The 69,200-nt window shown below is 42.6% G+C and overlaps 7 protein-coding genes across 14 annotated transcripts; 3 read left to right on the forward strand and 4 right to left on the reverse strand.

The window, feature by feature from the left end:
* Positions 1-9,783: 9,783 nt before the first annotated feature.
* On the reverse strand, positions 9,784-13,469 carry LOC122623669 (DNA replication ATP-dependent helicase/nuclease DNA2). The gene is made up of 3 exons (XM_043802951.1): positions 12,844-13,469; positions 11,743-12,786; positions 9,784-11,690 (listed from the first exon to the last, which is right to left on the reverse strand). The coding sequence occupies exons 1-3, from the start codon at positions 13,387-13,389 to the stop codon at positions 9,972-9,974; spliced, it is 3,309 nt and encodes a 1,102-aa protein (XP_043658886.1). The 5' UTR covers positions 13,390-13,469; the 3' UTR covers positions 9,784-9,971.
* A 457-nt stretch (positions 13,470-13,926) lies between these two features.
* On the reverse strand, positions 13,927-14,791 carry LOC122624754 (transcription factor 15). The gene is made up of 3 exons (XM_043804440.1): positions 14,541-14,791; positions 14,302-14,432; positions 13,927-14,238 (listed from the first exon to the last, which is right to left on the reverse strand). Exons 1-3 carry the CDS (start codon positions 14,780-14,782, stop codon positions 14,144-14,146), a joined length of 468 nt encoding a protein of 155 aa, XP_043660375.1. The 5' UTR covers positions 14,783-14,791; the 3' UTR covers positions 13,927-14,143.
* A 1,117-nt stretch (positions 14,792-15,908) lies between these two features.
* Positions 15,909-32,843, reverse strand: LOC122623698 (cell wall protein DAN4). 6 transcript variants are annotated; one of them, XM_043802992.1, is made up of 7 exons: positions 32,695-32,843; positions 29,526-29,727; positions 23,563-23,670; positions 17,817-18,184; positions 17,287-17,407; positions 16,984-17,214; positions 15,909-16,922 (listed from the first exon to the last, which is right to left on the reverse strand). In XM_043802992.1, exons 2-7 carry the CDS (start codon positions 29,661-29,663, stop codon positions 16,857-16,859), a joined length of 1,032 nt encoding a protein of 343 aa, XP_043658927.1. In that variant the 5' UTR covers positions 29,664-29,727; positions 32,695-32,843; the 3' UTR covers positions 15,909-16,856. The 6 variants fall into 6 exon arrangements, with proteins under 6 accessions (XP_043658927.1, XP_043658926.1, XP_043658929.1 ...); XM_043802991.1 differs by having other exon boundaries at positions 17,287-17,422; XM_043802993.1 differs by lacking the exons at positions 15,909-16,922; positions 16,984-17,214; positions 17,287-17,407; positions 17,817-18,184 and adding exons at positions 20,709-21,607; positions 22,065-22,410.
* An 8,787-nt stretch (positions 32,844-41,630) lies between these two features.
* Positions 41,631-43,973, forward strand: LOC122624795 (keratin, type I cytoskeletal 9). 2 transcript variants are annotated; one of them, XM_043804490.1, is made up of 7 exons: positions 41,631-42,389; positions 42,505-42,624; positions 42,740-42,970; positions 43,037-43,105; positions 43,166-43,309; positions 43,374-43,433; positions 43,581-43,973. In XM_043804490.1, the coding sequence occupies exons 1-7, from the start codon at positions 41,631-41,633 to the stop codon at positions 43,971-43,973; spliced, it is 1,776 nt and encodes a 591-aa protein (XP_043660425.1). The 2 variants fall into 2 exon arrangements, with proteins under 2 accessions (XP_043660425.1, XP_043660426.1); XM_043804491.1 differs by lacking the exon at positions 43,374-43,433.
* Positions 43,974-52,081: 8,108 nt separating this feature from the next.
* Positions 52,082-55,821, forward strand: LOC122624068. Of its 2 annotated transcripts, none has more exons than XM_043803502.1 (3): positions 52,082-52,241; positions 55,400-55,549; positions 55,660-55,821. In XM_043803502.1, exons 1-3 carry the CDS (start codon positions 52,083-52,085, stop codon positions 55,819-55,821), a joined length of 471 nt encoding a protein of 156 aa, XP_043659437.1. In that variant the 5' UTR covers position 52,082. The 2 variants fall into 2 exon arrangements, with proteins under 2 accessions (XP_043659437.1, XP_043659436.1); XM_043803501.1 differs by lacking the exons at positions 55,400-55,549; positions 55,660-55,821 and adding exons at positions 54,410-54,499; positions 54,572-54,949.
* LOC122624067 (microfibril-associated glycoprotein 4) lies at positions 55,808-57,306 on the reverse strand. Its single transcript, XM_043803500.1, has 4 exons — positions 57,057-57,306; positions 56,753-56,937; positions 56,133-56,696; positions 55,808-56,075 (listed from the first exon to the last, which is right to left on the reverse strand). Exons 1-4 carry the CDS (start codon positions 57,165-57,167, stop codon positions 55,934-55,936), a joined length of 1,002 nt encoding a protein of 333 aa, XP_043659435.1. The 5' UTR covers positions 57,168-57,306; the 3' UTR covers positions 55,808-55,933.
* A 463-nt stretch (positions 57,307-57,769) lies between these two features.
* LOC122624489 (ryncolin-2) lies at positions 57,770-59,197 on the forward strand. The gene is made up of 5 exons (XM_043804072.1): positions 57,770-58,009; positions 58,080-58,126; positions 58,186-58,299; positions 58,360-58,929; positions 58,988-59,197. Exons 1-5 carry the CDS (start codon positions 57,875-57,877, stop codon positions 59,127-59,129), a joined length of 1,008 nt encoding a protein of 335 aa, XP_043660007.1. The 5' UTR covers positions 57,770-57,874; the 3' UTR covers positions 59,130-59,197.
* Positions 59,198-69,200: the final 10,003 nt, after the last annotated feature.

Raw genomic sequence — 69,200 nt, forward strand, 5'->3', positions numbered from 1 at the left:
GCATTGTCTTTGCGAGACTGGGGGGAATTTCGATTCGGTTTTCGTTTTTGATTTCGTTTTAGATTTCAAGGTGCTCCATCAAGTTGGTCAAAACAAACAAGACATTGCAATTGGCCATTAGTGGGTACCCCGTTTATCGCCTACTGGCCGCTTATCACTTTGCATTTGTCGCCGTTTAATGCTGCAATTTTCCCCATTAACGCAAATTGCCCGGCGATAGAGATTGCCAAGTGTGGAGTGGGGAGTGGAGTGGGGGGGATGCCACTTTTGGCCAGATGTTTGGCGAAAGTCAAAGCGGCTATGCCACGAAAATTGCATTAAAAAAAAACGGCAACTCTTAAGTTTTTAATTGAAAGATAAGATAAGATAGCAAAGTGTTGCTGATTTTATCGCTAATTTTATCCTCCAATTAAGTTTAAGTTTTTAATTGAAAGATAAGATAGCAAAGTGTGGCTGATTTTATCGCTAATTTTATTCTCTAATTAAGTTTAAGTTTTCAATAGAAAGATAAGATAGCAAAGAGTTGCTGATTTTATCGCTAATTTTATCCTCTAATTAGTTTTTGAAATTGTATTAGATAATATACAATAAATTTATACATAGGAATTCTAAAACTTTACGAGTATAACCAAAATTCGCGCAAAAACTCCGCTTCAATCATTTTGCTTGGCCATAAACTTTCGCTGCCAGTGTGGCCAGCTGTCAGGCTGATGCTTTAATTAATGTTCGGTCACCTTAATTGCCATGCAGATCGCACACCTGAGTTGACCATGAAAAGTCGGCGGAGGATTAACGAGTGGATTTGCATGACATGAAAACCAGAAAACTGCAAGTGCAACACATGTATCTTTTCTCCATGTTTTTTCTTCACCTTTTCCGTTGTCTTCTTGAGTGAAACATTTTCGCTACTGTCATTTATCATAGCGCCGCACGATATTTCTGCGATTTGTCAACATGCGGTTATGTAAAAAAAAGACTAACAAAAAATCAGGTTTGTAATACAGTAGTGAAAGCTTTTGAAAAGAAAACTATAATGCCAAATAAGCTGCAAACAAAAAAAATATATATAATACAGACAAGAAATCAATTAATTGTATGTTAATTTAATTTGCAATTTCAAAGATCATCTGTCAGAGAAACGGAAAAGAAAAAGGGAAATTTTCGCTTAATGGCATTGGCGAAATCGTTGCAACTGAGTAAAATATAGATATTAATCACAAACATAAATACATTTTATTTGGGTTTGGATGCGTTTTTCTGCTTTATTCTCAATGGCACGTGTGTAAATGTATTACATAACCATTTTAGCAAGTCAATCGCCTTTCAGCCAAGTTACAAATTGGCAGGCCAGCGACATTTTTCAGTGCGTGATTCAGGTGCGTAAGTTGATTCAATCGACGATTCGCCAATGCGCCGATTCGCCACTCCAAAGTGAAATCGAAAGTTGGCCGTCTGTCTGGCGGACCAGCTCAACTATATAATACCCCCGCTTCCCATTTCCAACGTTTTTTGGTAGGGCGCCAGATAGATGGATCCACCACAAACTCGCACCACATTTACTTTGCAATTATCAGCGGCCTAAGCGATAATTGGCCAGCCAAGCGAAATTAGCAGGGGCTAACGGTAGGTGTTATACACCAACTCATCTCTTTTATTATTTTTTTCTGCACCGCCACTTGCCGGATTTTGTAGTTTTTTTTTTTTTTACTGCCGGTGGCCAAATTAAACAGTTGTAAATGTGCGGCGAGCATTTCTTTTTGCCATTTGAACCAATTATGTCATCTCAAGACAATGAACAGCAAATAAAAAGAAACCAAACCAAATAAAATCCAAAAATCCAAACGAAACGGAAGAAGCTCAATCGAAGAGCGGTGATCTTGCGTAACTTTTATGCCCTTTTAAACACGGCTTTAGTATACAATTTATTTATACATTTTAAACCGGCGCCTTCTTCGCCTGCGGTTTCGCTTTTGCTCACTTTCAATTTCGTTCAGTGGAAATTATGAAGTCCAGAAAACACAAAAAAAAATAAAGGAAAGAAAGAAAGAAACAAGCTGACTGGCGCATCCGGCAACAAGCCGACCAAAAAACACCGAAACCCGTGAAAAAAAAATGAAAAACATGAAGACCGGGGAAAACAAAACAAAAAACATAATCGTGATGCACATTCAGGTTCAAGTTGAGTTGCAGATGAAAATCCCCAGTCGAGATAGAGAGGCTGAGGTCAAAAAAAAACCAAAAAAAAAAAAACTGGGCACTGGCTAATTTTGGATGATTTTCGGCGGCTCGTGAAGTGGAACGCAGTGGGTTAAGAGAGGGGTGTGCAGGGGTTAAGGCGGAGATTTGGTTGCCCATGAAGATAATGCCATTGTAACATCCGATTAGCCGGACTTAACTTAATTAGATCGAAGCATGACTTTGAATTTTTGGGATTGCCTCGTGATTGTAAAATTGTAAAATTTTTGTATGATTTTCATATTGCGTTTATCGTTTGCAAGATGAAATGGAAATCAGAGGAAGTGAGAGTGAAAGTAGAACTGAACTATAGCCGTTGTGCAAGAAGATTACTTACTACTATTGGGCAAAAATAAATTTAAAATTCACTTGAAAATTAGTGTGCAATCAAGCGACTTTAGCATGTATTTATGTCAACTAATTATTTCAATTTCCGAGCGAATCTGTCACGAAACTCTCCATTTATTCAGACGCCATCCTTGTGGCAATTAAAGTGGCAATTGTAAACCGCTCCATTCTTCATTTTGATTTATTTTCCTAGCCATTTCGTCTCGTTCCGTTTGGGCCATTTGTGTGTGTTGAGTGTGGCAAATGCAGTCACATTCTTTTAAATACCAATTGGGGGTCAGTTGGTTGGCGTTGGTCAAGACTCAGGAATTTGAGCAAGTGCTTTGTTTTGTTATTGCTACGGCTATTTGCTACCCAAGAAAAAACGAGTTTAAATGCCGCGAGTGGAACTCGGTTCGCCGCTCTGGCTTAATAAATTAATTTATAACTCTTGCTTTTTCCCCACCTCGAAACACGTTGACCTTCAGGCCGCATAACCGATCCATGAGTCTGTCTGTAAAAACACCAACTTATATATATGGCTATACGAATACGAATACGAATATGAATATGAATATATATATAGATTTGGTATTTTCGCTATATGTGCTTATGTCTGTCACTCGAATTAACAGTTGCGTCTCAAGTGCTGCCAAAAGCCCCCAGAGGCTGGGCTCCAAGGGTGGGAATCTGATTTTGTGCTGGAAAGTGCGGCCATTGAGTATATATATGTATATTTTTTAATTGGCCAAGGGGTTGACTGTAAATTACTGCTTATTTCAAGTTCCTATTTATAATATTCGCTATTTAATCTTACTACAATATTGCATATTATTTTACACATCCATTGCCCATGCTGTGTAATAATTCTTCATAATTGAATTGAGCTATGTGCAAATTGCAATGAAAATCGGCGCTTAAAGGGCGGATGCAAAATGCCAAAAGCTGCCACCGAATTCAGACTCAAATATCAAAGGGAGCTGCCGGCCCATCCCCTTGGCTGTCGGCGTGTTAATGATTTGCATGTTCCCAAATCAAAGCCGCCCCCCCCTTTTAACCCCCTAAAGCCCCACGAGCTGCAGACATGGCTGGTTAGCGGTGTTGTCGCTGTCGTTGTCGTTGTCATGGAATTGAATCATCCCGGCAGTCTCTGGAGTATGTCTTTGCACTAAGCCCGCACTGCCTACCAGCCACCCCTCTGCTCACTCAATCGCCATAGCCCTCTGTGTGCCGCTGCCGGTGGCGTATACGTAACGTAAGTAGGGGCAGCAACAGCAGCAGCAGCAGCACCAGTAACAGCAAGAGGAACAGCAAAAAAAATGGCACATTTTGCAATAAAACTGAAGACAGCTCCCGATGCACGTGTATCTGTGCATCTGACAGATACAATTACCAAAAGCGATTGCACTGGCAATGCTGGAATTTCAGGCCAATGCGGTTTAATAGCCCAAAAACCGGTAACTTAATGACACTCTTCTATAATGCTTTTTGAATAAAATGCCAAAACGCATCACCCCCCGTCGCCAATTTCAATATATAAGTATATATATACATATACACATATATATTTATATAGGTAGCTACATTCACTTTTCAACTCTTCGCTCTTCGGGTTTCACTTTCTGGCTGGCTGCGAATTCCGATTTGCCAATCTGGAAACCTTTCCATGACTTCGAGGCGGATGTACCACCTCCGGGGTCAGATTATAAGTCAGTTTATACTCATCCGAGATCAGCATCTTTGGGATGTCATTTTTCAATATTAATGCCGAATTATAAGGAGTTACTTGGGTTTTTCCACAGCTCTTCATTGTTTAATGAGTCTGCTTATTTCGGATTCTGGATTTTTTATTGGCCTATTTGAGGTATGAATCATGTCAGCCACTCGGTAAGGGTATTGAGTGGAAAACCAGACACTCTGATAGACTGACTGATTTAATGCATATGGCAGATGGAGATGGCAGATGGAGATGGCAGATGGAGGATCGGCTGACTGGAGGCTTGGGATCGCATCGCATCGGAATGGAATGGAATGGATTGCATTGGATCGACTCGTCTTGCTTTTTCAGTTCACTGTCATTGTCTTTTGGGTGCGGCTGCGTTGGCGTTGCAACTTACAATGTTGCCGTTGCCGTTGCAGTTGCAGTTGCAGTTTTGCTGTTGCACGAATTTGTAAATTGCGATTTTCGCTGGCTTATTTTCTGGGGCTGGGCCACCGATTTCCGCCTGATTTGTTGCTTTTCTTTTTGAAGCAAACAAAAGCCCCAGACGATTTCCTCTTCTCACGCATTTTTGCGGCCTGACGTCAAACGGATTGACGGAGATGGGACTCATCATCATTTTGGCTAGTCTCAGCAGCACTTGTCGCCAAAACTTGTTTCGCCCCCGCGGACTCGCAGAAAAACGTGGCCGCAAATAAAATAAGTTAAGTTCAAGCCGAAAATTGACAAAAATAACAAAAAATCAAGCCATCAAAAAATAACACAATTCCTAAAACGAGTTTTATGCGCATGCGCAGCAGCAAATTTGCATGAGCAACAGAAACAGAAAATATCATAGGTTTGGGGCCAGAAATATGCCCCATTGAAGGTCTAAGCGGATGTGGGGAGTCTCATTTCGATTCGATTTGGGCCCCCAAGCCAGTGAAATTGTAAAGTAGTAAAAGTCTGGGATGTATCTGTAAAGAGCATTAAGTAGGTACCCATCATCCGTTAATATGCGTGCAATGTATCTGCCAGCGATTTTCGGTTCGTGTTTGAAAGTTTTGAGTTTCGAGTTTTGAGTTTTGCACTCGATCGCTTCGATTAGCATGGGAATTGCAATCGTCGACGTCTTTGACGTCTTTGCAGTCTTCAAAGGTGTTAATCGCTTGAAAGTTTTGCCATTATATAAGCTGTGAGATCGTAAAAATAAATTTTAGACCAATTTACGTAGGCGTGCATCCCTCATTCCTCTCACTTTCTGCTGAATTCCGCGCCTGACTGATAACTAATAATCCTACGTAGTATTCATGAATTTTATGGTTAATAAACCATACATTTTTGATTCGGAATTCATATGTAAATAAATACCTAATACATAATTGAATATGTCGTTAAAATTCTTGTAGATCTAGATTAAGATCTAGATAACCAGAGGTTGACTTGAAAATTCAAACCTTCTTGGAAATACATCCTCTTCCTATTAAAACTAAGCTCAAATACTTGTTAAAATTCCAGCAGCTGGCCAATTCAAGTAAGCAGAACTACTTAAACGATAAAAACGAATTCCCTAAACTTTTACTTTTTTTTCATATTCTGATGAATTCTTCGCGCCCAGCACGATGTGTCACACAAATTAATTATGCAATCATCTAAGAGAGACATTTTAATATCAAGTTAAACCAGGCAAATGAAATCGAAATCGCGGCCTCCATGAATTATTCAAATCAGCGAGAACGAAGAGTAACCAGTAACCAGTTTGGCGATCTTTCCTGATATTTCGCTTATTTATTTCCTTTTTTCAGTTTCTTTGCCCTGGGCAAGGATAACAGCTTTCGAGCGCGGATCCTGCCAAGGTTGTTTTAAACTGAGGAAATAAAATCCAGGAAATCCAGTGGACTAAATATTTACTACTTTTCGCCAGATTTGCGCTAATTGCGTACAAAATGCAGGCCACAAAAGCGGCAGAAAGACAAAAACCAAAAAAAAGAAAAAATAAAACAAAAATGCGAAATAAAAATGATTTCACAGTTTTGCAGTTAATGTCGAGAGTTGTTTGTGGATTTTAGTTCAATTTTTTTCTGCGTTTATATATCGTTGCAATCACTTACCGGAAGCATTTTGGCGGCTTTTTGCTGGTCGAGGTGGCAATACAAGGCTCCTTTGGGCTAGATGTTGTTGTTGTTGCTGCTGCTGCTGTTGTTGCTGCTGCTCTTGTTGTTGCTGCTGCTGCTGCTCTCGTTGTTGTTGTTATAATTTGAGTTAAACGCGACGACAACGACGAGGAGGAAAAAATAACGCTAAGATTTAGTGTGAGATTTTTTTGTCGTTAGCTTTTGGAAAATATTGGCTCAGAAAACTGGGCTAAATGCGGTTGCAGTTTAGCTGCTGTTTTTGCTGTTGCTGCTGCTGCTGGTTTGTCTGTATTTTATGCAATCTGCACAGATCTTGGCTAAATGCTCCACTGCCTCCCAGCAGCAACAGCAACCAAACAGCAACTACTGCTAGAGATGCCGAAAAAACAAAAAAAAATGGCAGAAAACCAGGCCGAAAGTAAAAACTGTTACACACGTCTGCGCATTCAGTTTTTCACTTTCGGCCAGGCGCGGCGGCATCGGCATCGGCATCTTTTTGGCCCAATATAACTGAATAACTAAATCCGCACACATATCGAATCGCAGAAAAACTATCTGCCAAATTATCCACATTCACTCGAGGCACGCAAATTGAACAAGAAAAAAAAAATGTACAAATACCAAGCCCAAAAGCAGAAAAGCGAACAAAAAAATGCAAGAAAAGTTCCAGCGCCACGAACGAAGGCAACAAACCAAAAAACAAAAAACAAAAAAAAACGAAAAAAACAATTGACTAATAAACAGAGTAGCTTTTTTCGTATGCACGGCCAGTGGCGAGTTACCGCTAAAGCCAACAATACCGTTCGAGAGTCGCCGCTGCACTGAATCCGTTTGGTGGCCAAAAAGCGTGGCCAACAGCAACCAGAAACCAGCAACCAGCAACCAGCAACCAGCAACATGCGACATAACAGAGGCCAAGCAGCAGCAGCAAAAAGCAGCAACAGCAAAAAGCAGCAACAGCAGCAACTAGCAACACCAAACAACCAGTTGCTGCGCAGCCGCAAAAGCCAGTTAAAGTCTGTTAAACCAGTTAACATGGCACTTTTGGCCAAGTTAACTCTTGGCGGCCAGGCCAGGTAGACAGCAGGCGAGAAACACGTTAATAGCTCAAAAGCGCTGCAAACAAAACGCACTTCTTGGGCCCTAAAAAACAAACAAAAAGGAAATAGAAAAAAACGAATGGCTTTGCTTTAATTTGCTTCATGACCAGAAAAAATATATCAATTATGGACACACTTTTGCGGTTTTAGCGTTAAATGGCAGTGAAATCGGTCACTAATTGTGGGCCATAATCGAGTTAAGTGGATATTGTGTTGTGCAAGACATTCTTACTGTAGTTTTTGTTAAAGGGCATTTTTATTTTTCTACAGATTTTACAGATATGAGAGGTGTATGAATAGTACTATAACATATTATGATTTATTGATGTTGATTAAAAGTTCAAAAGGGTTTTGCTTAGGTGATTCCCCTTAAAATACGCAGATTGAAATTGATTTAAAAATAAACATAAAAATAAACACAAATATAAATAAACATTTAAATGTTTCTAGATTGAAAATTACTTAATTTAATGGCACTCTTAATTTAAAACGAACAATATTAATTGAATTTATTTCTTTTTATTTTCTTTTTAATGTCAAATTCGAATATTTGATAACTTTTAATTCAATGGTAATAATAGTTTTCATTAAAGCCAACTTTAAAGGTGTCTAATTTGCTAATTTCGTTTTAAAGCGTTTCGTTTATCATAAGCACAATTATAAGCTATTAAGTTAAATTTGAGCAATTTTCGGTAGAAATTCGCGCGAAAGTTGAAGCCCACCGCCAGCAGCTTGCCACAGATTTGAGCCGCTTTGTAGACAATGCCCCTAGTTTTTGTGGATCATCTTGGGATTGGAATGAATTGGAGTGTTCAATCTATTGCAACAGGTGATGTTGTCGTTGTTGTTATTGCTGTTGTTGCTGCTGGAAGATGCTTAATGGGCTTAATTTGTTGCGCACACAAGTGGACAGACGGACGGAGACGATGGAGGAGGGTGAGGGTGTTTCAAAAAAACCACATTTTGGGCTTGGCCGGAACTCAAAATCAATTCAGCGCCCAATATTATGGTGGCTGACCTTTGTTTTGGATCCACTCTCCACTCCACTCCACATCATTCCCAAATTCCCTTTAACCAATACCCAATACCGAATAATGCCCATTGGCCCGGTGAGAGAAAAAGAGTTTACATAATAAGCATTAAATGCTGTCATCGAAATGCCAACGGCTGCCAAGCGGCGGCGCGAAATGAATTTCAAATATTTTATCAAGCGATTTGCTTATGCCCATTAGTGTTGTTGTTTTTTCCCCCCTTCCCCCCTGACTGTTACTGTTATTGCTCTTGGTCTTTCTTCCCCCCTCTCCCTCCTCCATTTACGAGTATATGTCTTCACACACATCACATACATACATATATCCATATGTCCATCTGACTTTGCCCGCTTTCTGCTCACCAATTTGGTTATTTGGTGTTTCGAGTCTCTTCACGGGTCTTATGGTGACCCGAACTTCACTAAGATGACCTACAAATTGATGGGTGCCTACATTATTTATTATAATATTACTAATCCAAGCGAAACAGTTGACCCAAAAGTGAATTCCTAACAAAATCATTTCTGAAATCATTTTAAATTGAGTTAATTCCCTAGGGTATTCGCTGTGTCTGCCTCACCTTTTACTTGTTATCTATTTTTAGAGCTGTCTTCTCATTTCATTTCATTCAATTCCATTTCATTTGGTTTCGTTTTTATTTCTGCTTCAGCCTTTCCCGCTTTTGAGGGCAATCAATCTCGCATTTGGTAACTGGCGAACATAACACACCTGCATGGATGACGATAATGATACGATAATCATCTCAAAGGATGACTCACGTTCGCTCCTGGCTGTTAAATGCATCCGCCGCTGCAAGTGCCCCCGCCTCTCCATATGTTTTATATACACTTATATATATACCCACATACATATATTCAGGGCACGCAGAGCAGCAGCTCAGACCTCGGAGCTCGAGGTGGCCAACTTCCGCTGGGAAGGGGCAGGTTTTCGGGTCTGGGACAAGAAGGTGCAAGGTGGCAACCAAGCGAGGGAACACACACGAACAACAGCTGGTGTGGGTGGTAGTAAAAATAAGTACATATACCTATATATATATATAAAGACTGCCAGGTGGGAAAATAGTTTATAGAGCTATTCTCCGGATTAAAAGATTACAGCAAATCTTTAAGCAAACAATGCCCTGATAAAGCGGTTTAATAACAATTTAGTAAACGATTTTATTGAGAGCTCTTACAGCAAATTTCTGCGACTCAAAAGTTGTTTTGGAATTAGAGATTAAAGTAAGAATTTTCCGTTTATGGTTGAATTGTTAACAGCAAAGAGGCTTTAAGCCTAAATTTAACATTTAAATGAATAAATAAACCAACGACTATAGTAATTGTACATTGACAAAATCCTATTTATAATAATCAATTAAACACGCCAATTAAATAATACAACAAACAAAAAAAAAAGTAATAGTACGTGTAAGTATAGCAATTACCTAGGTGTCCATTAGAGCAGCCAAATCCGCTTGGATGCGCTGCCAGTCGAACTCCATGCGTCCATCCTCCAACTTGAGCCGACACCTGTCCGGAATGTGCTGAAAGAGGCGCCGGAAGGGAGCGTATTGCTCCAGGCACTTGATGTCGCCCAGCAGGATGAGCTTGTTCTTGGCACGGGTAATGGCCACTGTGAGACGGCGCTGATCCTCCAGGATCTCTGCCTCCCGCGAGCGTTCCATATTGGCGAAATCACCGCCTGTTTTGGAGCAGCTGTATATGATTAGGTTTTTGTCCCTGCCTTGGAACTGATCCACCGTGTTGCACTCCAGGTCGGTGTCCAGCTTGGAGGCGAGCTTCTTGAGCAGCTCTACTTGCGCGCGATATGGTGCTATCACGCCAATCCTGGCGGCTTCGAAGCCCGCTTTCAGTAAGTACCTGAGCAAGTGCATCACTATGCCCGCTTCACAGTAGTTTGTGTATTTGGATACTCTCTTTTTGGATGTCTGCTTCCTAGTCTCATCTTTGTCCTCGCCAAAGGTTTGCTCTATGGAGGAGCAGGTCTCCACGAGCCGTTGGGATGCATGAACGAATTCCTGGCAACGCTCCAGGCAATCCCCCGTATTTATCAGTGTGACAGCCTGCTCCAAATGAGTTGTCAACGCACGCTGCACCCATCGGGGTGCCTGGCTCAACTGATCGACTTCAAACCTGGCGCCGGACACCTCATCCGAGGCGCACTTCAGGTCTCCGCCATAGGTGAGCTCATTGGCCAGCCGGGTGATGGTCTTGTTCATGCGGTACTGCAGACTCAACACAGCGGTGGCCTGTTCGGAGTCCAGTCTTTGGAATAGAGTCTCATCCGCTCCCCTCTGACGGGCTTCCTTGGACCTGACAATCGGAGGCAACTGCTCGGGATCTCCCACGAGGACGAATTTGCTGCAGTGCATCAATGGACGCAGCACAGTGGGCTGCAGCACCTGCGTAGCCTCATCCACGATGCAATAATCGAACTTACGACGCTGAAAGAGCGCATGTCCAGCTCCCAAACAAGTCACTCCCACGATGGAAGGCTGCTCTAGAGCCTTCGCCAGTTCCTCTACTGTTCTGCAATCTTTCGTTAGCCTATCTTCGCTAATTTCCACCAACTGGTTATGAATTCTGGAGCTGGAACCCAATCTCATCATGGGCAAATCAAAAGGCAGCAGACGCATGAGGAGATTGTCCACCGCCGAGTGCGTTTGGGCTGTAATAAGCACACTCTTTCCGAGGAGATGCAGCAGTCTGACAAGGGAAACCAAAGTCTGGGTCTTGCCAGTGCCGGGCAGCCCCTTAATCAACATGTGAGTGCTGGTTGTCAACGCACGCAAGGCAGCATTTTGTTGTACTTTGTTTAGTTGCAGCAGCATGGGTGCTCCTTTGGTGAGGATGATCTTGGGCAGAACTTTGTGCTGCTCTGGCGGCTTCTTGGCGACAATAATATCTCTCAGCTCCTGGAAGCGCTCGCCGTCGGAGAGCAGAATGCCCAGATTGGTAAAGTTAAATGTGGCAAAGCTCTGCGATTCGTGCTTGTCCATAATAAAGGCTTCCTGGCCATAACGCTGGCTAAGATCTCGCTCCAGGCGAACATCCAAACGACGAGCTTCTATGGATACAATAAAACCAGAGGCAACGGCCAAGCGGGAAGTGGAACTAATTACCACATATTCACCTAAGTCGAACTGCAACAAAGAGTTGAGATTAGAATATATTGAATATATATTAAAAACGTACCCCACTGAGGCTGAGATCTCGGCTGGGATCTGCTTCTTCACCTAGCTCCAAGCTCTGGCGATAGCGTCCCTCTTCTGATACAACTTTTTGGCCCTTCACTAGTTTTAGATGCCGAACGGCTCTGCCTTCTTTTTCCCTCTTCGCAGGGTCCTCTGTCCAAAAAGACCTAGCTTGCGAGGACTGACGACTGTGTTGCTCTTCGAGAGCCAGCAAGGCGCACCAATGCTGCACGTAGGCGTGATCTGCCTCACTTAGATGCCCTAATAGTTGTGGCATCAGTTTCTTGAGGGGATGTGAGTCGCTTAGTTCTAAACATGAATCCCTCTGGGCAAAGCTGGAGCAAATGGTATTGTAGGCACAATTGCCGCAGGCGCTGTGATGGTAAACGGGTTCGGGTAGCGGCAGTTGCTCCAGTGGATCCTCCTTGCCTGCCGGAACGGCTACTTCACGTGTTAGCCAGTGCGCCAGATCATTTCTTAGCATTAGGAGATCCCTCTGCTCGTTTCTCCCGCTGGCAACTTCTCGCAGGAGTCCCTCCTTCAGGTACAGAAGCAATCCCGACTGGGTATCTCTGCCCTGGGCAGAGTGCATCAGTTGGTAGAGCAGCAGTTGGCCCTTGTGCTCCATAGAAAAGCTGGCGCGACCAGTCTTCAGTTCCAGTGGTATGATCTCTTCCCTCTGCCGTTGATTCACCCTGTTCACCCTCACGGAAACATCCACCTTGCCTTTGAGTCCCAGTTGGGGAACCCAGAGGTTCTCCTCTATATCGCATATCTCGTGGATGCGACCGCGATAGACTTCAGGCAGCAAAACACTCGGTGTTTCACCCTTCACATATTGGGCCACAAAGCTGACAATGGGATCGATGAATTTCAGCAGATGATCTTCCATTTCCACCTGGCTGAGATTGCTGGCATAGAGTAAATGGGCCAACGAAGAGCTGGTCAGCATCTCCTGGACGGCAGATTGGATGTGCTTTTTATCGCAGAGCTTCTGGCGCAGAACCTTTTGCAGCAATTCGTGTACCAGAGTGCCAATGACCATCTGAAGGGGAATATATTCTGGTTAAGTTGGGTTTGGCTGATATCGAGATGTACTTACAACAGAGCTTCCCGAGTCCAGACCGCGAAAACGTTCCTGCAGCACAGACTTCCGCTTGCAGAATAGGGAACCGGTGACTGTGGTGCCGGATATGAGAAAATCTGGATGAGACACGCAGTAACCCTGCTCCTTATCGACCACATAGCATCCAGCAGATGGTTCCCACTTGCCCAACAGCGAGACAGTGTCCCCAACTTGCATTGGCATGCCATTCCACGGGGGCAGCAGTTGGCAAACAGCCGTCTCCGGATCCCCGCCAGAAATCCTCTTAACATGCAATTTGAGACCCTTTCTGTTGGGCAGCTGCTCCACCTGCACCACTTCGCAACGCTGCCACTGGGTGAGCTCCAGTCGATGGTTGGATATGGAATCCATAGCTCCAATCACCGCCAAATCGAAGTCATCATTGTCGCCCCAATCGATGTTCTCCAGTTCGTCTGCCGGAAAATCCAGTTGCTCCTTGAATTTCTTCTGCGGATTGGCGGACGTCACGCCGGTGTTGGCATTCTCCGCTTTGGTGGGCGTCAGCACTCGTTTTGAGGCCATCGAATGGGCTATTTGTTATTGTTTATTCGAATTATTTACTTTATTATCAGTTATGCGTACAAATGCTTTTGGCGGGAAAAGTGTGACCGTTTTGCATGTGTGCTAAATTACTTGGGAAGGCACCGGGACTGCTTGGCTATTTAGCTAGCTTGTAGTTATTTTAAAGTTTTAGCGAGTTTTGCATTTGGAGACTTATTCTGGATATAACTAAAATCTCTTTTTATCACGTATATACCTCTTAAAATATTTTGCCTAAGTATAAGTTATTTAGAAAAATCCCTGTGCATCAATTCATTTCTTTAATTCAAATTTAAATTTGTTTATGTATTTTAATTCTTCGGATTTAGCTATTCACTTTAGTCATCTCTAATCAGCGCAGGTGCTGCAGTTGTAGAAAACATCCGCCCAGATGGCGACACTTTGTCGACAAATGTAGAATTATTTGTGTTGCTTTGGAATACCTAGTCAAACTTCTTTTCCAATAACAGTAACTTCCAAATCGATTTTATTAAATTTAAATTTATTTGTATGCTATAATTAAGAGATCGAAATGTTGGAGACATACAACAGCTTAGGAAAGCAGTTCTGCCACGGCAAGCAGTTCACGTTTGAAAACATTAGTTCCAACAAATACACATAGGTGGCGCTACGGCTGGGCGCGCACTTTGAAAGTAATTTAAAAAAAATGGCTTAAATGCAACAGATACGACGAAAAAGAAGCAAATTCTTAAATATATCCAGTTAATTTATAATTTCACTTGGTTTTCAGGCAGAAGGTGCAGATACTGATGCGTCTAGTTACTCCCTCGCTCTCGTACTTGTGCAGCAAACATGGCTGGCATTCAGTTCCTTAAATAATTTTAAACAAATTAGTTAACTTCTATGTGGTTTCTGTGCGTTTTCCTAACCAACCTGTTTCTAAGGTGCTACTAAGGTGCGTTATATAGCTGCTGGCCAGGCGGATGATCTCGATCTTCGAGAGCTTGCGATTCATGGGCTCCGTGGGTATTAAGTTTCTCAATGCTTCGTAAGCGGAATTAACACTGTTAATAGGAAATATACAATAAATTGTTAGAAAAAACTACAATTTCAACTAGGCCAATGTTAATATTTAGTTTATAAATATTTAAAAATATTATTATTTCACCCACTTGAAAGTCCTGTAGCGCTCCCTAGCATTGATCTTCTGGCGCGGCGGTCGCCTCCTGTGATGCCCCTGATGATTCTCCTGCCCCCCGGCAGTGGTGGCCTCCTGGCCAATTTGGGAGTCCTCCGAGTCGGCGGCTGCTCCACTGCCGCTGGCACTGCCACTGCCACTACTATTGCTATCCTGGGCAAATACCGCCATCAAGTAGTTGGAGAACGACGACGACGAGGACGATGAGACCGCCATCCGTTGGCCGCGGCGATTGGCGAGCAACTGAGCGGATACTCTGGTTCATTCCATGACTATATCCACTTCTATGTTCAACCCCCCCTCCCACCATCAGAGTGCACATTTGGGATCTGCTAAATGAATTAAGTCATCGGCTAGTGACGACAAATTGTGCGTGAAGATGGGAAACAATAACGAGTGCGTTTCCATCGCCAAATGTGTGTGCACTTGTCAAAACAAGCGAAGAATGCCGGGCACTTGTGCGCTACTAATTGTGCATCAAGTGGCCGGCGAAGCAAGGATAAGTTACATCTATATAACCATCCCCATCCCCGTTCCCATCCGCATTTGTCCATCGGCGATTTGTTGGGCCAATTTGTTTGTTTGCTTGTGGAAAACGGAAGTGGCACTTAGACCCTGACCTTCCCCTTCTCCAGTTTATTATTTTTATTATTACTTTTTGGTTTTTCTGGACCGCACACATGCCACGCATGCGTTACAGTAAGTCATTCAGTCAGTCATTCAGTCAGTCACTTATTCATTTGCTCACTCATGCAACAACGCAGTTTTGTGTGGAATGTGCCGAGATGGATAATCCAGATATTTATAAACCAGATTCGAGAAAATCGAGGGGCTGTGCAGCGAAGCAACTCGCTGCAAAATTGTACAAATATTTGCAAATGTTTCTTAATTGCCCAAAAACAATTTCTCACAATTAATAATGTTGAAATACTTGGTTTAATTGTTTGAACGTAAAATTTGGATGACTTGCCAATAATATTAGGAAATTCATTCAGCCAAAACGCATTGCTTATTAGCTGATTAAAATGCTACTTTATTTTGATTAATACAACTAATAATAAATAGAATGCACAGAGAATGACATATTTATAATCATTTTATTTTATTTTATACACATTTTTCGAAAGTTTCACTTAGCTAGCTAGAAAAAAATCATAGTGAGAAAAACACAATTCGCTTAGGATTATGGGAAGTTACAAACAAATCCAGGGTACACAGGGAAGTCGAACAAGAACGGTTCTCTATATAATATATATATATATAATAGGCATATCGAATCGGTTTTATATATTGAGTATGCTTCAGTGAATGTGCGTGTTTGTGTATGGGTGTTTTTTTTTTGGGGCTCTTTGACCAACAACAGCAAATAAAAAAAACATTAAGCTCGGCTACATTTCATCTAATAGAAACTTGACGTGTCTTCTGCATCCACTTCGCTTTCTTCATCATCATCATCATCATCATTATTATCATCATCATTATCTTCACATTCACATTCATCTTCTTCGTTTCGTTTTCGTTTAAAATAATTAAAAGTAATAGTAAATAAAACACCACAGTCATGATTTTTTAATAGAACACAAAATATACACAAAAAGGACTGAAGAGGGCAATACAAATTAGTGAAAAGTTGAGGAAAAGTGGTGGGAGAAAATTTGCAAATAGCAAAATATTTACAAAAGCCATGGGAAATCGTAAAGAAATGGATAGCCGGGTAAGGGAAAATAGAGTAATAGAGTTATAGAGATATAGGATATAGTACTAGGGCAGGAATAATTGTATCAGGCGTTTCTTCTATACATATACAATATGAATGTTGTTTTCATACTTTCGCTTCGATTTTGTTTCTTTTATTGATACATATAAATAAAATTCTTTGATTCGTGTTTTTTTTTTTTGCTTCTTCCAATTTTGCTTATGGTTTTATAATTTTTTTGTGTGTTTAGTTGTCGATTAGTCAACTAATTTCTTTTTTGTTATAAAAAAAATTTGCTATGAATTTAAAAAAAAGATGTTGACATTGCCGGGTAATTTCTTTGATCGAATGATGCACAACAAAATTCTCTACGTGTGGGTGAGTGGCCGTGTGTGTGTGCGTGTGGGTGGGTGTGAGTGTGTGAGGGGGTGTGTGTGTGTGGCGGGGGGGAAGGGGGACAGAGAGAGATAGAGACAGACTTTCGAGGGTTTGGGGTGGGGGCGAGATAGACAGGATGATCTGCTGCTTTGACTCTGTACAGGTTGGTGACTTGACTAATTCGGGCGAGGGCGTGGCCGGTGCTGACCCTTGACCTTAGATCAGCGCCGTTATCAGCTTGGCCTTGAAGTTCACGAACTTCTCGCTGGTGGCCGCAACGCGCTGCAAATAAAGGCGATCACGATGTTAGATTCGTATTGATATTATTGTATTCGTTACTTACCAGTATCAAATCCTGGACGAGATTGGCCAGACCGCGATTGGCCAGCACGACGAGGCGCGTGACCGGGCCGGGAATGCCCTCGGTGTAGCCATCGGCGTTGCGGGTGCTATCGCCATCCGCGTCGCCATCGCCGCCCAAGCTGCCGCTGCTACTGCTGCTGCTGCTGCCACTGCCGCCCACCGAGTTGGCCGCCTCGTCGCCCTGCTGGGTCTGCACACTGCCCGAAAAGAGCTGGTTGTTTGTGGAAGCAAATTAGACGCCTGGTTGGAAAGGGGTTGAAAGGGGGCTGGGGCTGATACTTACCCTCACCACATCCAGCAGGAAGTTGCCGGAGCCGCCGGCTCCCAGAGCATTGCCACTGGGCGAACCTCCGGCACCGCCGCTTGAGCCACCGGCCAGACCCGCACCGCCGAAGCTGAGGAACCTTTTGAACAGATTACTATTGGTGAGGCCATTCCATTTCAAATCGATTCAAACGGATGTTTCGCATGTTATGGTTATTGTTATTAGTATGTTGTTGAATTTCGTTGTTGAGTTACCGCCATTGTTGGTTGGTTGTTCAGTGTGATGCAAATGTTGTAGAGTAGTTAATTTATATTTAAAGTTGTTGAATTTTGTTTCATGTTCGGTATGTTTTCAATTGATCAGTTGGATTCCCAATGGATTAAGTATTGTTGAACCATTGTAGAGTTGTTGTTGAATTGTTGTAGGGGTGAAAAGGAATTGAAGGAAAGTGTATGATTAGTTGAGTGCCTAGCTTTCTGTTGTACAAGTGTTTTCAATTATATAAAATTAATATCACATAACCAGAGCAGGAGTAGACCTTCACATACCTCTTGTTGCGGTCGTCCAGATCGGCGGTCTCCTCCGCAGAGTCCAGGGTAAGCTCATCGATCGCCGGCGACTTGGACTCGGAGAGCTGCAGATCATTGGTGCTCAGGGCCTTCTCATTGACGCCGGAGGACGGCGAGACGCTGGGCAGCTCGTTGTTGAAGCTCAGCTGGATGGGCTCGTTGGACTTGAGGGGAATGGGCGCCTGGGCGACCGGCGAGGAGGCGGAGGACGAGGACGGGGACAGGGACTGGGCGGCAACGGCGGCGGCTGCTGCTTCCGCCTCCTTCACCTGGCGGGCCACACGGATCGTCTCCTCCAATTGCTTGTTGATGGCTGACAAATCGATCTGGGTATCGGTGGCTCCATTCTTTTGGGTTTTCAGTGGGTTTTTGCGTTTTGCATTTTTGTCATTTGATTTTTTGCGATATTTTTTTTGGTATTTGGTAGGGCATTTGTTGCATTGTTTTTTATTGTGCGTGTATGTTTAGAAATTTGGAATTTTAAGATTGATTATGTGCGTGTGGGGGAAGGGGAAGGGGGGGGGAATTGTGGGTGGTTCAAGGGTGGTGGGGAAGCCCAAGGGGTGGAGGGGTGGAGGGAAAGGCAAAGCGTAGGATTTTGGAGAAGAGTAATGTGTGTTCAACAGTATGTTTTGTGTGTGTTTCGTTTCGTTTTGGTTTTGGTTTCGTTTTCGTTTTTGTTTTTTCCAGTGTTTTTTCAGATTTGGTGAGTTCACGAAAAGTGAGGTTATTTCATAGTTTGTGAGGTTAGGGTGAATGTGGGGTTAGGTGGAGACAAACAGGTTAGGTGGTTTTGGTTGATCATTTGCACAGGCGATTTTGTCGATTGTTGTCGATTGTGGTTTCGAAATCGATCGATTAATTGATGGGCAGTTATCAAAGACGTGCACAAAATGCGTTCGATGTATTTGTGTATACATTTGGCGGTTGTCAGTTATCGGTTACCAGGTATCAGTTATCAGTGATCAGTTATCGGTTATCAGTTTTCGGTGGATCGTTGTTCGTAATTTTTTTGATTGATTTGATTTGATTGTTTTGGTGGTGAGTTATTTGCATTGCACAAATCGAATCGGGTTTTTAATGGAACATGAAAATAAAGAGAAAAAGATACAAAAATAAGCAAAAGAGAAAAACAAAAGGAGCGAGACAGCACAGATTGAAAGAGATAGAGAGAGTTAGAGAGGAGCGCTTAGTCTAGAAATCCACTTGATCAGACATCGACTATACGTATACGCTTCCTTGGGTTTACATTTATGCGTTAAGGTACTAAAAAAGCTAACAATTGAATCTCTTTCTTTGCCAACAAATAAAATAAACGTGAAAATCCTTGTCAACTCTTTTGTTTTTGCTTCTTTATTCTGCGGCGGGCGGAAAATCGAGGACGGCGAAAATGAGTGCGGAAATGAGAGTACACTGAGTTACGGATATATCTGAGGATGATCGCAAAGATAGCTGAGTATGTGAATGCACTCGAAAGTGTGGTGAGTGTACAGACGAGTGCTGTGGTAGGAAGAACACCCAACCAAACCTACAAGTTACCTTTGCATCAAAAGTGAACAATGGAGATAAATGGGTATTTTATACGCTTTTTTTCGAGTCTGTCTTGGCACCAAAAGTGTGTATGGAATTTTTATTTCGGGGTTTCGAAAATCTCTAGGTATATCAAAACTCTCAAAAAATATGTCTGAAAGCAGGTAGGGGATTATTAATGGTGGTATATACAAAGATGCATGCCTTCAGACACAATTTGTAAAGTTTTGAGATCACTAAAGACGTGAAATTTCGGTTTTGAGCAAAAAGTCGCAGAGGATACAATTGGTATTGGTATATTTGGAAATGTATTAAAAAATGACTTACACAACTAATACAATATAAATGTAAAATGTAAAATATATAAATTGTAATTTTTAAAAAAACACCTACTAACCTAAGTGGAATATGAGGGTGCGCATGAGAAGGCAGGATAGGTTGCAACAGAAAATATAGTACATTCATAGTTTTGAAAGTGGATGCCAGGGGAAAGTTGGAAAAGAAGATGGAAAATAGCGCTAGAGAGAAAGAGACAGAGGAGAACGGAGAGCGAGCGAGAGAGACAAAGGCATGAAGGTTGGAAACAAGAGACAGAGACAGAGATAGAGAGATAGGGAGAGAGAGAAGACTGGTGAGTATGCATGTTTCTGGAAACCAGTGTGCTAAAGGTAATTTCAAAACAATCAAGTGTTGGTTAACAATGCCAATTCAATGAGAACTTCACTTTCATTTGATCATTCTCCTTTAATATTTATTTCAATTTCTGTAGTGGGTGGTTGGGTGGCTGTTGTTGTGCTGCGCGGAGAAATTTTGAGGAAAAGAGAAACCAATTGTAAATGCCAATTCAAAAGTTCTTCTTCACAGAGTTTTCGAATATCAACCGAAAGTTGCATACAGGCGTGCCAACAAAATTTTGAGTTTACTTATAGAAGTCCAAAAAGTGTGCAGTGCAAAATGAAATGCCATATTTTCGAATGAATTTATGGAATTTCAATTTATAAAATATCTGCCTGCATACTTTTGAACATCTTTGAAAGCAACTAGAAAACGTTTAAGATTTTAGCGACATGCTGTGTTGCCACGGCTTGGTGATATTTTTTCTCTGTGTATTACATTTGCGAGTATCTCACAGTTGTTGTAGCAAACGAAACGCACTTTAGGTGGACTCAGTGGTGGTGGTACTGGTGGAGCTGGAACTGGTACTGGTGGAGCTGGAACTGCTCTTCTCCGCATCGATCTCGTTGTCATCATCGGGCTCGAAGGTGGGCAGTTCGATGGTCACACGGGTGCCACTATCGCCACTGGATGTGGTGGTGCTGCTGCTGCTGCTCTTGGAGCTCTCATCGTCATCATCATCGAAGTCGGCATCGAAACTGGTCCTGGCCGCATTCGCAGTGTTGCCCTGGATGGCGGTGCGCAGAACCGTGGGTCCCAAGGTTCTCAGCAGCTTGGAGATGATGCGGTTCGCCTGCTCATCGATTTGCTACAACAACCACGAATCGAAGTGGTGCGTATACGAATTTAGATTCGGTGGTGCAGGTGCATGGAGATTTTTTTTTTGGGGGGAGGTGGTTTTGGGTGGAGTGGAGATTAGTTAGCTTCAGTGGTTCAGTTTCGGTTACATACAATGCGGGTGTTTTTTGGGGCGGGGGAAAGGGTTTTGGTCGGGGTTTCTACTTGCGAAGGAACTTGGGGTCGAAAATATACAATGACGTTTTTACACATGTGTGCTGAGTGATTGAAGGGGTGAAGTCTACGAAATATACGATGGTGGAGTGCGGGTCGTAGCTGCGAGGGCTCAAAACTGTTCAAAAGTGGTTTTGATTTCGAAAACAATAATCATAATTTCCATTTTCACAATTATTTAGTAGAAAGCAACTATTTTCTAGTCGCGCACTTTTGCAATTCCAATTCCTAAACCACTTTGCGAACGACTTTTGAGCCGATTCGATGCGAAGTTTTCTAAACGGTTTCAAAAATGCTTTTTCTAAATGATGTTGCTTATGTTGCTCTCTTCTTCTTCATCTTCATCTGCTTCCTTGTGTGTTGTTGTTGTTCTTGTTGTGATGGTGGTGGTTGTTGCTTTGCAATCCCTGTTTGCCTTTCGTATTTGTATTTGTTGTTGTCTCTATCTCAACGCTCAATCAAAGACGGGCAATAATTTCGTAATGTTGTTGTTGTCAATTGTTGTGGCCTTTGTTGTTGTTGTTGTGGCTGTTGTTGATGTTGTTATATTATCTCTGGTTGTAATAAAATAATTGGTAGAATTTAATAAACGATTGATATCGGCTATGATGGTTAGCAATTGTGGATCATCGATGCTGTTGTTGGTGGGAAACAGAATGTTGGTGGTGGTTGTGGGTTCAATTGGTGGGGGTAAATCAGTGGTGCTAGAAGTAGTAGTAGTAGTGGTGGTGGTGGTGGTGGCTGTTGTTTCAGGTAGAACTGTTGCTCTGGTTGTTCTTGTTATTGCTGTCGGGGGATCAGCGGTTGTTGCTGGCTCGAAGGAGCGCGGAAACAACTGGAGGAGCTCCTCCACTGGCGTGCTGGTAGTACTGGAGGTGCTACTGGTGCTAGTGGTGCTACTAGTGGTGCTAATAGTGGTGCTTGTTGTTGTTGGATTACTGGGACTGGTGGTGGTGGTGGTTGTTGTTGTTGGGGATGAAGATGCTTGATTGTTGGTTGGGCTTTCATCACCTTTCGTTTCATCTGATCCTGCTCCTGCTGATCCTGCTCCTGCTCCCGATTGTGGTGCAAATGTGGGCAAATCGATCCTCACCCGCCGGCTTTCCTCCACCTCGTTGCTGCTGCTCGGTGGTGCACCACCGGCACTCCGTGTGGCCGGGCTACTCGATGGCGCCACATCGTCATCCTCGTCAAAGTCCGCATCGAAATCGGCATCGAAGTCGGTTGACGGCGTTGTACTGCCACCGGCTGCACCACCTGCACCACCGCGATTTCCGGCCAATATGGTATTCAGGAGACCGGGACCGGCCACCCGGATCACCTGGGCTATAATTCGATTTACTATGGAGTCGATTTCCTAGGCGGGAGATTTCAGCGAAAGGTCAACAAAATATATCTGTGTTTCGATTGCTATTTAAATGAGAATTCTTTGGTGGTTCTGCGCTTTTTTGTTTTTGTTTTTGGTGGTTGTGGTTGTGGTGCTTTCCACATGAGATGCTGATGCTGATTTGCTGTTGATTCATAGTCGATTGCTGACTGTTCGTGATGTTCTTGATGATGATCTTGATCTTGGCCAATTGTTCGGATGATGATCTATCTATTTTGCAGGCTGAAAACTCAATTGTGGGTGTGTGTTTTTCATTTCGCATTTCTCATTTTCATTTGGTTTTGTATATTCTGTGTGTTGGTATGTTCATGTCTGTGTGTGCGCGTTGTGTGTTGTTGTAGTTGGGTGGGTGGTGGTATTGGTGGTTGGTGATTGGTGGTTCAACCTCTGCTACTGGGTGGTGCTGGCATGCTGAGTGGTTCGTGGTAGTAATAGTACATAGTAGTAGTGGGATATGGTATTTGGGTGGTTGAGTGCTCGTTTTGCAAAGCCTAAAGAAAAACATGCAACATTTGGAGGTAAAAACACATTTCCAGGAGAGGACGGGGGACCAAGCCAATAATTTTTGTTTGCGGATTAAAGCCTTAGGCTAGATAGTTTGTTCATTTTTTTTGTTCATTTTTGCTCCTGGGCAAACTGGCCATCGGGCTGGAAGTCGGTCAGGTCCTCAGGCAGTTGATCATAGTCCTTGGAGTCTGCCACCATATCATCCCCAGCATCATCATCATCATCATTATCTTTGGCTGGCTGTCGGGGATTGATGCCCCGATCGAAGGCCGGATTGAGAATGGTGCCCAGTACCACGGGCCCAACGCGTTGCAACACATTATTCACTAGACGATTGATCTGCACATTGATCTCCTATGTGATTCAAATACACTTTCAATACACTGTCATATAAAACGGGCATATGCGAGTATGTTTCTTTGTTCATTTTCTAGGGACCTAAAACCCTGGGCTAAAAGTGTCTGAGTGGATTTGTTATATATTATATATAGCATTACGTATGGATTTGGCTGACATAACGGAGGCAGAGGGGTCAAAGGGGGGGACGGCTAATGGTTCATGTATATATATATTTATATATTATATTATATATAAGATTTTTAATGGGGTTCTTACCTTGGTGATGTCGGGGAAGAGTTCGCGCAGCAGTCCAATCGTTCGTTTGTTGCGATCGGCTATCAATGTTTCTTGGTCTTTGGCGCCCAATGTCAAGACATCGATTTCCTGGAAATGGGAGTACAGAAATTTATTTAATATTATAAACCAAGTAATTTATTCTGCCTAAAAAAAATCTTAATTAAATCAAGGCATTTCTCCCTGACCTTAGCCATTTGAAATGCAGTTGACTCTCAGTTCGGGAATGACTGGTTTTGGGTGCGAATTACTTTTGCTCTGCTCGAGCTAAACAATACTACCTATATAATTTCGTACATCTGTTGCATAACAACTGGCAGTGAAACAACAGAGAAGTTGGACAAGATGAGCCAGCAGCAGCAGCAGCAGCAGATGCCAAACGAAAGAAAACACAAGGCCTCAAAGTGCCCGCAAATTGACAAAACTTTCACTTTAGACAATGGGCAATGGGCAATGGGTGGCTGGTGGTACGTACCCCTTGAACCCACAACCCACCCCTTTCCCCATGTCATTTGTGTAATCGTAATCGTAATCAAGTTTCAAGTGTAAATTGCAATTTTCTTGGTGTTTCTCGGTGGTTACGAGGGATCTTCTATCACTGCACCACCACCGCATTAGCTAAGTTCGGTGTAGTGGGTGGTGCAGGGGCTTAGTTCAGTGGGTGGGTGCAGTGGTGCAGCTGCTCTTTGGCCCGAAAAACAAATGCAAAGCCAAGAGTCAGGGAGCTCAATCTTAAGGGGCCCAGGCCCAGCAAGCCAAATGACTTGGCAAAAAGTTGTTAACGTTAATGGGCAATTGCCAACTGTGCAGCAGCAGCAGCAGAAACATCAGCAACAACAGCAATAAGCTGTCTAAGCTAAGAAAATATTGCACAATAAATTTTCAAATTGCATTAAAATTGCATTTTGTTTTGTGGGCGGCGGATGAATGGATGAATGAGCGTCCAAGGAGGCGACTACCAACTTTTGGACAATCAACAGCACGAGTCACTAAGCAGCAAAAAAGCAAACAAGCCAACAAGCGAAGGCAACTTCTTAGTTGCAACAATTGTCAAGGTGCCACCAGGTGCAAAGGATTCCGGAGCAAGAGCCGCTCAAAAGCAGCACAATCTAATAATATAGCATCAACACTTTAACAATTGGAAAAGTTTCTTTCGCTCCCTGACAACGAATAAAAAAATGGGAAATAAGATTGTGCTGGGCAACCATTTCAATATCGCACAATGTAGTCAAAGTTTTAATACTCTTAATGGAATGGAATGGAATGGTCATTGCGAAAGTGCATTCATTATGGAAAATGCGAAAATTGAAGTGCGCTATTAGATCCCCTATAATAATTACTTTCCTCAAATAATTCTAGCACATAGGTAATATTTATATATATACCTTGACAACTGCTAATGTTAATGAGGCAATTGTCAATATTCTACCATTGTTGTCACCACTTGCCCATTATTCCAATTGTTAATGGCTTTCGACGGCATGTGCTCAACTATGCCGGCCTTTCGCTGAAAACCGCATCTTGGCCACTTAATGAGATTGGGTATTTGGAATCTAGCAGGGTATTTGCATAAAATAGTCACGTTGCGCAGCCAGCTAACTTTTGGAATGCTACTTAAAGGTAGAAATGGTAAATGGTAAATGGTATCCCCAGACGCGCAAATATATGTATGTATATGTATATAGTCTCGTATTTATTTATTCCTCTGCAGAGTGGATGTTGCTGCTGTTGCAGCGTTTAATTGACTCAAAAGTCAGTGCGGAAGTTGACTTTTACACGCGGGCGGAAGTCACCAACAGCAGCAACAGCAGCAGCAGCAGCGACGATGATTATGATGATGAGGAGCATAAAATAAACTTTTGCTAGTTTGGCCAACAAACTGTTGCCAACTCCCAGTCTGCCTGTCTCTTTTCTGCCTTCTGCCTTCGCTGCTGCCCCCGAAGTATTCATCATATTTTAAGCTGTCTGTCAGTGTCAGTTTAGTGCGACAATTGTTTGGATATTGCCCAGATGGGTTGGATGTGGATGGATCCCCATCCCCGCCCGACGACGAGGAACTACTTAAGGCAAAAGTTACGTTTTTATGGGACATCTTAATGAATTTCAAATGAGTTCAAGCCCAGAAGCTGCCTCGTGGCAAACGTCATTAAAGCGAATGCTCTGAATTTTAAGCAGTCTGCAGTATGTTGGGAATTTCATTTTCATTTTCGTTTTCATTTTCAGTTTGAACAAGGCGGAAGACAGCGCTTATATAGAATCGAATCGATTGACCAGCTTGTCCAAAAAATGTCGTTAAATAGATAGAAATAAAAAACATAATCGAAATAAAAATAAATAAATGGTTAAAAGCGCTTGAAAATCGCCTTGACCTTAACCAACTTTTAAGGCGACTCGCGACTCAATAAAAATGCCACAAATTACTGCCATCGAAAGAGATTCTCGTATGTATATTCATAGATTGCGCATAAATTAACAATGCAAACTGGTATATTTTATATTTGTTATATTAAATATGCACGGATTAAAAATATATTTAGGTAGAATTAATGTTGAATGAATTAATGTCACTGCTTAAGTTTTATTTATTAAAAACATCGATTAAATTATAGAGCATTTAGTTTGTGCTGTGATATGGCCAGCAACATTCCACGAAACCAAATTGAAATTCCACTTTAATTGCGAACACGACCTCAGCGACAGTGCGTGTCATGACCGCAGTGGATTTATTTTCTATATCTAAGCACAGATAAATCGTGCCACGCCCATTGCTAATCCATTGGGCTGGAGGCAATGCTAAAGCCAAAGCCTTTTAGCCACTTGTCAGGCGGCCAATGAGGCCTTGTTCGGCGGCTAATAAAAATACGCGACACAATTAAATTAAATTGAAAAATGGGCGAAACTGGAATTCGAAAATGAATAAATCAAATGAACGAACCAACCAACCACCCGTCCCGGTGGACTTTAATTATTCTGAAGCACTGGCTAATCGCGCAGAGACAACATGCATATATGTTTCTTATTTTTTGTAGAGACTACCATTTGGTATAAATTGTCTTCGGCTTCCAGCTGACTGACATGACAGACAAGGCAAGCGCGTCTCGTTTGCCACTTAACAAAAATGCAGTTACCAACAAATTGCCAGCAGCAGCAGCAGCAACAACAGCGGATTGCGATTGACGTTTTACTTGTCGCACAATGCGGCGTATGCGTGATATGTGTACAGGAGCGCGAAGAGAGGAAGTTGTGCAGTGGTTCAGTGGTGCAGCAGCAGCACCACCAGCAGCAGCAGGGGGTGGTGGTTACATAAGCGGAAAGTCAGTCACTGGGTGGTAGATGGCCAAGCTGCACTTGGCTGGGAATCAAAACTTATTTCACTTTAAATATATTTAAAGCATAGCTGCAATCGTGACTAATAGAATAAGCTTCGAAGTTCCAGCTTAATAGATCCCCGCACAATGGACTGTGAGTAGTGAAGATATTTCGGAGTATTGTTGTTATATCATTTTTGCCACGTGCTGCTTGCTGCTGAATGCCAAAAGGAAGCCAGTGAGCAAGGCAAAGCAATCGCATCGAAGCGAATTGAAGCAGACAGCCAGCAAGAGGCAAGCAAATAAAAATACAAGTGAAGTGGCAACAATGAAGATATCATTGCAGTTGACAACGCAAAGAAAATTGTCCACAGCTTCGCTTATTTATATACGTATAGATTTTTCTCCGATTTTCACCGATTTTTTTTTCATTTTTCGAGTGCTAGTTCAATCGCCATTGTCATCGTCTCGTTAAATGATTTATGGCGCAAGGCATGTCAACACGCCGAGATGAACATCAGCTTCGACTACCACTGAACTATATATACAAGTTTAAGTATATACTCGTATATATGTTGGTATATATACACATTGACTACGACTTCGACTTCGACTTCATTAACGTATCAGCGTTTTGTGGGCTAAATTTTGACCCAGTTTTGGCTCTCAACCACAGAGCCAAATTGGGCAACAACAAATGCTTACCGTTTTGTGTAACATTTGCTTTTCGGTTGGCATTTTTTTTTTTTTTTGGAATTACTTTTTTTGGCCCATTCAGCAGATGTTCAAAGATTTTATTGTAAATTGCGTGGGTGCAGGCATTTAAAATATGTATATATATTACGTAGCTTAAAGTTTTCTCATACTCCGTTAAGCAATTTAGCCAACATTTTTTTTTAATGGGCTCTCGTTAAAAGAGATGGCTACGTAATGGTCAGCTTTCGGCATATCTTTTGCATACTATTTTACCGCACAGTTTAAGAACTATTATAAAGGTATATAGTTGCTCCAATATATTTTGTAGCTACCACTTGAGATAAATATCCACTGCTACTTCTAAACAACCGCTTTTGTGCATAACTTCTGCAATGGCTTTGGTTTAGTTTATGGTTTCACACATATAAAATACATAAGTTTATTTATTTTGCTTATGTATCCTTCAGTTCTGTAAATAAAGCTAAATACTTTTCTGAATGCCAAACTGGGAATACGACTCTTTACCAGGAAAACGATCTTATACTCATGAGTTTCACACGGATGTTTAAAATAATTGCACGCCAGCTTTGATTGACAAATATTGCGACGTTGATTTCATTTATATTTTTGATTTCGTTGATTTGTTGTTGCCATGCAGCCTTTGGGCTATGTGGAGATTTTAACGATTTTAACGATTTCGGAGATTTGTGCAAATTTGTTGCACAAAGTGAAAGCCGTACTATGACATAAAACAATGCTAAAAACTGGCCAGCTCTCTGGCCGAATACTCGCAGTTTCGGCTAACAAATTAGCAGGGGGCTGGGTGAACGGGGTGCTAATTGCCGACACAGTGATACAATGATCCCCAGCGATGATCGAATGCTATGGGTATGAGTGTGAGTATTATGAGTATGGGTATGGATATGGGTATGGGTATGAGTATGAGTATGGGTATGGGAATACTACGAATACGAATGGGAATTGTGGGGAACTGTCTCGCCGCCCGGCAATTAAGTAATAAAATAGCAGAGCTGCAGGGGCTTGCTCAACTCAACTCCACTGGCAAAGAGTCCGGTTTTTTTGGCCAGGCCAACACCCAGCTGAGGCTCAATGTAAAAAGAAAAAACATAGGCAAACGGCAGCTAAGGAAACAGGTACCAAGTGTGCCAACTTCCTTGGAACTGGTACTAGTACTGGTGCTGGCCTGATCTCCAAGAGATCCAAGCTCTGATCCAGTCACGCAGGTTGAACGGGCCCAGAGACCCCGAGACCCGAATTGGCCAGGCCAAAACCGACAACCGAAAATCGAAAAGTAAAAGGAAGTTTTCGCAAACATGTTTGGCCGCTTCCTCCACCCGCTCCGCCCCCTTGGCGAAAAAGCAGCCCAATCCAAGTGCAAATTTGTCAAGCAAATATGGTCGAAAGGGCAACTGAGTCAGCAGCACGCGCTACTCTACGCCAACTGAATGCTAGCGAGAGTCGCTCGAAGAGTTCCAGAGTTCCAGCACATGTGCGCCATTAGCTGCAGCACTTGACCAATTCGGTTTATGTGCTTGAATTGTTTTATTACAACATGTCCGTTTAATAGATCTTTACGTTGGCTTTACAATCTTTAACGATTAAAAAATTAAGTGGTAAAGCGCACTTTAATTTATTTTGGAACCACCCAACTGACTGAGAAAGAGGCGATGAAAGCTGTGAATAATATTTGTTTTACACACTCTGCGACACTTGTTTGACTTTTGACTACTCGATCATTATCCTAATACACAGAGTCGAGCAAATATTTGTGCTATACCAAGCTTCTCTATATAAATTGATAGCTTGATTACAAGCAACTTAATTGATGGATGATCGTAACTCATATCTATTTATCTATTTATCTGATCCTGAAGAACCACCCAAAAGTATCTAGTATCTAGTATCCAGTGGTGAACTCACCTTGCCATTGGCCAGCGGGATTTGGAGGACGTCCAGCTCGGAGTTGCTGTTGGCGGGCAGCGGCACGGCGCTGATGAGGCAGGCGGCGCTGCCGAGGATCAGGAGCGCCAGGATGTGCTGTCTACTTGGCTGCCTCATGTTGTCTTTATAGCGTGTGTGGCTGTGTGTGTGTGTGAGCGGGACGTGGGAGTGTGTGGGTGTGCTGGAACGAGATGGGAAATGCTAATTAATGATAATGCAGCGACAAAGGTCAGCGGGCGGTGACCTTCTGTTATCGCGCGCGTTTCTTACACCTCTAAAATCAGAAATACATATAAGATAAATAAAAAACGAAATCGAAGCGCGCATCTTGTTTGATTTGGAGTCGCGTCTGCGGTTTTGGTAAATCATTTTTTATCCAATCGTTTGTTTGGCTTGCTGGCTATTCTCTGGCCCCAAGGTCTTTGAAACGATGCGGATGCTAACGATAACTGTCAATAGGCGATGGCCAATAGCCGATGGCCGATGGCCAATGGCCAATGGCCAACTATGGCGGTGGTTTGGTCAAGTTTAAATATTGGACATTTCTTGGGCAACGCGGCGTATGAGTAATGCCAGCAGTGTTAGTGTTAGTGTGCTGCTGCAACGGCGAGCAATTTATAAATCACAACAAAAACTTATGTAATTCTTTTTTTTCACTTTTTATATTTGGCCAGCAGCAGCAACCAGTATTTGTGTGTGTGTTTTATTTTTTGTGCAATTTCTACGGGCAAAGCTTTTTAAAGCTGGGCTTTTGTTCAAAAAGAAATTGAATAAGGCCCAGTGAAAGAAAGAGAGAGAGAGAGAGAGACAGGTGCGAAAAGCAAGGCATCAATCGTAATTACACACAAAAATGTGAGAAACTGCATTCGAAAACAAACCAAACGCGAGGCTCTAATTGAAGAAAGACAGAGAGACTATTTCCTTTGGTCAACAGCTATGCAAAACTATGAGTCATCGCGAATTTAATGAGTGAAACTAAGTACATTGTAAGGGAGACCGTAAATTAGAATCGCTGATTGGCTTATTAGACTTTGACACGAATGTGAGATGTGCGATGACATTGCGAGCTCAAAGGTTAAGGCTTTGCCAATCGGAGATCAGCAGGTGAGAAGCTAAATAGCAGACGGAAATACATCGCCAATTGGTAAATACTACGACAATTATAATCTGTTGAAGCGAAATAAGCTTTTATTACTAATACAGCATGGAAAGGGTGAGTAGAAGGCTAAGACTTTTCTTCTTGGGAAAACTCTATAAAAATGTATTAGCCATCTCTTTAAACTTCTGACTATTCTATTAAAGTTAAAACCGAAGTTAACTATTTTGAATATTGCCAACTTCTGCTACATTTAGTGGCATAACTAGATAACCCAAAAAAATGAGCTCGGGGAAACTCTGAAAGCCCAAGAGCCCAGTCATCTTCGGCTGTGGCATGCAAGAAATGAACTTGAAAGCGTATTTTGGGCCGTTTTGTTTTGGCCGCCTTTTGCTGCTGTTTTGTTTGGCTGTCAATCAGGCAATCACTCCAGCCATCCAGCAATTTGGCAATACAAAAGCGTCGAGAAAGGGGGAACTTCAAAACTGGGGATTGCCACCTCGAGGCGAACATGCAACACTGATGGTCCGGTCATCGTCATCGCCCGTCTTAACTTGGCCCGAAGACTTGGCTGGCTGGCTGTTAAAGTAGGGCGTAAGCGCCAAAAGCCAAAAAGTCCGACGAAGGCGACCACAACAGAAAAGCAAAAGAGAAAGAGCGAAAACCGGCAACAACAGAGCTCCACCAGCAGATGTTATGTCATCTTGGCGGCTGTTGCTTTTACTTTCAAGCTCTCCATCTCTCCCTCTCTCTCTTTCTCTCCCTCTCTCTCTCTCTTTCACACTCTTTCTTGCGCTCTCTTTCTGTCGCTTGTCTGCAGCTGATCCATTTGCTTCTAACAATTGTCCGAAAAGTGATCAGTGATCAACAACGTGACTTGACATCAGCCATTCGGTTTATTTCTTTTTGGTTTTTGCATACGGAACTGGGGGCTTTTATGATTACGACTCACTGGCAATTGCACAAATATCATAAAACTCATAAAAACTCAACGAAAATCCGCATCTGGCATTGAGTGCATGCTTCGGTTCGGCATGGACATGTCGCAATTAAAAGGCAAAGCCCCCAAAACACAACAGCGATAATCAAGGCTTGAGTGGGATTTCGGCTATCTGAGGGATTTCGACATTTCATTTAAGCCAAGTGACGGGGCGTTTTCAAAAATGAAAAATGAAAAATAAAAAACTGAACTGAACTGAACTGAACTGAAGTAGTGCACTTCCTGTGTCGCACACAGTTTGCAATTCAAATTCGCCCTTGCGAAGTTTGGGTTCAGGGAAACGGGGCGCATGCGTGATATTTTTCCTAGTAACGTATTTTTAAAAAACTAGCTAAATAGGGGGTTAAATCTGATTCTGAATAAGTTAGCTTACATTACTGTTTCTAAAGACTTGTACAAAAATTCTAAACAAATTCTAGAAAACTGCAAGGCATATATATTAAAGTCCCCAGGGGTTTTTTGGGAATTAGCATCATAGCTGGTACAGATATTTGATAATATTATTCAACCGGCTTGTCGAGATTCTGCCTGCAGATAGCTGTTCCACTTTGGTAGCCCCCTTTGGTAGCTGAAGCCCCTCGCCAATCGATTTCAGCACTGCACACGGAACGAAACCTCTCGAAACGCAACTTGAAAATTGGCAATCAAAAACGTTTTTGTGTTAACCAACTCGCATTAATTGGGCAATCCAAACGAGGTAAATGAATGCAGCAAAATGAGAAATGAGACAAAACCGAAAATAGTTCAGCACACGCGTCAGGTATTTATATTGTTTTTTGTGATTTTTTCGATGTTTTCTTTTTGTTTTTTGGTTACTTCAGTTATTCAGTTATTTCATATTATGGTTCACGAATCAAGCATACTTTAAAAACTGTTAAGCACAGCAAAAAAAATGTTGAAAAAAATAGTTGAAGTTTTTCAATCCAATCTTGATGGTTTAGTTTTTGTTTTTGTTTCATATCCTCGCGGCAACAGTTTATGTTCTTTGCGAATAGTTTTTGTTAGCACATCACATTGTTGTTTTGTTGTTGTTGTTTGGAGGGGATACATACGCGTTTTGGCCAAAATGTAAACAGCGGAAAAAAAAAATGGATCTCTTTCTTTTTTGTGTGCAAAAAAAGCAACAGCGGTGGATCAGTGGATCGGTGGATCGGTGGTGCGACTGACTGCGACTGCTGCTCTTTGTGGTCTGGGCTGTTGGGCCTGCAATTGATTACTAACGTGATTTTATCACACACAAGCGACTAAAGCTCGAGACAAAGCGCGCCGTGCACGTCGGCAGCGGCGTTGGCAGCGGCGCCTCTGAAAAAAACGCCCGCCGTACCGCCTCCGTGCCGTACCGTACCGCTCCAGCCGCCTCAAGTCCAAGTCGAACCGCTCGAGTTCCGCTCGAAACGAAAACGAAAGTGAGCGCGCCAAAAGTCAAGCTTGAGTCGCTCGAGAGCTTGACCAGGCTTTTTGAGTGGTTTCCACTGGTTTCCTCCGCTGGCGTTTCATTATTATTACTTTTTACTTGTTTTTCATTTTTTTCACTTTTTGTATTTATTTTTGTGTATTTTTTACGAGTAACTCCTGGAGCTTGTTTTGCTTGTGTCTTTTGTATTTTTCCCATTTTTTCGACAAGACGATTACGCGAAAAGTTTCCGCCTCGTGACTGCCAGCTTCACTTTGTCAGTTTGTCAATCTCCATCAGCTGGCTCAGTTTGTCAGTGGGCCGTGGCCAGGATTAGAGCCAGTTTTATTTTTGCCTCTTTATTTTATTTGTATTTTTACCAATTTTTTTGGTTTATTTTTAGTTTTGCGGCTTACACAACCTCCTGTGCAGCTGCGCATCGCGAAGATGCATTTTATGGCGCCGCTTCCCTGCGATACCAAATAATCGTTGCACTTGCATTTATCGATATTGCCAGTCGCTACAATCGAACATTTTAATTTGATTCGATTTGATTGCAGTGCCCATTACCATTTTACCATTCCGCATTCCGAAAGTTAGCCAGAAAACAAATAAAGCAACAGATGTTAGATGTCTTTGGCTTGAAATGGGAAATTTTTATGAAAATTGCCAGCCAAGTCGTGGGGTTAATGGAAGTCGTGACATCCCAGCATTCAGAATATTTCGAGTTACTATTTAGAGGTACTTAAAATGTATGAGTTCTGAAGACATTGCCAGTTTCCATGATTAAGAAATAAAGCTCAGTTGGGGAAACAAAGCATAGCCGCTAATGACTTATTTAAATGCTAATGCGAAGGAATAGTTATTTTTAAACTTAAACATTGCTAATTTTAATGTATTTATTATGCCAGACAACTTCAAGCTAATACAACTTTAATTTTTAACTACAAATCTTAAATATTCATTTATTATATATTTATTAATTTAGAATTAGAAAGTTTTTGGCACTTGAAGGGTTCAAGCAAGTTCACTGAACTTGGTCTTTCGCCCGAAAATTCTATGGACTGTTCCGCCACTTCGCACTTCTTACTTCTCACTTCGGGGCTCTAACTGGGCCCAAAGGTTGGCCACTAAATTTCCGCCCTGTCATGCTGGCCATGCACTTTGGCCAAAAGCCACTCGATGATAATCAGAAGCAGAAACCTTCGGCCGGCCACAAAAGCGCAAAGGAAAATAAATAAAAAAAAAATATATAAAGAAACTCAAAATCGAATAACGAATACCGAAAACTGACCAACCGCAAGACAATGTCGCCGATCTGTGGTTAGCGACAGTTATGACTTGTTCTTGAATGATCGATCATGGTGATAATGATCGTGGTGGTCATAATCACGTTGGAGATGAAGATGTAGCGCTAATTTGACCTTCCGAAGAATCAGAACTACCAGCAGCCAGTCGGTTGTGGAGAATATGATAGTTTTTGATAGTTTTCGATGGTGCAAGTGAATGGAATTCCAGCTGCTAGGCTACAGTGAGGACTGGCTACAGCTAAGGAGTTTTAGGCAGCAGTCAATTCTGTAACCATTTTGGTAACTTACAACATTTTTGAAACATTTATTTTGTAGTAAAGTTTTAGTTCTTCAAAGACTTTGTATATTTCTATAGATCTTCATTTTTCAATATTATTATTTATGTTATTTTCTGCCTAGATCAAAAGTTGCACATAATATTTTCCCATTTCAGAATGTTTTTTATTTAAGAGTTCACTGTGCTGGCAGTGTGAACCGGAAGTTAGTGTTCAATGCGACTCGAATCGAATCGAATCGACTCCATTGGATTCGATTTACTTCGATTTGATTATTGGTTCGAGCATCGCTCTTTTATTTGGTTTTTATATATGATTTTCCATTTTTTTTTTTGCTTCTTTGACTGGGCAACCGCATTACCTTCGGCGGCGGACTGTCGCCGCTCTGAAGGATAACCGGTAACCGGTAGGTGGCTTTTGTATTTTGTTGTATTTTTTTGTTGTTTTTTTGGCTGACGTTGCCCTGGGTTAACGACCAACTGGCGCAAAAGTGTGGAAGTGCAGGCAGACATGCATGGCAGGCTACAAATTACGCATACGCCGCTTGGTACCGAGCCCAACTGGAGCTCAACTGGAGATACTGTATCTCGGCGATTGCAAAAGCAAGAGTAGCAAAAATAGCTAAAGCAAAGCAAAGCACAGCTTAGCACAGCACAGCACAGCTGAAAAGCAAAAGCAAAAGCAAAGCAATAGCAAATGCGAAGGCAGTCGAGCCAAAATCAGTCAGTCAGTCGGTCGGTCGGTCGGTCGACTAGTGAGACTCACTAAGCAAACTCACTAAAAGTTGCATGCGTTCGAAATCAGTTTAAGGTGAATTAGATTTTGACACACATACAGCGACAGTGTTTTGCATAAACCAAAAATACGAAAAATTATACGAATAAACGAATATACGAAAATTATGAAATTAGTCTCAGTTGCCTGGGTCGTTCGCTTTTGCGAAAAGCAAAAGCTGCCAAATCGAAAATGACAACGAAATTAGCTTTAATGGCCGGACCTCAGACTCTATTGTCTAGTTCTTGCTGCTGTTGTCGCTAAGTGTGCCACGCCCACGTGGGCGCACGCAATTTGCATACGATCTTCTATCTTGAACCCGAACACCAAAGGGGGCAAACTGCTCAGTCCAAGACAAAGCTAGAAGTTCCTAAGTACTTCAAGTTCTTTTGAATTCTAATTTTAAGTGTTAATTTACACGTTTGTTTTAGCAAAACTGCATCAATTGTATATCTTGTATATTTTGGCCTACAGAAATTCATCGATTGTATATCTTGTATATTTTGGCTTACAGAATTTCATCAATTGTACATATATCTTGTATATTTTGGCTTACAGAATTTCATTAATTGTATATATTATTTATTTTGGCTTACAGAATTTCACCAATTGCATATCTTGTATATTTTGGCTTACAAAAGTTCATCAATTGTATATCTTGTATATTTTGGCTTACAGAATTTCATCAATTGCATATCTTGTATATTTTGGCTTACAGAATTTCATCAATTGCATATCTTGTATATTTTAGCTTACAGAACTAATAAAGTAAACTTTCACTGCCATTTAATCGCCATTTAATCCCGCCATTTAATCCATGCAAGCTGCAAGTTATCATATAGCATTTGAATACTTCTGCTATTTGTTCGACTTCTTTGGGGACCCTCATCGGCCCTGAAAAGCGACTATACGTGGTAGACATGGCAGACGTGGTAACAAGAGGGCCAAAGTGGCAGAGCCCATTGTCCCTGCCATTGAACGGCAATTCATGGCGCATCAATTAATTCTGGCGACGTTGACATGGCTTTAAATCGAGCGACTTGCAGACGTCGCAGATCCATTGGAGCGGTAATCGGGGGCTATGGAGATACATACATTCGTATGGGGCTATGGGGATTCCGAGGGGTATATTGTGCAGATTACTGACAGTTCACTTTGCCGTGTGCCCAATGGTGCAATTAAATGTAAAGACATCGCCGAAGTCACTGCCATTGTTCAGTGTTTGTTTCTTATTTCTTGTGGCCGTTTGCTGTTTCTGTTTCTGTTTTAATGGCAGCCCATAGACATTAACAAGGTTGGGCTACAGTTTTTGTGCTTCTTTTGCAGTGCTCTTTGCATTTGATTTAATTGCCAGCGTTTTCGACCCATTACAGGGACTTAATTCTTCGATTTTATGAGTAATCCGGCAAAATAGCTCTGCTCTGCCCGCCGAGAGACCGTGAACGGGATGATGATCTACGGTACGGACTCTGACCCGGATTGAAGTCGTATCAATCGTCACGTTCCTCAGTTCCTCGTTGCTCCACGTTCCACGTTCCCAGTAAACACAGGCAGACAAATAAAAAAAAAAAAAAAGTCAAACGGAGCCTTGCATAAATTAGCGATTGCCAAAGTCTCTCGGCGTTTTTGTCTCAGCCTCAGTTGCTCAGTTTCTCAGCCTCCGCCGGTGACTAATTGCAAACAATTACTAATAATAAGTACGAGTGCTTGTCCGAGTAGTGTTCAAATAATCAGCGATACAAAGTGTCCCAAATGCAAGCAGACAACTTGATTTCTGGCGTGAAAAGGAAGCTGTCACATTGGGAGATTGGGCCACGTCACGATGCGTTCGAGGATGGCGAATTTTAAATGCTCTGCAAATAATCTTCATTAAATGGAGTTAACTCCAGAACTTATAGTTCTCTAACTTATATAGTAAAGTAAATATAAACAAATAGTAAATTAATGTAGCCTGGCAGATTACTTATGTATTTTCATATCCACCATAAATTTCAAAGTTGTTTCATGATTAAATGGGTATAAATCCGCAAATTTACGATTGAAATATATACACATTCGGGAAGATGCTGATGTTGGACTTTCGGCAGCCAATCAGCTCATAAAGTTAACCATTATCCACTCAAACACTTTGCGAATTGCGAATTGCGGCAGGGTATGAAAGGCAAAAATATCATAATACATTTAAGCCAAGTTAACATGTTAACAATTCTGTGGCTGCGGCGGCTTTTGCTTTTGGCCGTCATTTTCAGTTGATTGGCAAATCGAACGTGGTGGTGGGCCACCGAAAAAAAACGAGAAGAGAGAAAAAATTAAAAAGTTTTGGTTAGTCAGGGGCGGCGGCGGTGGGTTTGGGGGGCGTGGTCCGCTAGGGGGGGACTGTGAAAAGGCCGCGACGACGACTCTGTAGTGTCATGATTTATCGGAGCTGCCTAGATAACTCTTTGCCCTCAAAAAAGAGCAAAAGAAAAGTACGTGATATCGATCAGGTTAACTCACGGGGTTTTTTCCATATTTTTTGGTTTTTTCAACATGTTGGTAGTATGCAGTGACACCGAAAACAAGAATATTACCTATGTACAACTCTTTAACGCCATGACTTGGCGGATATCAATCAGTCAGGCCTGCTGGCAGCTGTTGCCTAAACTTAGACTGTCTGGCTTTGATCGAAGTGATTGGCCGAAAAATATAAAAATAAATGAGAAACCTCTGCTGCAGCAGCAGCACAGTGCTGTAAATAATTAAATCCATGAGTTGGCGCAAACAACAGTGGCGATTGTTGTTAATGGGATATCAGAGCGAATTGGGTCATTAGTCTGGGGTCTGGAATCAAAAAATCCTGAGAGCGCCAATCAATTACACAATATTTTCAACGAGATTTTAACAGCAAGTGATTGCATAAACTGGGGATTATATTTAGCTGGAAATGTCCACTTTTCCATTATAATTTATTAGACAACAGCTTCCGGTACAAGTTCGATATGAGTGAAGTGCCAAAAGTAAACGGTAACATCATCAAAAAAATTGAATTTCCATTTTTGATTACAGTTCGATAGGGAATTTAATTACGAGCTCAATTACTGGCACTCAATTACTGGTAGTTTTTAGACAAATAATAATAAAAGATTGCAAGTACTTGAAATACGTATTGCTTTTGAACGAAACGAAAAAAGGAGTGCTCTTGATTTTCAAAACAATTATTTAAAGATAAAATGTTGGCTAATGGCATTGCATTTTTATGTTGCCTCGCTCGCGTTTATTTGATTCCTGCATTAGCATTTAAGAATAACGATCGCTCGAACTAGTTTGGCTTTGCAGATGACAGATTAGCTTAATCTCAGTGTATCTGTATCTGTTTCTGCAGTCCGCCAATCTGCCAATTAGCAGAAATTAACTCGAAGGACTGCTGATGGCCAAGAGTGCGTATTGTTTGGGCCAGGCCAAGCCATGCCATGCGATTTGTGGCCTAGAGGTTAAACCAATTGTATAACAAGCGCTAAGAGGCTGCGCCAAATTCAAGTGGTTAGCTATACAACAAATAGAAAAAAACAAAAAAACAAAGAAAAAAATTGAAAAATAAATTGCAGCAACTAGTTTGCTTTTAATATTTATGGCGCTATTTATTATGTTAATTTCCGAGCACGGCGATTTCTCACAGGCAAACGAATCAATCGTTTATATTGTTGTTATATTTTTTTTTCTAGCCACTGCTCCAATTTGCCGATTAAATAAAGGCAGAAATTGCCGGGGGGGAGTCGTAAAAGTGCAAAGTGTATAACTAAACCGCATTAAAAACTGCAACTCCGTCTCTTTCGGATTTTGCAGCAGCATTAGTGTTTAGTATGTGTATTTGTATGTTGCCAGGCAGCGAAACGAAGTCAAACGATTTGGCAAGGTTATTATTTATTGCACAAAGATATGTGTTAATAACACTCGTACACACAAACACGAATCGAGTTTCGAATTCGAATACCGCGGAGTTGGCAGGCAGTTAGAGTCGAGTGCTTTTTTTCGCCTCCGAACAATTGTCAATAAACCCTAATTGCCAGAGATCGTAATTCTCTCCAGCTACAATGTCAAGTGCCGATGGCTCATTAGCGATGGAGTCTGCTGGTCGCCATTTCCGCTTCCGGCTGCGGCTCCAAATCAAAAGGGTTTTCCGCCTGTACGAGTAGCTTGAAAATGGGAAAATAAGGAAAATAAGTAAGTATGCCAATTAAATGTGAAGAATTGCCAGAGAAAACAATCCCAAATCACAAGTTCACAAGTCACCGGGTGTGAGCCTCAAATATATGCAGACATTCGAAATTGATTTCCATTTGAAGGCCAAATGCAAGATTGATCGGAATTTAAACACTTTTAACATGTTTGGCTTATGTTTAATTTGAAGTGTTTATATAGCACGATTTTGGCATGTTTCAAAACGGGATTTTGAGTGACTTGGAGATTTTTTTGTTTAAATATGTGTCTTTCCAACAGATGGCCATGTTATAAATAACACAACTAAGAATATTTTAAGCAACTCGATCACCTATTTGTATCTCATATCAAGGCTGCCATGCACCATTGACAAAGATCTTAAGATTTACGAAGTAAATAGTGGAATATTTAGTTAATTCAGTGTTTTAACTGTGTATTCTGTGGTTCTGAAATCAGCACCCTTGAGCATCTAAAGTTCAGCCCGCTAATGAATCGGACTCACCGCCCCATGAATGCCACAAGTGACTTACTATATCAGATCGTAAAGTTGCCATTAGATGGCTGAAATTAAAAGCCAAACTCTGAGGGCAGTCGAAGCATTAAAGGGCACAACATTTGCACAAAGTGAAACAATTATATCATTATGGTTTTGGCTCAGCTCGTTTTATTGCGCCCCTTAATTACGGCTGTGGTTTCATCTTTTTTTTCTTCTATTTGGGAGTCACTAAGAAACGTTAACTAAAAACGTTGATGCACAGAAAGAAATTATAGTTAAAATTAAAGCAGAAAAAAGTATACAGATATTCTTATACATTTTATTACTGAAAATTGCATTTATCTAAGTTCTGTTTAATTATTAGAAATATTTAAAACGGATTTCTTAAATATAATGAGCAGCATTTCAAGCCGCAAGTGAGGCACGCTTCAACAGTTGGAATTGCGTTTAAACGCTTATGTCATGCAGCTATATACATACCTATATATATATATATAGATATATATGCATATCCCCCTTATATTCCCCAGCCGATCTCTGCGCACTTGAAAGGTTAAACGAGCGTGACGACGAGCCGCAGTTTTGCCGCTTGGACTTGGACTACCTGGCTTTAGCTTTTGCTTTAGCATTTGTTTTTGCTTTAGCTTTTGGTTTAACTTTAACCCATGTTTGCCATTACGCCGCCCAGTCAGCGAGATGCTGGCCCAATCTCACCCGTTTATCTAATGGCCAATGCTAATTAACAGTCACGCATAACTGCGACACCTGCATTTCGGTTTTCCACCTTTTACATAAGGCCTTTATTTCAATCACCTTTGCTTTGGGGCGCTGAAAGCCGAAAAATAAAAAGATATATACCTGGAAGTGGCATTATGGCATTAGCTAATGACTCCGATTCGCGTCGTCTATTAAATGTGTGCCTAATGGTAATTGGCACCGGGTAATTGTGGCTTCTGGTTCTGGGCAGGTGAGAAGTCTGGCCATTTGTAAACCCCGCTGTTCTGGTCATCTTCTAAAGTGGTGTCTTGGTAAAGCACCCCATTTATAATTAAGCCTCATCATAATTTTGGCAAAAGGGGAAATGCGACTCATCTAGAATATAATTCTTAGCAGCAGATGATCTCTAATCTGGTTGTTAAAGCTACTTAAACATAATGCCAATTCTCATTCCCCTTTCTAATGTGGCTCTTTGAAATTAAAATATAGCAAGATGTTAGTAACAATTGAGTAATAGCAACTAGTTCCAGCTGGAAAACTAAACTAGTTTAAATAGTAAATAGGGAGTTCACTAAATGAAACGCCCCCTTGTTAAGATTTGCGTACGACAATCCGCATAAGATATGCCACGCTGATCAGCTCCACAGACGATTGACCCATTGCATAAATCGTCAAAACGGAGGCGGGTCCAGTGGGAGGATCCACCAGCCACGCCCACCGTCCATCGCCCAACTAACCGTGAACGATGCGATGGATCCATTGGCAGATGTTATATGAGGTGGTGGCGAAAGCTTCCTGGGCGCAGTTTTCATTCGATCGGCCGCCAATGGAGAACCTGCAAGTGCTGCGATTGCTCCTCGGATTCATCGGCTTAGTCCTGATCTCGCGAGCGGTGGAGAGCAGGCCAGGTGGCATGGAGTTCCAGTCGCACTATTTGCAGGCCATCACCGCCTACCGCAGGCTGGAGAGGATCCTGCCCAAGGAGGAGCTGCGCGCCGTGACGGGCATTGGATTATTGAATGGCGCCCGCCAGGCGGAGGAGCAAATGGAACAGCACCTGGTGGCGGCCATCAGGGAGCTGCTCTACCAAATGAATCTGACGGAGAGTGGCCGTGTCATGTCCAAAATCGATGCCATCGAACAGCAGTTGTCCAGGGATCAGAGGGCCGTGGAAATTCTCAATCGCGTGATGGATGTGGTCTCCCAGGCCAAGGACGACCATGAGTTCCGTGCGGAGCTGAGGGAAATGGCACAGCAACAAAAGGAGGAGGAGCTGTACAATCAGGAGCTCTCCGCCGATCTCACGGATCAGCCGAAACTGGGCGAGAGATTGGGCAAACTGCGACAGAGTATTCTCAAGCAGGTGCCGCAAATGAAGAACGAACTGCAGGCGAAGATTGATGGGGCACTGCAGCATTTACTGGAGCAGGCTGGCGAGGATGGGGTGCTGGCCAAGGCCAAGCAAAAGGTGATCCACAAAAGGCAGATCAAGAAGGGAACGGAGCAGCGGAAGCAGGAGGATCGGGACGTGGAGCAGCGACAAATGCCGCAGGAAATGAGGATTATTAAATCCATACTCTCTGAGGTAGTACTACAAACTATTCACAATTACTCAAAAATTAGTGCCAAATAGTTTTGGTTGGGAATAAATAATTATCCTGCATGTCCTAAGAGTGCCACACTTGATTTTTTAACGCCAGGCTCATGACTTACGCTTCCAGGAGGATTTCTTGGAAAACATGTTGGATCAGCCGGCGCCGAGGCGAATCAAAATAGAAGCCAATCCCTCGGAGCTCGACGATCTGCAAGTAAACGTAAAGGTGAGCAAGTGGACCCATTTCGAACTTGTGACTAACCCAATGACCGCTAATTGATGATGAGCTAACCCAACACTGACTTGGTTCACCTAATCCTTTGTCCCACGGCCTTGTGAAGTCGCCAAATGTTACAGCCAAGGCCAAAGGTAAACCAAAAGCGAACGCAAAGCCGGAGAAGCAGGTGGAGGCGGTGGGCACAGGCTCCTCCTCGGAACTGGCCACGGATGACAACGATGACCTGGGCGATGGCGAGGAATCTGAAGCTGGCGGAGATGGTGATGGAGACGGAGCAGGAGGTGGAGGAGGCGGTGGCGGTGGCTTGGTGGGCATCATTGGCAGCCTCAGCGGTGTGAGTAGAGGGTTCTCAACCTTCCATTAAATATGCGGTTGAAATGTTTTCCTTTTTATTTTCCAGGGTGAAGGTGGTTCCGATGTGGGAGCACTGATTGGCGCCCTCACTGGTGTGGTGTCCACTTTATTTGGAGTGAGTGTAGATGTTATTCAATACCTCCAAGATATTTAAATGAAATGACTTACTGTTTAGCCTGGAGGCCTCGATGTTCAAGGTCTGATTCAAACGGGAACCTCGCTGATTTCTGGTCTGCTGGGTGGGAACAAGAACTTTGGTCTCGTCCTGGGACAATATGTGGGCACTGCATTGGATGGCCTCTCTGGCGGTGGTGGAGCGGTGGGTTCTTTACACATATTTTCATGAATTTTTAATGAATCATTATACTTATTAATATTTCCAGATCAACAATGGCCAGTTTGTGGGCAACTTTCTGGGCACTGTGCTGGCCGCACTGAGCGCTGTATTTATATATATTTTACTTATATACACTTGTATTTACCTTGCAGTTCCCAACCTCTTAACTGTGTTACTAACCCGAGAACATTGCCTATTTAGCCAGTATTAATTGTAGCCAGTGGAGTAAACAACATTCTACCATCTTCAACAGGATCCCGAGGAGGAGGGCCCGCCGCAGCCGTTGACCTTCACCAAGAACCTGATCACCAGCTTGCTGGAGGCCAAGTATCGCCCCATTTCCGAGGACGACACAGAGGAGCGACACGGAAGTGCGGAGCTGCCACGCCCGCGAAAGAAGAAGGAGGGGGGCGGTGGTTGGGCAGCTGCGGCGGCCAATAACTTTGATTCTGGCGGCTTTGTGAAGCAGGTGGCCTCCCATCTGGTGAGCAATGCGCTGGGCTTGATTTTAAATGCCGGACTGGGAGCCGCTGGAGGAGCTTCGAGTGCGGCCAAGAACATCTTCGCCAGCAGCAGCATGGGCCATCATGCCAAGCCGGCGGATCATCATAGATCTTGGCAACTGCACGATAATGAGCCATTCTAGCCAGCTTTAGTCAACGCATAATCATAGTTACTTAATAGTTAAAATCGTTTGTGTTAAACCCAATTGTTTTTTTTTTATTTTTTTGCTAGTTTGTAAACGAAATAAATAGAGAAGTGAGGAGAAAGACTTGTTGGTCACTTGGGCAGCTAAGAAAGCGTAAAAGAGGGGCTCTAAATCAGGTGGCGTAACAACTTGGACAGCGGCTGATGCAAGAGATCCACTGCGATGCGCCACTCCCCCAAGGATGCGGTGGGGCAAATCACTGGATGGAAACGCCGAAAGCGAAAGTTCGCAATGAGCGGAAGTAAAAACTGTGTAACTTGGGTGGGTGCCTATTTCCTAAAACTAAAGTTAAGGAAGTACTGGTGTTTCGCTTAAAGAATTCGTTTTAAATACATTCAGCTATGCTTTAATAAAATTTTATTTAAATGAAATAGTTATGATATCTTTCCATGGTTCCACTTAACTCTCAAGCAGTTCTCTCTCCCCATTTTTCCCAGTGCTTTCCGCGAACCTTTCTTCGTGGGCCAACTACTTGGTGGCTTGGCCAATGGAGCGGGCATTGTGTCACTTTCTACTGATTACAGGTTTCATTAAAATGCGTTCACTTGTTTACTTCTGGTGCTTTCTCTGACTCTCTCGCTCTCTCTTCCGCCCTCTCTGTCCCTCTCTCTCACTCTCTCTCTCTGTCTCTCTCTCGCTGTCACTATCTTTCTCTTGATTTCTTGAAGTGGGCTGAATATTTTTTTAGCAACGAGTTTCAGTTTTCAGTTATGCGTGAATCTTTCACAAGACAAAGTGACATTTTGCGGGCCGTTTAGTTGTCGCGTTTTTAATTTGAAAAACCTCAGCTAGTGTTTATTGTTTTGTGTCTTCTGTTTTTTTTTTTTCTTTGTGTGCGCAGTGTTTGTGCTGGTTTATTTGCATTTTGAAATTGTTTATGAACTCAATTAAATAAATTTGGGTGCTTCGGAGAGTTCGCATTGCAATTAAGTTTGGCCAACCGCATTCACATTTTATTATATTTCGGGTGAGTATGTATGTATGTATATAAGGCGGTTGAAAGCCAAAAAAAAAAGAGGGGAATAAGCCACAATCCCAGCTCAATATGTGTGTCAAACGAAAGACTTAGGCAACGAACTTGCTAACTGGGCTAAGCCTCAACGGCAAATGCTGGCATAGGTCAGGTCTGTTCCAAAAGCAAACAACACTGCGGGGGGCTGTCGATGGGGGAGAGGGGGGGGGAGAGAGGGGGGATTGAAGAGAGGGGCTATTGATTAGCGCTCGTCCATTAATCGCTTTGGCTACCGAAATTTGGCAACAGCGCCGACGTCAACAATGCAAAAGTGAAGACTCAAACGCGTTAATTGCTTCATAAATCAATTAACAAAAGCTTAACCAATCGCTTGAAAAAAGGGAGAGTTTTATTGTTCCCCTATGACGGAAGCCTTTGTGTTTAGTATATCATATTGATTGTTGACCATATCATCATGCCTTGTCTTCATATTTCATATATATCATATATCATATTTTGTCTTCAACATTCAAAGCATTGATTCGTTAAATAGCTTTATTAATTATACAAATATATATTGAAAAGGGGGATATTCCCTGTTTTCACTCTTAACTCTTTTTAAAATTTCTTTGCATTTTCGGGGTTAACTACCTGGTAACCTACTACTCACTTTTGGACTGACCCCTGCTCGCTGCCATGATTGAGGATGAACCAGAGTCGAAGCTGAAAATACACTCAAACAATAAAAGAGCAGAAAAAAAACCACACAACTTGTCTGGGCCATGCAAGAGTGGCCTGGCCCAAAGTAACCGGTAACGGTCTCAAGGTCGTTGGTCGTTGGTCGAATCGATGGCTCTGGCCAGATAAGCCGCAGCCCAAGATACAGCAGCCAGTGCAGCCATCAACGCGCTTTGGGCCAAAAGCTAAAAGCCATCAGCTCTAAGCCATAACCCATAAGCCAGAAGCAATAACAAAAGTCCGCGATGATAGCAAAGGGGCAAAGAAGAAACAAAAAGCAAAAAAGATAAATAAATAAAGTCGAAGACGAGAGAAAAAGCGAAAGTGAACGCCATGAAAGTGGAGCAGTCGAGCTGGAAATCCGCCGAAGGCAAACCGGCGAGGGGGCGTCTCTAGATAAACAAAACTATATCGTATATATGCAGGTGTCATATCTAAGTCGGTCATTAAGTTTATTGACCAGAGGACGCTCCACATTGTGCGCTCGTTTCGGGAGAGTTATGCAAATCGATTGTGGCAACCCGATATCGAAAAGCGTAGAAACTTATTGTAAATGACCGTAAAACAATGCCCCCTTTTATAAAGATTTTTTTTGTGGGCCGATTATTATGCAAATCTGGAAATTTCTTATCCACACCGAGTGGTGTGTTGTGTGTTGTGGGTTTATGTTTCAATTATGAGCGTTAAAGTCCGTATCGCACATCTTGTATTATACGAATATTCACACATTTTTTATGATCATATTTTCCCTGGGCAGTAAATTATATGTCGATGCGGATCTGGGCTTATGAATGACTGTTTATGTTATTACCGATGTTTGTGTGTTTTTTTCCTATTATAAAATATGCCTGATACTCTTGAGCTTTATTTGCTTGGCAATTTCATAAGCCGCTGGCATTTTCGTTTAGCGTTAGAAGTGATTTCCAATTTACGCCTCATTTAACCGCACTAAGTTCTGCACGGCAATTAAGCAAAGTGATCAGATTTGAAATGCCTTTCAAAATATGTATGTATGTATGTGTCTAATGCCAAAATGATATTATTATGGATCGACCTTCGCCGGCCGCCAGTGGCGAGATTTATTAATACTATAATTACATTAATTGCTGAACAAACAAACAAACGCCACCTGAATCTGACACACCAGCATCTGAATCTCCGTCAACCTTTGCGCAGAATCAAACGAATCATTTTCGCCTGGCCAAGAACAAAGTTCGTTTGTCCGATTCTAAAACTAATTCTCAGCCTGAGTTCTCAGTGAATGGTCGGTCAGGCATTTAGTCTGTCGGCAACGCCTTTTCCAATTAAATTCGACCCGGCTATTGGGCACAAAACAAAGCACTCTTAAAGTGAAGGATTGGCTTATGTTACACACGCTCTTAATATAAACCAAATTAACTTTATTATTATTTTTCCATTAGAGCATTGCATTTGTGGAGCAAATCATCGTGGGGTTTGCTAAGCTTACTGTCACTTTTAGGAATTGGATGTATATCCATTCTTTGGCCAGACGTCCTATTGTTTAGTGATTGGTTTTGTAAATATATATATCTTGTTCATAAGGGGCACAAATGTATTTATTTTGCTATATTTGACAGCTTTATTAATAAGTTACCAGTTATCCTAGTCCCATGAAATTTCCCTTGGTCAAATGTCGAATGTCAAATGGAGTGGCAGTAAAACACTTGCGCAAAGCCATCAGCAGTTCATTAGAGGCCCATTGCGGCGGCGGAGTCGAATACATTACATAGATGGAATTGGATGCGGAATCGAGTGGTGGTGGCTCCTCCTCCTCCACCTGGTTAACGAGCCGCGCTCTCGGCTCCAAATGAAATGGTTAATGGTTAATGGTTATGACCGCTAGTAACTCCCAAGTTTCGCCGTCTAAGTGGTCACTCGCAAATGGACCTGTTACCCGTTTTCCTATTTCTATCCATTCATTTCCATATTCATTTTTATTTTATTATTATTTTTATTATTTTTTTTGGTTGGTTTTTCCTGCGTGCACTTAGCGGAGTCATCGTGGCCAGAACAGCGATGAGCAGGTGACATTAATGCCGTGGCCCAAAACTGAGCAAAGTTACAAAAATAACAAAAAATTGCAGCTAGCGCATAATGCACAATGACAACCGTTGCATAATGACAACCCCCCGCCAGTTGGGCAATGCCAAATTATGCCCCGACATGGAAGCTAAGGGTATTATGCTATATGCTACATGCTACATGCTATGTGCTATATGCTACATGCTACATGCTACTTGCTATATGCTATATGCTATATGGGATATGTTATATGCTATATGCTACATGCTATATGGGATATGCTATATAGCCACTTCCAGAAAACAACAAGTTGCCACTGGTGTTAGTACAGATTTAATGCGTCTGCCCCACTATTTTGGCCCCTGACATTTTCGACGCGACAACTAAACTTTAGAAAAAAAAAAAAAATGAAAACTAAACACACAACAAACTGACAACTGTAACCAAAAGGCGAAACTGGAAATGCAATGAAGATCTGGTTGTTGTAAATAGAGTCACTTGGGTTCAGGGGGCAAGGATTTGGGGCGCTTTTGGGGTCTTGGCCAGGCCAAAAACGGCATGTTTTCTGCCAGATTGCTTTGAATAAAAACCAAGACACCAAGAGCGCCTGTATTTTTTCTGGTTTTCTGTTGGCGGTTTTCTGTTGTCGGTTTTCTGTCATAAACATTATGACACGCGCTGCAACCGCTGATGGACAGACTGTCAGATTGACTCACTGGCAAACTGACAAACTGGCAAACTGACGAAGTGTCGGGGCTGGCCAGCAATTATAGCGTTCTAATTGAGGCGCCTCAACGGCAACAAGTAGCAATTGAATTTTCATGGATAATTTGCCAATTGAGCTGCCAAATTAGGCAGAACAAGTGGCCGGATCTTTTGACATGCAGATCTGCAGTGATTGTTTTGTAATTGAAAACATGAAAGCGACATCAAATATTGTCAAATTAAACAGTTGAAATACACTTCGAATTATTTATATATTTATTTATTGAATTACTAAGGGTATTATTTTGATTTCATTGCCGATGTGAATATGTTTGAACTGAATATATGAGTTTAATTCAAGTTAACAAGTATCCAATGCAGTAGCTGTGTTAACTGATATAACACACACACACTCGTAAGCCTACCGAAATGGGTCAGAATGTGGCTTTTGTTTTCGGAAAACATCTTCAAGGGCTTCTTCGTGCTGTGACAAGAAAATTGAAAGTTCATTTAGCTAAGGCCACAAAGTAAGAGGCACTCGAGCATGCACTGGGCACAGGTTCTGCGTCTGCGGCTGCGATCTGTAAAAAATGTGTATAAAAAGATACCCAGATGTGGCTGTGGATGTGGCTGTGGATGTTGAGATGAAGGTGTAGATGGAGATGAAGATGGAGATGGAGTTGCAGGTGGAGGCCTCTAAAGAGACATCTTCCGTCCGACCTTGTGACCCACAAAAACGCTGACAGTCGAGCGTGCACTTTGCATTTTGGGTTTTTGCGGTTTCGTTGCTGAAATTTGTACATTTTTACATTTTATTTTTTATTTTTTTATTTGTCATTTCAACGGATGCGCGCATTAATTTTGCTTTATCTGGGCCCCTCGCTCGTCTGTCGTCTGTCGTCACATGAAATGTGAAATAAAACTAGAGCTACATGCAAAATAAAAGCATGGCCAGCACCTCTTCATGTCAATTAAGGATTATGTTTCGGTCCCGTTCGGGCAAACGACCCAGATGACCTTGAGCCAGGGCGTTGATTAAGTCAACACATTGATAAGCAAATTACGGCGAAAACGGGTTAAGTGCCCACTGGCCACTGGTCACTGGCCGCTGTCAGGGGTTAATTAGAAAGGTTTCCCAAGCAGCCAGCAATTGCCAGTGACATTTGCAATTAAATGAGAGGCAGACGCACTAATTGCAGAGGATCTGCCCAAGGATCACGATAATCCTTTTCCTTTTCGTATATTAAAACTGGAAATTATGGAAAATTTTCGATAAAAACATGCGAGCCGGTTTTGGAGGATTTAGCCTAATAAATCAAGACTTTTAAGCTTAGAAATTCATTAAAAGTTATTTATAAAATATACCTAATTGATCTTTGAATATTCTTGAGTGTGATATCGCGTGACATAAGCAATTTGCTTGACAAAAATCCGAAAATTGCTCAATAAATCGGGATTTGCATGGGAAACATAATAAACATGCTAAAGTCAAGTGCAGATGATAACTTCGCTTGAAATCCAATTTAAATCTAAAAATTGACTCAATCAACTTCTTCGATTTAATTCGATTCGATTTAATACGAATACGAATACGATTCAATTCCAATTGAAAGTGATTTATTTAGTTAATTGTTGTTTCGAAATCAGACTAATTATACATGCATGCAGCGGCAGGCCAGCATTTCGATTTGGATCGTATCGGATCATATCGGTTTGTATCGTATCGTATTGTATCATATTGTATCATATCGTATCGTATCGTATCGTAACGTATCAGATACGATTGAATCGCATTGGAGTGCAGTAGGTGCACTCGACATGCAATTCTAGTTATTTGGTTTCGTCTGAATTCGATACGCGCACTTTGACTCCAATTTATCGGTCTCCCTCTGGCGTTCGAAGGCAAGCGACTTGATTAAAGTATCTTTAATCTTTAGCTTGTATTCTTTTCGTTTGGAATCGCTGCGTTGCGTTGCGTTGCGTTGAGTTCGTTTTTTGTTCTCCAGCCAACGACATTTTACTTCTAGCCATAAATACGTTTAATTTATGCTGATTATTAATCGCACAAATCGCGCATTAACATGCGATTTAACATAGGCATTTCAGTCCGATTTACTAGAAAATCCAGCTGCGGTTAAATTCTTAGTCAATGTTAGGGTCAAGGGTAGTGGCTTTTTTCCATTCAAAGGAAAACCAGAAGGAACGCCGTGTGCCGAGTGCCTCGACTCTCATATTCCCCTTAATATTTACTTTTAATATTTTTTAAGTAACTTTCATCATAACTCTGCAGAAAATGATCATTTAGCCCAAAGAATGACTGTTTTTTAAAGCTCCTTACCAATGCTAAAGATCCCAATCACTTTTGGTGGCAATTAGGGAAAATAAATTCTGTCTCAATTTTTGCATTTTCTTTAAGGGGTAACATCATCAAAATTCGCAAGAAATAGCCAAAAAAAAAGGAATCACATTTTTTGTTACATTTTGATAGGAAATTTAAATACGAGCGCAACGAAATATGGCATTCGATATTCAGACAATTACTTTTAAAGTTGTGGCTAAAAAAGTGAATATAATATGGCGAAAATGAGAAAAAACTGATTTTAGCTAAAATGAAAGGATTTCTATGGGCATTTTATCATAACTGGGCCAATAGTAATCATGAAGATGAAAGAATAACATTTTTAGGTAGCTGATTACTATCATTAACACTTTTTAGGGAAATTAATTGAATTGCTGAGTGGAAGGGTGTAGATCCCTTGTATAACCACTTGGAATCGAAAGAAGTGCTTAAGAATGCACATTGCGCATACGCAGCGTATGACCGACTTGTGCCTATCTTTTGCATGTGTGTGCGAGTGTGTGTGCCTTAATTGAAAGCCAAAGAGTACAAATTAAAAGCGCATTGCAGAAACACCATTAACAAGGCACAACAACACCGGTGACTTAACATCTCCAGCTCCAGCTCCAGCTCCGGCTGGTTTTGCACTTTATTGAGCGCTTTCCGTTCGAATTTGCGCTCAAAGCCGCTCGAAAACGTGTTTTTTGCGCCGGCGTTCCGCTCGAATCGCTGCCAGCGTCGCCGTCGACGTCTTGCATCCAGCAACACGACCAACGACCAACGAATCCAACCAACGTATCCAAAGGTATCCATGAATCCACGAATCCACGAATTTACGAATCGGGCGGCAATAAAATTCAATTTGGCTGGCGGATTGCGTTCGTTTCGTCTGGGATTTTTTGTGCGCTGGATATTTTGAGTGGACTGCGCAGCGGCGCTAAACAAAAAGCTCTGCGCATGCGCCGTGGGCTGTGTAACCGATTTTTTGGCCACTGCTAAATCATTGAAGTAACTTTCGTCCGCAGTCATTTGCTTAAAGTTAGTGAACGTGCTAGTATCGCGTATCTGGCGGCGCGGCATCCACACGACAACAAAAAAAAAACGACAGCACTTGCCACAAAAGTTTACATTTATTTACGTTTTTTTTCTGTCATTTTCTGTGTGTTCATTTTTGCGGTACAAAACAACACCTTTCCTATACAAAATCAACGAAAATTTTCCACTGCAAATAATCAATAATCAATATTTTGTTCGCTTGCAGAAACCAACTATGCAGTTCACCAGCAGCCGTTTGTTACTATCGATGGCCCTGCTATCGGCACTGCTATCGCCATCGCTGGGCTATCCCGCTCCGCAGCAAACAAATTCGGAACTGGAGGCGGGCTTCCAGGATACCAGCGATCCCGACTTGAATCCCATCAATGCAGAGGTAACATAACACACCAGTAGCATCCAAAAATCCCTTCGAGAAAAATCCAAAGACCCAAACAAGGAAATTGGCAAACATTTCGAGTCCGAAAACTTGATTGTTGATTGTTGATTGTCTCCTGGCGTGAAAGTACAATTTTCCCGCTCTCTCGCTCTCTGTTGTTGCACATTTTAAACGTTTTTTTATGTTTTTTTTTGTTGCCCGTTATGCAAGCTGCTAATTTTGCGGTGCATTGAACCGACTTCTGGGCAATTTTCTGGCCCCAACCGCGCGTATGCAAATCGGGCAAAATGCAAAGAGTTTAAAGCCTGGTTTAAAGCCAAATTCAATTCAAAATTCGTTGGCCATTCGACGACGTCGACCAGACGACCTTGATGGCGACAAAACTTGTTAACGACCTACGTTAACATTTCAAAACCATTCCAAAAGCCAAAACCGAAAACCGAAAACTGAAAACCCCAAAAAATCAAAGCCAACGCCTTGGCCAAAAAGAGATGGCCTCATGTGGACAGAAAGAGAGGGGTATAGGGGTATAGTGTGGCTTCTTCATGGCTCATCACCTCTTCTTCTCTCGCTTCCTCCTATGCGCATGAATTGTGAAACATTTCCGCGCCTCCGAAAGTTGGTTCATATATTTACTTATTTCTTCGTCTTGATTGATTCAACCATTCGTAGTGAAAAGCATTGGATTTGAGGCAATTGCTTGGGAAATTTGAGAAAATGCAAATAAGAGGGGCTGTAAAAAGTTAAAAGCAGACTTCAAATCAATTTGCTGAACAACCAAAAGGATAAAGTACATGTTATAAATAATAAATAATATGGGATCATTTTATTAACTAAAGCTTAGCTAAAAATGAAGCATTTACACGGCGCTGCTCACAGTTTTCCACTTTTCCATTCGAGTAGCAGTTAAACTCGTTGTAAATCCCTTCGTTCAACCGCTCGTTCAGCTTTCAACAACTGACCTGATTTTGCTCTATATAAATCATAGCTCACGCTTTTTGTTTGTCACTTCAGCGGACAAAAACAAAAGGCATATACAGTAGAGGTGTGGAGCGTAATGTGTTTAGCGTTTTGTTAAACTAATAAATCGCCTAGTTGTTTAGCTTCTCGAAAACCAAAAAATATGGTCCATGTGGGCTGCTCCAAGCGATTTTCTGTCGGCCACTCTCAAATGAAAAAAAAAAACAAAAAAAAAACATTCAAGAGGGAGAATGGCAGAACAATGAACCGAAAACGCCAAGTGAATTGCACAATTCTCAAGACATTACTTGCGATCAAAATCCGAGGGCTAAAGGCGAATTAATGTTAAACGTTTTCTTGCTGATTGAGTGTGTCGTTAGCTTAGTTTTGGAGACAGTTAGTATCCACTAAAGTGCACGAATGATTTATAGAATTTATTTAGGCACTTTATTGCAGTTTACAAATTCAAATCACAGTCAATCACAGTATTTCATAACTTTTTAAGAGGGCCAGTAATAAAAAGGTAGTATAATTGCAGGTAGTAGTGCAATGTACTTTGATCCCAGTTCGTTTGGAAATTCAATTCCTATAGGTTTGGATTATGCGTTTGGGTTGGAAATGAGTTGATTTCGGCTGCGATATTGAGGTGCATATTTACGAGTATATGACCGAATGACGAGGTGAATTTTAAGTGCCTTGGACCAGCTCGGATCGATCGAGAAGCAGTCCGAAAGTGCCAGAGATACAGCGATAGACAGCGGCTTAGAATGACCGAAGGTCCCCAAGTCCACCAGTGATATAATTACTTATGTATGTGTGGTGTGTACTTCATGAGTGCTTTTTTTTTCTACGTCTTCTACGAAAATTGGGTCAAGTCTAACTGGCCGCCAGTGTCGAGTGCTTTTTGCCCGCTCTTTGGCGGCAATTAAACTTGAAGTCAGTGCTGGCGGCACTCAAAGAGCTGTAATTAGGCAAAGAACCCAATCGATTAAAGCCACACAAGTCCGAAAATCCAAGATCGGCAATTAGGCGTGATAAAAAATGACAGGGAAAAATGTTAATATACTATATGTTTAGTTAGAGATCGTAAAAGAAGTTTATTGGTGTGTGACTCAGGGGAAGATTGGTAGATTGCCTCAAGTTACTCAAGTACTCCTCTAATCCTTGGGTGATCCTGCATTTTCCACTTCGATATCCATTTCCAGGAGGTGTTAGGTGTCCAGGAGCGCAACAAACGAAAACTGCCCGATGCCACATTCGAGGCTAAGAACGCAGTGCTCGGTTTTGTGTTTGGCGTGAGTATTTCATATGCCTAAAATAATGCAAAAAAATATATATATGTAAATTATGAATAAAAATATATGTAGAAAATCGACAACTTCCTGGACACAAAGACGCGGGTGATCGAGCAGCTGGACCGATCGAACATCGAGAAGAACAAGCAGTGGGACATCAAGTCGCCGGTGCCCATCAAGGATTTCCAGACCCTGATCACCGCCGTGGTGTCGCCCAAGATCCGTTCGATTGGCAACATTGCCAATGACCTGACCACCGGTGTGCTGACCACGATCACCGCCTTCAGCGGCTCCTCGTCGGGCGGCGGCAATGCGAACGCCGGACTGGGCAATGTGGTGTCCAAGTTCCTCAGCTTCTCGGGACCCATCCTGCAGGGATCCACTGGCGGCGTGAATGGCATCGCCGGCGTGACGACACCTGCTCCCGATTCCGATGAGGCGGGCTACTAGATACTAGAAGGTTACTCCCACACCCACCAGCGATCCAACAAGCCAACTAATGAGAGCTGTAATTTATCGTTGTATCCTTCCTATTCGAATCCCTATTCGTTTCCACCCACATCCATCGGCATCTTTGTTGAATTTCCAAGCCCCTCGCTCCAATCGTTTTTATTTTTTTTTGTTTTACACCCTAGTTAAGTTTCATGTTTGTAAATATTCGGCATAAACAAATATATATATACATATAGAGAAATTCACGACACTGCAAAAGCGAATAAAACCGAAAACAGAAAACCAATACAACACGCACCTAGTTTCAATTCAAAAGTTCGGGGCTTGGCCTTGCCTTCTGGGGTTTTTGGATATTGGATTTTTGAATCGGATTTTGGATGCCCTCAGCTGCTCCCTCACATGGTTCATCCGTATATTTATCCATTTGTTTCTCTATATATTTGCCAGACCAAGAGACGTCGCCGGGCGGGGGGCAAGGATCTCAGTGACGCCGCCGACATCATGAGCGATGCCTCCCTGGAACTTCCCTCGGAACTGTTGAACAAATCCCTGCTGACGGTCACCAATATCTCAAAGTCGCTATCTCGACTGATTTTGGTAAGTAGTTACTATATAGTTCTAATATGGCTTTACAGGCTGCTCATAGGGGTTATTTTGAATCAAATACGCTTTTGCTTTATATTTGTTTTACATGCATATATTTACAGAACTCCGCTCGTCGCTACTCCCGCTTTGTGCTCTTCTTCAAGCCAGTTTTCGGAGATGCCCTGGTGGTCAAAGGATCTGAGGATCCCACCACCACCACCACCAGCACCACCGCTCGCACCACCACAACCACCGAGGAGACTGACAAGCTCAACGAAGTCTAAATAGCATTTATTTTGTTATTAATTTTAACATTAGTTTTTTTTTTTGTTTGTGTTTTTAACCTGTTGGGTGTTTTGCTAATTTGTGACTGGTGTAGCCAATAAAGTTACCTATTTATGAACTGGCGCGTGGTCGAACCATCATGCGAACTATTTTCAGCGAACCTTTGGGTCCGTCCAGGAAACCGCGCCACAGAATGCCCTTAAAGCCATCCACATCCCGCTCCAGAAGCCGTTGATACAGGCCAAAGGGGTTGCTATAGGATAATAAATTATATACCAATAATATATGTTTAAATGATAGAACTACGCACCTAAGATTGCAGGAGGCGCCATACCAAAAAGCACCCGACTGCTGCGCCGCGCAGTTCTGCTCACTTTCATCGTTATCCCGATCGTGGGTGCTGAATTTCTTTCCCGTGTGCTCACGCAGTGCATCCGCCGCATCGCCCTGGAAATTGCCCAGGACATTCAGGCGATACTGCTCCGATTCGCTGCCGATGCTGAAGTGATCGTAAATCCCATATCTCAGCTCCTGCTTTCGATTCTGCAGCTGCACCAACAGCTCGTAGTTGTCGCTGCTGGTAATCTGATGCAGCTTGTCCAATCCGATGAAGAACTCGGTGGTCAGTGGGCCGAAACCAATCTGGTAATCCGCCCACTTGCGATTGAAGTCCTCGCTGCCATCGTAACGATTCACCACCATGGTCCAACCACCATTCCTCACCTTCTGATCGCAGAACACGAAGAAGGGCTCCACATTCGAGCGGGGTCGTATGCGCACCACTCCGTGCTGCTGCTTCAGGCAGTTGGCCGGAGTGGTTGGAGTGGTTGCCACTGCACCACCATTGGCCAGCAGTTGTGGCTCAATATCCAGGCTGTCAGGGGTGGAAGACTCAGATTATCACACAGGAAGAGGAGCAACTATACCTACAATCGAGATGCCAGTGCATTGGGTGAGGCCAGTCCCACCACCGGTGCACTTCCCGCTCTCCGCAGATCCACCAACTGCTCCTGGAGGCTGCCTATCTGCTCCTTCACACTGGCTATTTCGTTGTGGAGCGACTGCATCCGCGTGGTAAGACCACTTAAAGCCGAAACTGGACAGCTGCTGGAGCTCTAAAACCAAACAAACATGTTGAGACTTACTGTACGCATCGCTTGTAATACGTAAAAAGCTAGCTCTGTTTTTGTACTACAATCGCAGACTTTGAACTGTAGATGATTTCCCAACTGACCGCATTTTCCAAGGAGGGCGGCACCATCAGTCCTCCGCCCAGATCCGTCTGTGTGGTGGATAGACAGGCCATGGCCATGACCAAGGCATCCAGCTGCAGTACCTGCGACATTTTGCCACTTTCGATCACTGACCAACTTTGCAACTAGCTAACTAACTGGCCGACTAACTAACTAACTAACTAACTAAGCCGCACTAACTAGCTGAACATCAAGTGCTGAGCTGAGGCGCAGTGCAAGTGTGAATTGAAACAAAGGTCACTCGATTGATTAGCTGTACACGTTGCGTGCATCGCATTGGAAAACCAGTATGCTAAGCAGCAAGTGAGCAGTCAGTGTTGGGCAGTGCTTTCTCAACCAATCACTGCATGTTCGCACGTTCACAACACTCAAAAGTACACGCAGAGAAAATATAAAGCTTTATTATATCTTACTTACTTGCAGTTATAATTAAGACGTTGTGATGTTAGCTTCAAACAATACAACGAATAATATTAAAATTATACAAAAATATAACCCATATTTTAGCCATGGATTTGCACTAAATTTGATGCCATTTAGGCATGTGTGACTTAGTCGTGATCGCGATCTTCCCATCACTGTGATCACTGCGATGCACGACTAGTGACTTTTGTGGCATCTCCAATCAGCCACCGAGCGACTAGTAACTAATCCAGTGAGCTAGTGAGCCAACTTGCTTAGTCAGTTGCCCAGTCCCGCAGTTGCAACTGCGTTGCATTCGCTGGCATCGTTTTCAGCCTGGAATCCGAAGACACGTACACACGTCGGAGTAGCAGTGAATATATATAATTAAATCGCGATGGCGCTGGAGGCGCTCGTCACGGCATTGGCCTGCCTCAGCACCACCACCACAAATGCCACCAGCAACTTGGCAGGAAAACACTTTTCCGTCATAATGAGAAACTCGGCGGAGCCCTATTTGCTGGCTGAAAATGTGTGTATGGCGATGGAGCCGCCCCATGGAGGCTTTACTCACTTTTGCATACCCTTCCTTTATTTTGCAGGGTACTGCCAGCTGTCCAGTGAGCACTTTGGCTGGCCTAGCAGCACGGTGAGTCCTCTTAAAAGGTGATTACACAGTTTGTATTGTAATAGAGTTGCATTTCTTAGTGTACAATCCATGACAGATGAGCTGCAATCGCTTAAAACCGAGCTTAATGAGCTGCAGGGACTCATTGAGGAGTATAAAGTTCAGGGCACCGGCATACCCATTTCAACCAGATTGTAAGTTCAGAAAGTTAGCAAATAATGTAGTTAATGTATAAATTCCATCATCATTTGAAGACTTCGCCCATTGCCAGCCAGTGTGCAGAGCTTTCCGCTGGCGCTGGCCACGCCCACCGACGATACGCCCCGCAATTGCCACGACGAGAAGCACGGCCAGGTGAGGATCAGGATTGCTCCAGATGCGGAGCCCTTCTTCGCGAGCTGCGACCAGAAGGTGCGAGATGGCGGCTGGATGGTGATCGCCTATCGGTTCGATGGCAGCGAGGACTTCAACAAGGATTGGCAGAACTACAAGTCCGGTTTTGGGGCTCTGAACGCGGAGTTCTTCATCGGACTGGACAAGCTGCATAGCCTGACCAACAGCGAGCACCACGAGCTGCTCATCATAATGAGGAAGAAGGGTGGAGAGGAGCGCTTCGCGCTGTACGATCACTTCAGTATTGGCAGTGAATCGGAGAAGTATCTGCTGTACGTACTGGGTGCCTATAAGGGAGATGCTGGCGACTCGCTGCGCTATCATGCGGGCAAGAAGTTCACCACCTTCGATCAGGACAACGACGACAACGGGCAGAACTGCGCCAGGACACACGCCGGCGCCTGGTGGTATGGCAGGGAGTGCTTCGAGAGGTGAGTAGATATTATATTATTATATTAGATTAAAGCCACGACCATCGAATCGTTGCAGCAACTTGTTTGGCACCTTCCAGTCGAAGTACGGCCAGGAGATTGGCTACTTCAAGGGCATCCTGTGGAAGACCTTCCTGCCAGGACCCACTGGCTCGCTCAGCTACGTTCGCATGCTCATTCGTCCGCTCAAGAAGCGGTAGTAAACAGCAGCTCAATCACAAAGACTCCTCAGGCATAGAGTAAACAATAAATGTCGATTATTTAATAATTGCTGCTCTGCTGGGATGATTGCAAACGGTTTTCAATTATTGCAATTAATTTATATATTTCGCATTAAGCGATGTCCAATTAATCGGTGTACAATACGCAACGCCCACACATACAGCAGCACATGGAAGCGAGTGTGTGTGATAGGGAAATAATGCTGCTCATTAATGGCATATTATCATGAGAAATTTTGCGTTCTGCTCATTTGCATACAAAGCGAATAAAAGGGGGTGGTGGCGGGGGCGGGGGCATTGCTAAGCAACGGAAGTTGTTTTCTCTAAAAATAAGCACACACAGTGAAAATGAGCTGGTTTCCATATGCATTTCCCAATGCTAATGATATCGAACGGCCCGCACTGCGTATACGTAATAACCGCTGGAGAACGGGGCGTATGCGTAATGCGACTGTCATTGCCACCTCACGCGCCGTGCTTCCCCCTTATTCCCCCCCCTCACTCCACTTCTGGTGTATCTCAAGAAATACGAGTATGGGAAAACTTTGACGTCGAACGCCCAGAATAAATTTCATAAATTTCCGGCGCAGCAATTGAATGCGAGTAGGACTTTCAGGATAAAGACAGGGGCAAATAAGCTCCTGTGCAATTGTGTGCCAAATTCAATAAATAACAAGAAAAACTTGAGATGCCTGTGCGCACGACGACCGGAAAATACTCTATTTGTGATTAATAAATACATGTATAGTTGTATAATTAAGTAATTAAGTAATTTAATTTATTGCCTATTGAACTCCCACATTAATTCAGTTGCACGATAATAAGTTTAGAGGAAACTGAAATGTTGCGGTTGGGAAAATCTAAAGTAAAACAGTGGAAGTTTTATTGAAATATGCAAATATTTTCCAAGTTATAAGAAGCTGAAATAGCCTCTTCTAGATCGTAAATACACCCAACATTTTGCCGGCTCATTGGCCGACATGATAGTAAATAAATTTGCTCACTCGAAATACCTAGAGTCTCGAACTTTTTGACAGAGTCTGAAAATATTAAACAAAGCGCACGATTCCGCAAAACTCAACTGACAATGAAATGTTGGCCGAGGGTGCCGGAGCTACTTCATCAACTTCTTCCACCTCAACTTCAACTAGCACTTGTTTGGCCTTTGTTTCGATTGTGTTTTCTTTTTTCCTGTTTTTTTTTGTATTTTTATTCCTGTTTTCCTCCCGTTTGTGTTCTTGTGTTTTTTGAATTTTCATAAAACTTTTGCTCGTTTGCCGCTAATAAATTATTTTCGGGGCGCAAAAACTTTGGCCGTAGTCCGGCTGTCCTGGTATCCTGCTGTCCTGCTGTCCTGGTGTCCTGCTGTCCTGGTGTCCTTGTGTCCTGGAGTCCCGGCGTCCCAGAGTCTACTGCTCAAAGCTGTCCGCAGAAGGGACATTCCTCTGGGGAAGGACTTCGATACCGATTCCACAAACTGCATATTGTCCTGGACCCAGGGCATTACAATCCTCGTTCGCCGTTCGCCGTTTGCCGTTGTTTGTTATTCCTGTGTGTGCGCTTTGTTCATAAATAATTTGCGCCACAACTCAATTTCATGAGCGTAAATCACTGTGTGGTCACTTGGCACCACCACCGACCACCAACCACCTACCACACCACCCACCCGCCAGGATTTGAGCCACCAATTTTGATCCCCAGCCACCTCATTGTTTCACATCGCATTCTTTTCAAATAATTCCCCCCCAACTTGTTTCGGCATTATTTCCACGTTGCTTTCCTTGCCGACCACCATTTACCATACAATTTCTTTATTTATGTCCTGCCCGGCAAACTTTCCCTTCTCTTCATTGACGCAAAAGACAGCCAGCCTTGCGACTTTCTTGTCTTATGTGTGTTTGTGTGTGTGTGCTGCTGGGGGTGTTAAATCAACACAAAGTTGCCGCAAACTTTTCAATTGGCTTGACAAATATAAAGAAATTTACAATATCGCTTTCGGGGGGCGCAGCGAGGAATGGGGACAAAGGACTCGGGTCAAAGGACAATCAAATTCGAATGGCCAAGGCATGTGGACTTTTTACTTTTTCTGTGGCCATTGTAGATGTGATTTTGCATCCCTTTGGGCTGTTTGTGAACTCTTCTTGTTATTAACAATAAAACAAACTGATAGTTTCTGAATTTAAACACCAATTGTATAGAATAATCTAGGAGGGAATCCAAGCAAACGGATATCGTCACTTGATCGTCCTTTGGGGCAAGTTTACTTGGCTTTTCCGCCACGCCCATCCCCCATCCGCCCACCGCCCTGCCACAACCTCTAAACCTGAGAGGGTGGCTAAGTGTATGCAACACCAGCTTAATGCCCTGCTACGCATTCCGCACATGAAGTTGCAATAAAAACAACATTACACTAAATTCTCATATTTCTCTGGCTTCCCACCCGCCCGCTTTTCCCTTTCGACCAACTTGTTTATTTCCAGCCCAAAAAAAACAGAAGAAAATAAGAGAAAAAAAGAAGAAGAATAGGGTGAAAAGCGGAAAATGGGGGCATGCTGGCTGATTTTCCCCTTCAGAGCGGCAACAATAAATTGCAATTCCAAGTCACTTAAATTGCAACAAATAACAGGAGGCAGCTTGACAGCGAGAAAACGCAAACTGAGCAGCAGCCCCGTGAGATGTCAACGTGTTAAGGGCTGCCAAAGGGGCGCTCAGGGGTTAAAGCTGTTTGTCCTCAGGCAATTCGCAGAAGGCTTTTATCTCGTTTATCACGCTGTTTTGCCATTAAACTGATTTCCTCTTCAAAATACTCGTACTGTGATTGCAGTGGTGATTTCAGCAATGCCTTCTATTAGCTTTGCAGTTATGTATTTTGAATGATAACTTAAATGTTTTGAGCTGCACTTCTCATGCCGTTATATCTCTTTAAAATTACAATCAGAAATAGATTTTCCATAGCGTGGCAATACCCAAATGTGCTGCGAATCCTGCAACTTTCTTTTCCCCTTCTATTCATTATCCTTGTGCAGTTTGTTGCCATTCCATTTGGTTTATGTTGTGCAATTGCTGTTGCCACTCACCGAAAAAGGCAATAGCGAAATCCAGCAGTCAACGGAAAGTGTCAGCCCTGATGCATGGACCAGATTTGTCGGACAACGCCTTTGAAAACTTGCATTTGGCCAAAACGCGAACGCAAACTTTTTTCTCAGCAGCCCCGACGCTGATTTATTTACATTAAGAATTATGCTGGCCAACCAACCAACCAACCAAACAACCAACCAGCCAGCCAACTGCAATATTTAAATAGACATAACTATAAAATTTTATTTAAATGTGCATTTGCTCTTAGCGACGAGAAACAAAAACGGAATGAAATGCATTAAAAATGCATTTACAGCGGACCGCAAATGGCGGCAGGTGTGGTCAGTTAGCCGGGTCAGTTGGGGTCATGGGGGCGTACGGTGGGCGTGGCTAAGCCACGTAAAAACGAGCGGAAAAACAAACGAACAGAAAAACCGGAGATATGTGCCAATAGCAAAAACAGAAATGCTCAGAAGGGATTAGCATATGAAATAAGTATGTGCAGTTAAAGAAAAAATGCAAGAAATATATATTTAATATTTGCTTGCTTTCGAAATATGATTGATTTAACTTTGAGTTGAACCTTTAATTTCCTTTCAAAATTATATGTAAAAAGGACAATAGTAATAGTTATGATTATAATTGGTATGATTGTTCAGAGTGCAGCAGAGATTAGTATGTTTTCCGCATAAACACTGTTTGTTCAGGTATTTAATGAATGCGATTTAATTTGTTTTCCAGCTAAATATTGTCCATAAATAAATAATTGCTCAACAGTTGACCATTTTTTCGTGCAGCTTCCATTTTGGGCGGCGAAGCCTAAAAGTTGGCTTCAATTAGTTGACGGATCAACTGGAACTGGCCCCGACTTTTCCCCTCTATTCTCTCCATTTTCCTCTATTTAGCCTGTTCTTTTTTCCTTTTTTTGGCTATTTTCCTGTAGTGTTCTCTTTGGCCGGAGTGGCCTCTTAATTAAAACGAAATGTTCACAGCCGCTTGGGCAATTCAGTTAGTTTCAATCTTCCCGCTCACCTGGATGGCATGTACATACATACATACGTACATCCTCCCGATTTTCCCAGCCCAAGAGTGCCATATATAACTCATAACGATTCGGTTGGCAGAACGGCTAAAAGAAGAACCGAAATGGCCAACAGAGAGCCGAAAAAATTGGTCAGGCCAATGGCTAAGCAGTCTGTGCCAAAGACCAAAACAAAAGCAACAACAACAAAAAGCCGCAAAAAAGAAATGCAACTTTATGCGTGTGCTGCAAACAAAAAACAAAAAAAAAGCAAGGAAAAACAAAAAAAAAGCTAGGAAAAATACAAAAAAAGCGAGGAAAAATACAAAAAAAAAGCGAGGAAAAATACAAAAAAAGCGAGGAAAAATACAAAAAAAGCGAGAGAAAAAATACAAAAAAAGTGAGGAAAAATTGGGAGAAACAGAGTAAAGGATGCGGGGAATTCCCATTTTTTGTGCACTCGGCGAGGGCAAAAAGCTAAACAATGACAGCTGCAGCTGACGCGATGGGTTTTGGCCAAAAAGGGGGCTTCCCCGGCATTTACTTACGGTCGAACGCACTTCATCTGGAAACCATAAAATTGAAAAATGCTGCTCCTGCTGCTGCTGCTGTGAACAAGGCGAAAGAGCGAGGCCATGGCAATGACGATGATGACGGGACGCCAGCAGTGGGGTTAACATGCGGGGGGCTTCAGAGGGTTAAGGAGGCTATGGGGGTTCCCCCGTTTCGTCACAACACCCCACCACTCCCCGCCGCACCGCTGAGGTTAGGGTTCCGACTCTGGGTTTGGTTTTAAACCGCACAAAAGTCATTTGAGCGCCGTCGTTAACATGTCACACACACACAAGTCCACACACACACACACGCACACACTCACACACGCACACATAGACACATAGACACTTGCAAGCCGGCAAACAATGCACTTGGCTTAGTGATGACACCGTGAGTGATGAGAGCGTGTGTGTGTGTGTGGCAAGGATTTAAGTTTAATAAAAACCAACTTAAACGTCTGTTTCAAATTATATTCTTTTTGTTAATGGTTCTATTCCAAGGTATCAAAGGTATGACAGCAAGTTGAGAAGAGTCTCTTAAATGGCAAATTGATTGAAATGACTCCTATTGAAAATTTGTTTGCTTTCTAATTCTATTTGTGGACTTACAGAGCTTCTATTGTGCTCCTTGTGCACTTTGTTATTGCCATCACTAGCGCGTATATTCCATGTTTTACCGCTGGCCAACAATGCGGCCAACATCATGGCCATAATAGCCATCGCCATCGCCATCGTCATCATCATCGCAATCATCAGCAGCAGTTGGCCTTTCTTTTGGCTTAGACTGCTCCTACTCCGGTGACTTTTGCCCCACAACAGCACCCCCTTTTAACCCCCTTTTTAGCCCCTCCTTTTAACCCCCTTTTTAGCCCCTTTTCTAGCCCTTTTTAACCCCCTTTTTAGCCCCCCTTTTTAGCCCCCTTTTAGCCCCTCCTTGAAAAGGCAACCGCAAAATGCGCGGTCCACATGTCCGTCCGTTTGGTTAACTTTTCATTTGGCGATCGCCCGTCCGCTTTTCTTTTCACCCCCCTTCCCCACCACCCCCCTTTTTTTAACCCTTGGCTTGTGGATACGTGCTCACATATGACTTTGTTCATTTCGTTTGTTTTACAATAACAACAAGTGGGTGGTGCAGGGCAGGGGGCGGCGGGGGTGCTGAAAAGTGCGCTCATAATTAAAATGTTTGGAGAAAAAAGACAAAAAAAAACCAAAAAAAAAAATTAGAAAATGGGCAAGTGGAAGAATAAGCGGTGGCCAAATAGGAAATGAAAGAAAGAAAACGTTTGCCAGCTAAATGAAATGTTAACGGCAAACGGCAAATGTTAATGGCAGCCATTTCTCTCCCGCTCCATCATCAACTTTCTCTTACCCCTTTCCACTTTCCACTCCCCTTTATAACAATTTTTCTTTATCTCTTCCCTTTTTTTTTTTGCTTTTTTGTAGCCCGCAGCTTTTGCGGACAATGAAGAATGCCAGTTTATTATCTACCGACAGGCGAAATGGCTTTGAAATTACCAATTTCGAAAGGGTTAAAAACGCAGTTGAAACAGTGAAATTTGCAATAGGTATCAGTGGGTTTCTTATGTGTAATTGCAGCAAATTTCTACTCAATACGATCTGGGAAGTATGAAATCTGAAACGCGTTTTCCTCTGTGTGACAGTGAAAAGCCACCTCAGGATTTTCCCACTCGCACAACTATGAACTACATGTACATACGACAATTGTACCGGCGACCGCTGGAAAATACAATTGTACAAGTATGTTCTATTACGCAGGGATTTCGCTTTCAGCTGGTCGTTGTTTCTTTGTGAGCATTTTTACATTTGTCGACTATGCGAGCGCGTAATTAATTTCCCGCTGCTATTATTTTGTTTGCATTGCAATCACAGCGAACAACAAAAAACTAGCCACGACAATGCAAGCCGTTGGCATTTTTAATTACTTGCATGAGAATTAATTATGAAAATGGCGGCGATGGGAGAAAATGCGACGATGCGGTGAAAGGCGCAAAGGAGCAAATTGCTAAGCGGTGGAAAACATGGAGCATAGAGGATAGAGGATAGAGGTCGAGGTCCAGAGGACTAGGAAAAACGGCGCTATAAATGCCAATTCAAAGATCAGTTAACTTAAAGCAGCGGCCAATTACAGATTGCTATATATATTAATCGGATTGCTAAATATATTAATCGGATTGCTAAATATATTAATCGGATTGCTATATATATTAATCAAATGTTCCTTGTGTGCATCGCACATAATCAATCTATATGCCTTAAAGGCCACCAATTTGTTCGGCTTTCTTGGCTTTTCAACCGCTTTATGTAGACATTCTCACGGCAAACTGTTTGCTGGTAAATAGAGGAAAACCGAAGCGAGGCAAACAAAGCAAGTGAGAAAACAAATCGAGAGCTTTCACTTCACTCATTAGCATATCAATTAAACGCAACACGCACACTGAAACGCACACCGTCGACGGCCAGGACGAACTTTTCTTTGATGAAACTTTATCCAGACGCAGGCACACACACACACACGCACACACACCCGCAAAACCGCCCAAGCACACACTCACACACACATATGTCGTTAAGGCCAAAGCTGTTTGTACACAGTTTGACTTTTATTATTTTAGTTAAACTTCTTTTTCGCAGCGAAGGTGGAAAGGGGCATTTGAGGCCGAATGAGAGTGCTGAACCCAAATCAAAGGCAGGACATGTCAAGAGTGTGTGCGTGTGTGTATTAGAGTGGACCTTGTGGGCTGCACAGCACTTAATATAGGAGCTTGTAAGATAACTTTATATAATAACTATTAATATAATAGTAATAATGAAATCCAACCAACTGTTACTCTGTAAACTCTTTGAGTAACGGGTATGAAAAAGAATATAGTAATCTACCACCTAATATAAGTATTTAAGACTGATTTTCTACTCTTGCATAGTTTTAATTAATAAATTATCTTAATAAACTGTAAGATAACACTAAGTTCCCTGCATATGTAGCTATACACCTTGTCTCGAATGAGGGCCACCCTACAGCACATATGTGTGTGTGTCCAGAGATGTCTTATGGGCTTTCAGTGGGCCTGGCTTTATTGATATCCGTCCGGACACCAGGACACCCGGACACCCGGACTCCCGGACACCCGGGCACTCCCTGTCGTCAGCTGCCAGGCGAACTTAATGCCTGCTCCGTCTGTCTAAGCTGTCCAGCTTCAGTCCAACTCCTGTCCATCCTGTCAGCATCCCACGCCAATGCCCACGCCCACGCCCACGCCCATTCCCATTCCCGTTCCCATGCCGCTGGCATCCACTGCTTGTTTTGTTCGTCCATTGGCCACTAATTCATCAAATTTAGCTCAAAACTGAAGATTAATGACATACGTGTGGCATATTACGAAACTTGGTGACTTGATGAAATTTATTATTATGCCCCGGGATCAGGGGGTTCGCACTTTAATCCTGTCGCAGTCGTAAACCCAACTTTATGCCCGATTGTTGCAACTCCTTAGCTTTCAGCCTCGTAAAGCTGTTTTGCCCAGCGGAAGGTAATTAGTTTCGGAAACAATCAGCCTCGACGCTCTGTGATTGGATTATATTGGAGGCACTTCCACTGGCACTGCAAGTGGGCTTATTGGGGTAATGGGGTAATGCGAATGGACCACAGATACATTTTGGGACCAGAGGTTATACAGAGGTAACTTGAGATTTTTGATATATTTCATTGGCGATAAATCATAGTTTAACGAGGCTAAGTACTGTCTGTTTATTGGCCTACTTATTTGTATAGTTAATTTCCTTTAAAAAGAAAGACTTTACTTGCTGTTTGGATGCCTTGGCACAGACGGATATTTACCCACAATAGCTATGCAGCTTTGGAGCTATGGAGCACACACATATTTCACTTGTCTAACGATGTAACCAATAAAAAATGCATCGCCCTGGAAAAAATCAACCTGCCAAGCGGACGGGCAAACATGGAGACACAGAGACAGTTGGTCAGTGGTTGGGAAAATGGCAGTGGACAATATATGCACGTGTGTGTGTGTGTGTGTTAGGGAAAATGGGGAAATGGGTAGACCCGAGTGACAGTTTGCCAAGTGGTCAGCAGAAAGACCTCGGTTGCATCTTAAAGATGCTTTTCAATGCTGTCACCGACAATGTTGAGTGCTGGTCTCTAGCTTTTCCACCCATTTTCCACTCACCTCCTGCTCCTCATTTTCCGGAAGACAGACAGGGACAGAGAGAGAGAGAGAGAGAGAGACAGGGACAGGAGTGCCTGACACGCTGCACTTTTGGCCATATTTTATTTTCCCGACGTCCGAGTCTTGTTCCGATATTAATGATGGAATTCCTCGGGGGAGACAACGAAGCCAGACAGGATAATTCCAGCTGGAGAACATAACCAATTGATGGTGGGTCATCTGAATGTGCAGTGCATTATCGCAAGATAAACATGGTAGCACTGCATGTTGCACACATTTAGTTGGCTGTTTGTTTACTTTTGCGATTTCCAAAGCGGATTAGGTAATTGTTTTCTAGCCATTATCATAGCTGGTCAAGCGTATAGGAAATCACAATATTTTAATAGCTTTAGCAAGCAATCTACTTAAGTCTGCATTTTTCAAATCGAACCAGATACTTATTAACTCGTTTACAAACGGTTTTATCTCTTTATCTTTACTGTGTAGGTAATGGGCTATTTACTCCTTCACTGCTCCACTGACCCCAATGTTGCCCCGCCCCTTTTCCAAATACCGCCCCCAACCCAGGTTTCCTAATGATGCGGCAATCTGTCCTCCGCTAGCTCATGAAATTAGGCACGAATGTCCGGCGAAGGTCGGCCAAGTGGGCGTGGTGGCCACAGGTAGGCCTCGGCCTAATGCCCGGTGATTTGTTAGACTCCCATCCTTCCGCCACCCCCCCTCATTTCCCCCCTTTTTCGGACGACCTTTGTCTGCCTGGGAGCTTGTTTCGCCCGCTTGCTGCTGAGGCATTCACCTGAAAAATTCCACATTGCCAGGGACACGACCCCAATGGCCATCTCCGGTCTCTGTTTTTGGGGAGAAGGGGGGCAGGACTGTAACTGTATCCTCCTTGCAGAAGTCCAAGTCCAAAAAACACAGAGCAAAAACCGAAACCCAGACCCAGAACCAGACAAATTTGCATGCCATTTGTCGTGAATTTCATTTAAGATTTATTTAAATTTCTTCCCTGCGTGCGAACTTTTGGCAGCATCATTTTCACATCTTTTAAAGGTTTTTCCCACTCCCCCCATCTCCACCCATTTTCCGGCACTTCGATGTTTTTGTTTTTGTTTTGTTTTACGGCGTTGATATGATAATTTGCTTACTTGCGAGCTCAGCTAACCGTTTTTGTTGTGTTCCCTGTTGTCTG

This window comes from Drosophila teissieri, chromosome X, assembly GCF_016746235.2.
Source record: "Drosophila teissieri strain GT53w chromosome X, Prin_Dtei_1.1, whole genome shotgun sequence".
Classification (NCBI taxonomy): domain Eukaryota; kingdom Metazoa; phylum Arthropoda; class Insecta; order Diptera; family Drosophilidae; genus Drosophila; species Drosophila teissieri.

Coding starts and splice junctions, on each gene's coding strand:
- LOC122623698 (XM_043802990.1), bottom strand. CDS start 29,663: ATGAGGCAGCCAAGTAGACAGCACATCCTGGCGCTCCTGATCCTCGGC. Junction 23,671..29,525: donor TCCCGCTGGCCAATGGCAAG/GTGAGTTCACCA, acceptor TCCCATTTCCAG/GAAATCGATGTCTTGACATT. Junction 22,411..23,562: donor TCTTCCCCGACATCACCAAG/GTAAGAACCCCA, acceptor TCTCCCGCCTAG/GAAATCGACTCCATAGTAAA.
- LOC122624795 (XM_043804490.1), top strand. CDS start 41,631: ATGGAGAACCTGCAAGTGCTGCGATTGCTCCTCGGATTCATCGGCTTA. Junction 42,971..43,036: donor TCATTGGCAGCCTCAGCGGT/GTGAGTAGAGGG, acceptor TTTATTTTCCAG/GGTGAAGGTGGTTCCGATGT. Junction 43,310..43,373: donor TCTCTGGCGGTGGTGGAGCG/GTGGGTTCTTTA, acceptor TAATATTTCCAG/ATCAACAATGGCCAGTTTGT.
- LOC122623669 (XM_043802951.1), bottom strand. CDS start 13,389: ATGGCCTCAAAACGAGTGCTGACGCCCACCAAAGCGGAGAATGCCAAC. Junction 12,787..12,843: donor TGGACTCGGGAAGCTCTGTT/GTAAGTACATCT, acceptor ATTCCCCTTCAG/ATGGTCATTGGCACTCTGGT. Junction 11,691..11,742: donor GAGATCTCAGCCTCAGTGGG/GTACGTTTTTAA, acceptor TCTTTGTTGCAG/TTCGACTTAGGTGAATATGT.
- LOC122624068 (XM_043803501.1), top strand. CDS start 52,083: ATGCAGTTCACCAGCAGCCGTTTGTTACTATCGATGGCCCTGCTATCG. Junction 52,242..54,409: donor TGAATCCCATCAATGCAGAG/GTAACATAACAC, acceptor ATCCATTTCCAG/GAGGTGTTAGGTGTCCAGGA. Junction 54,500..54,571: donor TGCTCGGTTTTGTGTTTGGC/GTGAGTATTTCA, acceptor AAATATATGTAG/AAAATCGACAACTTCCTGGA.
- LOC122624067 (XM_043803500.1), bottom strand. CDS start 57,167: ATGTCGCAGGTACTGCAGCTGGATGCCTTGGTCATGGCCATGGCCTGT. Junction 56,938..57,056: donor CGCCCTCCTTGGAAAATGCG/GTCAGTTGGGAA, acceptor GTTTGGTTTTAG/AGCTCCAGCAGCTGTCCAGT. Junction 56,076..56,132: donor GGCGCCTCCTGCAATCTTAG/GTGCGTAGTTCT, acceptor ATTATCCTATAG/CAACCCCTTTGGCCTGTATC.
- LOC122624489 (XM_043804072.1), top strand. CDS start 57,875: ATGGCGCTGGAGGCGCTCGTCACGGCATTGGCCTGCCTCAGCACCACC. Junction 58,010..58,079: donor CCTATTTGCTGGCTGAAAAT/GTGTGTATGGCG, acceptor TTTATTTTGCAG/GGTACTGCCAGCTGTCCAGT. Junction 58,930..58,987: donor GGCAGGGAGTGCTTCGAGAG/GTGAGTAGATAT, acceptor GAATCGTTGCAG/CAACTTGTTTGGCACCTTCC.
- LOC122624754 (XM_043804440.1), bottom strand. CDS start 14,782: ATGGCGGTCTCATCGTCCTCGTCGTCGTCGTTCTCCAACTACTTGATG. Junction 14,433..14,540: donor GAGCGCTACAGGACTTTCAA/GTGGGTGAAATA, acceptor TCCTATTAACAG/TGTTAATTCCGCTTACGAAG. Junction 14,239..14,301: donor TAGTAGCACCTTAGAAACAG/GTTGGTTAGGAA, acceptor AAATTATTTAAG/GAACTGAATGCCAGCCATGT.